At 36.5% G+C, this 72,089-nt stretch overlaps 1 protein-coding gene across 3 annotated transcripts; it reads left to right on the forward strand.

Moving 5' to 3' along the window:
- Positions 1 to 30,705: 30,705 nt before the first annotated feature.
- P2RY10 (P2Y receptor family member 10) lies at positions 30,706 to 48,881 on the forward strand. Of its 3 annotated transcripts, none has more exons than XM_058712995.1 (3): positions 30,706 to 30,836; positions 44,082 to 44,114; positions 46,081 to 48,881. In XM_058712995.1, the coding sequence occupies exons 1-3, from the start codon at positions 30,706 to 30,708 to the stop codon at positions 47,117 to 47,119; spliced, it is 1,203 nt and encodes a 400-aa protein (XP_058568978.1). In that variant the 3' UTR covers positions 47,120 to 48,881. The 3 variants fall into 3 exon arrangements, with proteins under 3 accessions (XP_058568978.1, XP_058568979.1, XP_058568980.1); XM_058712997.1 differs by having other exon boundaries at positions 30,743 to 30,836; positions 43,935 to 44,114; XM_058712996.1 differs by lacking the exon at positions 44,082 to 44,114 and having other exon boundaries at positions 30,730 to 30,836.
- The last annotated feature ends 23,208 nt before the right edge of the window (positions 48,882 to 72,089 follow it).

Genomic DNA, 72,089 nt, shown 5'->3' on the forward strand with positions numbered 1-72,089 from the left:
TGATGAAGCACAATTGTCCTGCCTTACCCATGGGGGATATGTTCCAAGATCCCCGGAGGATATCTGAAACTACACATGGTAACAAGCATGATATATTACTGTTTTTTTCCTATACATATATACCTATAATAAAGTTTAATTTATAAATTAGGAACACTTAAATTTTTATAACAATAACTAATAATAAAATAAAATAATTAAAACAATTACTATAATAAAAGCTATGTGAATATCGTCTCTCTCTCTCTCTCTCTCTCTCTCTCTCAAAACATATATTGTGCTGTACTTTACTCACTCTTCTTATGATGACAGGAGATGATAAAATGCCTACATGATAAGATGAGGTGAGATAAATGACATGGACATTGTGACATAGCTTTAGGCTATTTATTGACATTTTGACAATATGTCAGAAGGAGGATCATCTGCTCCCAGACCACAGTTAACAGCAGGTATCTGAAACCATGGGAAGCAAAAACACAGATAATAGGGGGCTACTGTAGAAAAAATATATACTAATTTTATTGGATTTTGACCCTTGAGTACACATGTTTTTAATATTGTGTGAAAAAATGGGAAGTATATGTAAAATACTTCTGCTACACACTGAAGTATAATGTTTCGCTCAAAGAAAAGCACTTGTAAAACTATTTAAGCTTTGTGTTGAACTAGACACTTTTTTCATGGAACACCATTTTTTATTTGAAAGAATGACTGGAAAAAAATTATGGCTATTCAAATTTGGGTATTTGGTAGACATTTCTTGGATATGACCAAAGTGAAGATGTCACTTCAAGAAAAAACAGCTGACAAGAATTTGTTTCCACTGTTAAAATTTGAGTTTTCAAGTAAAAATTATAACTTTGGACAATTTGCATCCATCACTGTGCTTGAAAGCTTATTAATGCTTATGGACTTTCTGATGAAACCAGTGATGATAGTAACAAATGTGATGTATTTTTGATTCTGCATAGTGAATCATATTAACAGTTGTATAACTCAGTAAACTAATATTTTCCAAAATACCAATGCATGTTGTTACAAATACCGTGTGGCTAAAAGATCCATTTAATTTTTTTTCAACGTTTTTTATTTATTTTTGGGACAGAGAGAGACAGAGCATGAACGGGGGAGGGGCAGAGAGAGAGGGAGACACAGAATCAGAAATAGGCTCCAGGCTCCGAGCCATCAGCCCAGAGCCTGACGCGGGGCTCGAACTCACGGACCGCGTGATCATGACCTGGCTGAAGTCGGACGCTTAACCGACTGCGCCACCCAGGCGCCCCTAAAAGATCCATTTAAAGTACATGATAAGTCATTGAATTTTACTGAAATAGATTAGGAAAAATTCCTTGATGTATTTTCAGAATCCAAATTGCAATTATCTTGTAAGAAGCTACTACTGGTCTAGTTTTAGTGTTGCATCAATGAAAATATGTACAATGTGAAATATGTGAAAATGTTACTAAAGTACTCTTCTCTTTTTAGTCTACATGCCCATATAAGGCTAAAATTTTTCTCCTATATTGCAACTAAATCAATATGTAACAACAGATTGAATGAAAAAAAAAAACAGGTATGAGAATCCAGCTATCTTCTATTAAACGAGACATTAAAGAAGTTTGGGGTGACAGCGAAGATGGCGGTGTAGGAGGACACTGGGCTCACCGCGCATCCTGCTGATCACTTAGATTCCACCTACGCCTGCCTAAATAACCGAGAAAACCACCAGAGGATTAGCAGAATGGAGTCTCTGGAGCCAAGTGCAGACGAGAGGCCCACGGAAGAGGGTAGGAAGGGCGGTGGGGCGGTGCATGCTCCATGGACCGGCGGAGGGGCGGCTCACCGGCCAAGCAGAGCCCCCGAGTCTGGCTGGCAAAAGCGGAGGGGCCTGACGGACTGCGTTCTGACAGCAAGCGCGACTTAGCGTCTGGGAGCTCATAAGTTAACAGCTCTGCACAGAAAGCGGGAAGGCTGGAGGACAAAGGGAGGGAGAGCTGCTGAGCCCCTGGACGACAGAGCTCAGTTTGGTGGGGAACAAAGGTGCTCGCCAGTGCCATCTCCCCAACCCATCCCCCAGCCAAAATCCCAAAGGGAACCAGTTCCTGCCAGGGAACTTGCTCGCTCTGCCCAAACACCCAACTCTGTGCTTCTGCGGAGCCAAACCTCTGGCAGCAGATCTGACTCCCTCCCGCTGCCACAGGGCCCCTCCTGAAGTGGATCACCTATGGAGAAGGGAGCTAAGCCTGCCCCTCCTGCCCCCATGCACCTTGCCTACCCACCCCAGCTAATACGCCAGATCCCCAGCACCACAAGCCTGGCAGTGTGCAAGTAGCCCAGACGGGCCACACCACCCCACAGTGAATCCCGCTCCTAGGAGAGGGGAAGAGAAGGCACACACCAGTCTGACTGTGGCCCCAGCAGTGGGCTGGGGCAGACATCAGGTCGGACTGTGGCCCCGCCCACCAACTCCAGTTATACACCACAGCACAGGGGAAGTGCCCTGCAGGTCCTCACCACTCCAGGGACTACACAAAATGACCAAACGGAAGAATTCCCCTCAGAAGAGTCTCCAGGAAATAACAACAGCTAATGAACTGATCAAAAAGGATTTAAATAATATAACAGAAAGTGAATTTAGAATAATAGTCATAAAATTAACCACTGGGCTTGAAAACAGTATAGAGGACAGCAGAGAATCTCTTGCTACAGAGATCAAGGGACTAAGGAACAGTCACGAGGAGCTGAAAAGTGCTTTAAACAAAATGCAAAACAAAATGGAAATGATGACAGCTCGGATTGAAGAGGCAGAGGAGAGAATAGGTGAACTAGAAGATAAAGTTATGGAAAAAGAGGAAGCTGAGAGAAAGAGAGGTAAAAAAATCCAGGAGTATGAGGGGAAAATTAGAGAACTAAGTGATACACTAAAAAGAAATAATATATGCATAATTGGTATCCCAGAGGAGGAAGAGAGAGGGAAAGGTGCTGAAGGGGTACTTGAAGAAATAATAGCTGAGAAATTCCCTGATCTAGGGAAGGAAAAAGGCATTGAAATCCAAGAGGCACAGAGAACTCCCTTCAGACGTAACTTGAATCGATCTTCTGCACGACGTATCATAGTGAAACTGGCAAAATACAAGGATACAGAGAAAATTCTGAAAGCAGCAGGGGATAAACGTGCCCTCACATATAAAGGGAGATGTATAAGGCTTGTGACTGATCTCTCTTTTGAAACTTGGCAGGCCTGAAAGGATTGGCACGAGATCTTCAGTGTGCTGAACAGAAAAAATATGCAGCCGAGAATCCTTTATCCAGCAAGTCTGTCATTTAGAATAGAAGGAGAGATAAAGGTCTTCCCAAACAAACAAAAACTGAAGGAATTTGTCACCACTAAACCAGCCCTACAAGAGATCCTAAGGGGGATCCTGTGAGACAAAGTACCAGAGACATCGCTACAAGCATAAAACATACAGACATCACATTTACTCTAAACCCATATTTTTCTATAATAACACTGAATGTAAATGGAATAAATGCGCCAACCAAAAGACATAGGGTATCAGAATGGATAAAAAAAACAAGACCCATCTATTTGCTGTCTCAAGAGACTCATTTTAGATCTGAGGACACCTTTAGATTGAGAGTGAGGGGATGGAGAACTATTTATCATGCTACTGGAAGCCAAACGAAAGCTGGAGTAGCCATATTTATATCAGACAAACTAAACTTTAAATTAAAGGCTGTAACAAGAGATGAAGAAGGGCATTATATAATAATTACAGGGTCTATCCATCAGGAAGAGCTAACAATTATAAATGTCTATGTGCCAAATACCAGAGCCCCCAAATATATAAAACAATTACTCATAAACATAAGCAACCTTATTGATAAGAATGTGGTAATTGCAGGGGACTTTAACACTCCACTTACAGAAATGGATAGATCATCTAGACACACGGTCAATAAAGAAACAAGGGCCCTGAATGATACATTGGATCAGATGGACTTGACAGATCTATTTAGAACTCTGCATCCCAAAGCAACAGAATATACTTTCTTCTCGAGTGCACATGGAACATTCTCCAAGATAGATCATATACTGGGTCACAAAACAGCCTTTCATAAGTTTACAAGAATTGAAATTATACCATGCATACTTTCAGACCACAATGCTATGAAGCTTGAAATCAACCACAGGAAAAGGTCTGGAAAACCTCCAAAAGCATGGAGGTTAAAGAACACCCTATTAACGAATGAGTGGGTCAACCAGGCAATTAGAGAAGAAATTAAAAAAATATATGGAAACAAACGAAAATGAAAATAAAACAATCCAAACGCTTTGGGGCGCAGTGAAGGCAGTCCTGAGAGGAAAATACATTGCAATCCAGGCCTATCTCAAGAAACAAGAAAAATCCCAAATACAAAATCTAACAGCACACCTAAAGGAAATAGAAGCATAACAACAAAGGCAACCTAAACCCAGAAGAAGAAGAGAAATAATAAAGATCAGAGCAGAAATAAACAATATAGAATTTAAAAAAACTGTAGAGCAGATTAACGAAACCAAGAGTTGGTTTTTTGAAAAAATAAACAAAATTGACAAACCTCTAGTCAGGCTTCTCAAAAAGAAAAGGGAGATGACCCAAGTAGATAAAATCATGAATGAAAATGGAATGATTACAACCAATCCCTCAGAGATACAAACAATTATCAGGGAATACTATGAAAAATTATATGCCAACAAATTGGACAACCTGGAAGAAATGGACAAATTTCTAAACACCCACACTCTTCCAAAACTCAATCAGGAGGAAATAGAAAGCTTGAACAGACCCATAACCAGCGAAGAAATTGAATCGGTTATCAAAAATCTCCCAACAAATAAGAGTCCAGGACCAGATGGCTTCCCAGGGGAGTTCTACCAGACGTTTAAAGCAGAGATAATACCTATCCTTCTCAAGCTATTCCAAGAAATAGAAAGGGAAGGAAAACTTCCAGACTCATTCTATGAAGCCAGTATTACTTTGATTCCTAAACCAGACAGAGACCCAGTAAAAAAAGAGAACTACAGGCCAACATCTCTGATGAATATGGATGCAAAAATTCTCAATAAGATACTAGCAAATCGAATTCAACGGCATATAAAAAGAATTATTCACCATGATCAAGTGGGATTCATTCCTGGGATGCAGGGCTTGTTCAACATTCGCAAATCAATCAACGTGATACATCACATTAACAAAAAAAAAGAGAAGAACCATATGATCCTGTCAATCGATGCAGAAAAGGCCTTTGACAAAATCCAGCACCCTTTCTTAATAAAAACTCTTGAGAAAGTCGGGATAGAAGGAACATACTTAAAGATCATAAAAGCCATTTATGAAAAGCCCACAGCTAACATCATCCTCAATGGGGAAAAACTGAGAGCTTTTTCCCTGAGATCAGGAACACGACAGGGATGCCCACTCTCACCACTGTTGTTTAACATAGTGCTGGAAGTTCTAGCATCAGCCATTAGACAACAAAAGGAAATCAAAGGCATCCAAATTGGCAAAGATGAAGTCAAGTTTTCGCTTTTTGCAGATGACATATTATACATGGAAAATCCGAGAGACTCCACCAAAAGTCTGCTAGAACTGATACATGAATTCAGCAAAGTTGCCGGATACAAAATCAATGTACAGAAATCAGTTGCATTCTTATACACTAACAATGAAGCAACAGAAAGACAAATAAAGAAACGGATCCCATTCACAATTGCACCAAGAAGCATAAAATACCTAGGAATAAATCCAACCAAAGATGTAAAAGATCTGTATGCTGAAAACTCTAGAAAGCTTATGAAAGTAATTGAAGAAGATATAAAGAAATGGAAAGACATTCCCTGCTCATGGATTGGAAGAATAAATATTGTCAAAATGTCAATACTACCCAAAGCTATCTACACATTGAATGCAATCCCAATCAAAATTGCACCAGCATTCTTCTCGAAACTAGAACAAGCCATCCTAAAATTCATATGGAACCACAAAAGGCCCTGAATAACCAAAGTTATTTTGAAGAAGAAGACCAAAGCAGGAGGCATCACAATCCCAGACTTCAGCCTCTAATACAAAGCTGTCATCATCAAGACAGTATGGTATTGGCACAAAAACAGACACATAGACCAATGGAATAGAATAGAAACCCCAGAACTAAACCCACAAACGTATGGCCAACTCATCTCTGACAAAGCAGGAAAGAACATCCGATGGAAAAAAAGACAGTCTCTTTAACAAATGGTGCTGGGAGAACTGGACAGCAACATGCAGAAGGTTGAAATTAGACCACTTTCTCACACCATTCACAAAAATAATCTCAGAATGGATAAAGGACCTGAATGTGAGACAGGAAACCATCAAAACGCTAGAGGAGAAAGCAGGAAAAGACCTCTCTGACCTCAGCCATAGCAATCTCTTACTCGACACATCCCCAAAGCAAGGGAATTAAAAGCAAAAGTGAATTACTTGGACCTTATGAAGATAAACAGCTTCTGCACAGCAAAGGAAACAATCAACAAAACTAAAAGGCAACCAACGGAATGGGAAAAGATATTTGCAAATGACATATTGGACAAAGGGCTAGTATCCAAAATCTATAAAGAGCTCACCAAACTCCACACCCGAAAAACAAATAACCCAGTGAAGAAATGGGCAGAAAACATGAATAGACACTTCTCTAAGAAGACATCCGGATGGCCAACAGGCACATGAAAAGATGTTCAATGTCGCTCCTTATCAGGGAAATACAAATCAAAACCACACTGAGATATCACCTGACGCCAGTCATAGTGGCCAAAACGAACAAATCAGGAGACTATAGATGCTGGCGAGGATCTGGAGAAACGGGAACCCTCTTGCACTGTTGGTGGGAATGCAAATTGGTGCAGCCGCTCTGGAAAGCAGTGTGGAGGTTCCTCAGAAAATTAAAAATAGACCTACCCTATGACCCAGCAATAACACTGCTAGGAATTTACCCAAGGGATACAGGAGTACTGATGCGTAGGGGCACTTGTACCCCAATGTTTATAGCAGCACTGTCAACAATAGCCAAATTATGGAAAGAGCCTAAATGTCCATCAACTGATGAATGGATAAAGAAATTGTGGTTTATATACACAATGGAATACTACGTGGCAATGAGAAAGAATGAAATATGGCCTTTTGTAGCAACGTGGATGGAACTGGAGAGTGTGATGCTAAGTGAAATAAGCCATACAGAGAAAGACAGATACCATATGGTTTCACTCTTATGTGGATCCTGAGAAACTTAACAGAAACCCATGGGGGAGGGGAAGGGAAAAAAAAAGAGGTTAGAGTGGGAGAGAGCCAAAGCATAAGAGACTGTTAAAAACTGAGAACAAACTGAGGGTTGATGGGGGGTGGGAGGGAGGGGAGGGTGGGTGATGGGTATTGAGGAGGGCACCTTTTGGGATGAGCACTGGATGTTGTATGGAAACCAATTTGACAAAATTTCATATATTAAAAAAAATAAAATAAAATTTGCTCACTTTAAAAAAATAAAGATGTTTGAAAAAATGTAAAACAATGTCACTCTTCTCACTGTTTTTGATAAATTAGCTATGTCTCATGGGTATATGCTATTAGATTAGCATATAATGATTTTATTATTTTAGACATATTAATACTTTTAAAACATCAGTTTTTATCAGTTTTAATATACGATATGGTGAATATATATACAAATATCTAATATGGTGATATATATATTCCACATAAATGAAAGTTCTTTGGAATCCTTATGAGGCATCTGAGACCAAAAAACTTTAGATTACTGCATTGAGTAATCCTTTGCTTCTTGTCAATTCCTGAAATTCTAGACACTTGAAATCCAATCTTTTGTGTTTGTGATGTCCATTTGAAACAAAATGCTTGTTTTAGTAGTAAGAATCTACCACTCAGATGACATTCCTTTGTGACAACAGGAACCCAGAAGGTCTGGAAAAGCATCATATCCTTGAAGAGAAAGCTGAACAAAAAGGTCAGCATAGGAAGGTGGTGTACAAATACAGTCTTCACCTCTTCCACCATTTTTCAAGTTATCAGTTCTAGTGATATGAAGTTATTAAGTTTCAAGGCAAGTAGCCTGAAATAAGAAACGGATTCAAGATATATCTTTGCTACATTCCTTGTCTTCTTGCCAATTGTTCATGGCTTTGACTCTGTAGAAACCAAACAGACCACCTTGAATTTGTGGAAACCTCATAATTCACATTAATTTAGAACATGTATACCCTACCAGCCAGATATTTAGTTGAAAAAAATCTCTTATTATGGAAATTATCTGAAATATGTTTCTTTAGAAATTCCCATCTTGTGAGACTAAGATTTTCATTTTCAGGACTGCAGGGTCCTCACAGAAAATCTCAAGAAGTTGCCCTGCACTGATACCTGTCTCCAAAACAAGCCTCTGGGGTTGAAGAAAATAAACCCAACTTCTAACTACCACGTATTTTTTCTAACTGAAGAAAGATACTTCAGTGCATTACTCAAAAAAGATGGTGGCATAGTAGGAGGGCCATAGATTTGCCTCATCCCTCGAATACAGTTAGGTAAGGATCAAATCATTCTGAGTATTCAAGAAATTGACCTGAGAATTGATAGAACAAACTGTACACCTATAGGAAGAGAAGATGCCACTTTGAGTAATGTAGGAAGGGTGGAGACATGGTTTGGGGGAGAAATGGGTTCTGGGTGCTGTGGAGGGGAGGGAGCCCTGGTCATGCAGAAAGGTGAAGGAGAGTGGAGCACACAGGGAAAAGCACAAGAAGAACACTTCCCCAAAGCTATTGGCTGAGAAAACAAAAGGGGATGATTTTTGTGACGTTTTGCTATCACTGGGGCTCAAAGACGGAAATTTCAGAGGTCCCCTGGCTGAGCCAGTATAGAAACCTAAGGACACTGCCCTACTCCTGGAGCAGAGACAGGCATACAACCCTAGGGTGGACTAGGTAATCTGAGGAACACCTAAGTGGCACAGGGAGATAATGTTCCTTCGTTTTGAAGCACATCTGTGAGAAGTGGCATTGCCTCTCTGGGGACAAAAGAACCAGCGGGAGCCATTTCCCTCCGCTGCAACTTACTATGAAAGCAGCTAACTGGGACACAGGCTGTATAGTCTGCTTGTTCCAAACTTGTACTCTGGTGTGACTACCCTTCTGGGTCAAACCTGCATCAGTCCCAGTGTGGCAAGACCCTTTCACAGAGAACCAGTACAGGTCTCTGCCACACCAGGTCCTTAAAGTATGGGGTTTTAAAAGTCAGGAGGGCCAAGTAGGATAGATCCCAGAGTGTACTGTACTGCTCCAGGCAGGCAAGCAACCCAGAGACAGACAATGTGAAGTCAGCAATCTGAAAAATACCTGTAATGCATGAGGGAAAATTACTGGCTCCTCTGAAAGTGCTATTTTTTGAATTTTAATTTTAATTTTTTAAAATTTACATCCAAATTAGTTAGCATATAGTGAAACAATGATTTCAGGAGTAGATTCAATAATGCCCTTTACCCATTAAGCCCATCTCCCTCCCATAACCCCTCCAGCAACCCTCAGTTTGTTCTCCATATTTATGAGTCTCTTCTGTATTGTCCCCCTCCATGTTTTTATATTTTTGTTTCCCTTCCCTTATGCTCATCTGTTTTGTCTCTCAAAGTCCTCATATGAGTGAAGTCATATGATTTTTGTCTTTCTCTGACTGACTAATTTCACTTAGGATAATACCCTCCAGTTCCATCCACATAGTTGCAAATGGCAAGATTTCATTCTTTTTGATTGCCAAGTAATACTTCATTGTATACATATACCACATTTTCCTTATCCATTCATCCATTAATTGACATTTGGGCTCTTTCCATACTTTGGCTATTGTTGATAGTGCTGCTATAAACATGGGGGTGTATGTGTCCCTTCGAAATAGCACACCTGTATCCCGTGGATAAATGCCTAGTAGTGCAATTGCTGGGTTGTAGGGTAGTTCTATTTTTAGTTTTTTGAGAAACCTCCATACTGTTTTCCAGAGTGCCTGCACCAGCTTGCATTCCCAGCAACAATGCAAGAGAGATCCTTTCTCCGCATCCTCGCCAACATCTGTTGTTGCCTGCGTTGTTAATGTTAGCTATTATGACAGGTATAAGGTGGTATCTCATTGTGGTTTTGATTTGTATTTCACTGATGATGAGTGATGTTGAGCATTTTGTCATCTGTTGGTCATCTGGATGTCTTCTTTGGGGAAGTGTCTATTCATGTCTTTTGCCCATTTCTTCACTGGATTACTTGTTTTTTGGGTGTTGAGTTTGATAAGTTCTATATAGATTTTGGGTACTAACCCTTTATCTGATATGTCGTTTGCAAATATCTTCTCCCATTCTGTTGGTTGCCTTTTAGTTTTGCTGATTGTTTCCTTTCCTGTACAGAAGGTTTTTATTTTGATGAGGTCCCAGTAATTCATTTTTGCTTTTGTTTCTCTTGCCTCTGGAGACGTGTTGAGGAAGAAGTTGGTGCAGCCAAGGTCAAAGAGGTTTTTGCCTGCTTTCTCCTCGAGGATTTTGATGGCTGCCTGTCTTACATTTAGGTGTTTTATCCATTTTGAGTTTATTTTTGTGTACGGTGTAAGAAAGTGGTCCAGGTTCATTCTTTGGCATGTCGCTGTCCAGTTTTCCCAGCACCACTTGCTGAAGAGACTGTCTTTATTCCATTGGCTATTCTTTCCTGCTTTGTCGAAGATTAGTTGGCCATACGTTTGTACGTCCATTTCTGGGTTCTCTGTTCTGTTCCATTGATCTGAGTGTCTGTTCTTGTGCCAGTACCATACTGTGTTGATGATTACAGCTTTGTAGTATAGCTTAATTTCTGGGATTGTGATGCCTCCTGCTTTGGTTTTCTTTTTCAATATTGCTTTGGCTATTCAAGGTCTTTTCTGGTTCCATATAAATTTTATGGTTATTTGTTCTAGCTCTGTGAAGCATGCTGGTGTTATTTTGATAGGGATTGCATTGAATACATAGATTGCTTTGGGTAGTATCGGCATTTTAACAAAATTTTCTTCCTATCCAGGAGCATGGAATCTTTTTCCATTTTTTTGTGTGTCTTCTTAAATTTCTTTCATAAGGTTTCTATACTTTTCAGTGTAATATTTTTCAACTCTTTGGTTAGATTTATTCCTAAGTATTTCATGTTTTTTTTTGTGCAACTGTAAATGGGATCGGTTCCTTGATTTCTCTTTCTGTCACTTCATTGTTGGTGTATAGGAATTCAACCGATTTCTGTGCATTGATTTTATATCCTGCAACTGTGCTGAATTCATGAATAAATTCTAGCAATTTTTGGTGGAATCTTTTGGGTGTTCCATATAGAGTATCATGTGATCTGCAAGGAGTGAAAGTTTGACTTCCTCCTGGCTGATTTGGATGCCTTTTATTTCTTTCTGTTGTCTGATTACAGAGGCTAAGACTTCCAATACTATGTTGAATAACAGTAGCAAGAGTGGGCATCCCTGTCTTGTTCCTGACCTTGGAGGAAAGCTCTCAGGTTTTCCCCATTGATGGCGATTTTAATGTTGGGTCATTCATATATGATTGTTATGATCTCGAGGTATGCTCCTTCTATCCCTATTTTCTTGAGGGTCTTTATCAAGAAAAGATGTTGTATTTTGTCAAATGCTTTCTCTGCATCTATTTGGAGGATCATATGGTTCTTGTCTTTTCTTTTATTGATGTGATGAATCACGTTAATTGTTTTTCAGATATTGACCCAGCCCTGAATACCAGGATAAATCCCACTTGGTCATGGTGAATAATTTTTTTAATGTATTGTTGGATCCGGTTGGCTAATATCTTGTTGAGGATTTTTGCATCCATGTTCATCAGGGAAATTGGTCTATAGTTCTCCTTTTTTAGTGTGGTCTCTGTCTGGTTTTGGAATCAAGGTAATGGTGCCTTCATAGAAAAAGTTTGGAAGTTTTCTTCCATTTTTATTTTTTGGAACAGCTTCAAGAGAATAGGTGTTAACTCTTCTTTAAATGTTTGGTATAATTTCCCTGGAAAGCCATATGGCCTTGGACTCTTGTTTTTTGGCAGATTTTTGATTACTGATTCGATTTCCTTACTGGTTGTGGGTCTGTTAAAATTTTCTATTTCTTCCTGTTTCACTTTTGGTAGTGTATATGTTTCTAGGAATTTGTCCATTTCTTCCAGATTACCCATGAAAATGCTTCTTTGACAACAACAAGGACAGACTCCTTTCTGCAGGGACAAGGGAGCAGGTTGGCACAATTTTCCTCCCCTACCCCTCAGCATAAACCAATTTCAGTAAACACCACAATGCCAACACTGACCGCCTAACCTTATTACACCAAGCCATGCACCTTGCACTCTGTTGATACTGCTTTTTCAGGCAAGTGTGCCTTAGGACCAGCACAGCAGGCTCCTACCCCAGAAGTCCAGCCCAAACCCCGGTACGCACCATGTCTTCTGACCATAGAGTTTTGCAAAGTTTTAATTCTAGTGGAGATAGCATCATATCCCTTTTAACAAGCATATAAGAACACACCTAAGTTAAAACTCATCACACTCTGGTCTAAGTCCAAACACTCCCCACTATAGTTAAGGAGAAACTCTTCAGATGACTTACCTGAGGGATAATGCACCCAAAATACAGGAGCAGAGTGCATGAAGCACACATCAGAGACACTTCCTGGAATGCCAGTCCCTAGACATTATATGACCTCTTCTCCATAACGTCATTGTTCCCAGGAGCAAGAAACATAACAGGCTTTTATAAGATAGAGAAGGAGACAGAGACCTAGGCAAAATGTCATTGTGGAGGAATTTATCCCAAAAGAAACAATAAGAAAAGGTTACATCCAGTGTTCTAATTGAAACGGATATAAGTAATATGCCTGATTTGTAATTTAAAAAAACAAGCATAAGGATACTAGCTGAGCTTGAGAAAATCATAGAAGACATCAGGGAGACCCTTACCACAGAGATAAAAGAGTTAAAAACCAGTCATACCAAAATGAAAAAGACAACCAATGAGATTCAAAACCAACTGGATGTAATGACCACAAGGAATAAAGAAGTAGAGGAATTAATAAGTGATATAGATACAGAATCATTTAAAAAATATTGAAGCTAAATAAAAGAAGGAAAGAAAAATCTTGAACCTCGAAATTAAACTTAGGGAAGCCACTGACTTCTTCAAAGTCATTCATATCATTCTTATCATAGGAGTAGCAGAATAAGAAGAGAGAAAAGGGGGTAAAAGGTTTATTGGGCTAAATTATAGCTCATAACTTCCCTGATCTGGGGAGAGAAACAGACATCCAAATTCAGGGGGAATAGAAAACCCCCATCAAAATCAACAAAAGCAAGCCAACAAGAAAACATACTGCAGTTAAATTTGAAAAATATAGAGACAAAGAAAAAAATCCTAAAAGCAGCAAGAAAAAAGTAGTCCCTAACTTACAAGGGAAGATCCATAGGTTAGCAACAGATCTCTCCAAGGAAACTTGGCACAAGGGTGTGACATGATATATTCAACGTGCTGAGTGGGAAAAATCTGAAGCCAAGAATATTTTATCCAACAAGGTTATCTATCATTCAGAATCGAAAGAGAGATAGAGTTTCACAGACAAACAAAAACTAAAGGATTTTGTGACCACTAAACCAGTCCTGCAAGAAACATTAAAGGGGACACTTTCAATAAGAAAGAATGACAAAAGAAACAAAGACTATAAAGGAACAGAGAAAATCTCCAGAAGCAAAGACAAAACACGTAATGAAAAGGCAGTAAATACATATCTATCAATAATTACCCTGAATATAAATGGACTATACACTCCAATTAGACACATACAGTTTGAAAGTCAGGGGATGGAGAAAGAATTATCTCACAAGTAGATATCAAAAGAAAGCCAAAGTAGCCATTCTGATATCAGACAAACTAGATGTTAAACCAAAGAGTACAACAAGATATGACGAAGGGCACTATATTATAATAAAAGGGGCTATCCAACAAGATTAAATAATTATAAATATTATTTAGGCAGAAAATGAGCTAGGAAGCAATGTCTTTGAAAGACACACTAGACCAGATAGATTTGGCAGATATATTCAAGCCATTTCATCATAAAGCAGTAGAATACACATTCTTCTTGAGTATACATGGGAAATTCTCCAGAATAGGTCGCATGCTAGGTCACAAATAAGGTCTCAAGAAGTACAAATGATTGAAATCATACCATGCAAATTTTCTAACCAAAAGGCTGAGAACCATGAAGTCAACGACAAGAAAAAAATTGGAAAGAACACAAATATGTGAAGGTTAAAGGACATTCTATTAAAGAATGAATGGGTCACCTAGGAAATTAAAGATCAAATTAAAAATAATGCATGGGAACAAATGAAAATGAAAACACGATTGGACAAAACCTTTGGGATGCAGCAAAATCAGTCCTTAGACAGAAGTATATAGCACTACAGGACTATCTCAAGAAGCAAGAGAAATCTCAAATAAACAAGCTAACATTAAGTCTAAAGGAACTTAAAATGAGAAACAAATAAAGGCTACAGCCAGCAGGAGAAGAGAAATAGTAAATATTAGAATAGAAATAAATGATATAGAAACAAACACCCCCCCCCAAAAAAAAAGAAAACAATAGAACAGAAAAATGAAGCCAGGAGCTTGTTCTTTGAAATAATTAATAAAATTGATAAACCCCTAGATAGACTTATCAAAAACTAAAGACAAAGGACCAATTAAATAAAATCACAAATGAAATAGGGAAAATCACAATAAATACCACAGAAATACAAGCAATAATGAGTTTGATGAAAAATTATACGCCAACAAATTGGGCAATCTGAAAGATATGAATAAATTCCTAGAAACATATACACTACCAAAACTGAAACAGTAAGAAACAGAAAACTTCAACAGACTGATAAACAACAAGTAAATTGTATCAGTAATCAAAAATCTCCCAACAAACAAAAGTCCAGTGCCAGATGGTTTCCCAGGATAATTCTACCAAACATTTAAGGAAAAGTTAATACGTATACTTCTCAAACTATATAAAAAAGGAAATGGAAAGACAATTTCGATACATATTCTATGAAGCCAGCATTGCTCTGATTCCAAAACCAGGTAAAGACTACATTGAAAAACAGAAGTACAGGCCAATATATCTAATGAAGATGTATAAAAAATTCTCAAAAATTTCTAGCAAATCAAATCGAAGAGTACATTAAAAGAATAATTCACCACAATTAAGTTGTATGTATTCCTGGGCTGTAAGTGTGGATATTCACAAATCAATAAACGCAATGCACCACATTAGTAAAAGAAAGTATAAGAACCATATGATCATTTCAATAGATGCAAAAAAAAAAAAAAACCCAAACATTTGACAAAGTACAACATCCATTCATGTTACAAGCCATCAACAAAATAGGTTTAGCAGGAACATACCTCAATATCATAAAGGCCATATGTGAAAATCCACAGCTAATATAATCCTCAATGGGGAAAAAAAACCCTGAGAACTTTGTTTTTACTACAGGGATGTTCATTTTCACCACTGTTATTTAAGATAGTACTGGAAGTCCCAGCCTCAGCAATCAGACAACAGAAAGAAATAAAAGGCATCCAAATCAGGAAGGAAGAAATCAAAATTTCAATATTTGCAGACTACATGATACTATATATAGAAAACCCAAAAGACTCCACCAAAATACTACTAGTAACTGGTACACTAATTCACCAATGCTTCAGGTTACAAAATCGACCAACAGAAATTTGTTGCATTTTTATATATCAATAATTAAGCAGCAGAAAGAGAAATCAAGAAATCAATCCCGTTTATAATTGTACACAAAACCATGAGATACCTAGGAATAAACCTAACCAAAGAGTTAAAATACCTTTACTCTGAAAAGTATAAAATACTGATGAAAGCAATTGAAGATAACACACAAAAAATGAAAAGACATGACATGAACATGGATTGGAAGAACAGATATAGTTAAAATATCTATACTACACAAAGCAATCTACACATTTAATGCAATCCATATCAAAATACCACCAGCATTTTTCACAGAACTAGAACAATCTTAAAATATGTATGGAATTACAAAAGACCCCACATAGACAAAGCAACCTTGAAAAAGAAAAGAAAAGCCGTAGGCATCACAAAATTCTAGGCTTCAAATCATATTACACAGCTGTACAAAGAGTATAGTACTGGCACAAAAACAGACACACACACATCAATGGAACAGAATAGGAATCCCAGAAGTGGACCCACAACTATATTGTCAACTAATCTTATACAAAGCAGGAAAGAATATCCAATGGAAAGAGAAAGACCGTCTCTTCAACAAGTGGTGTTGAGAAAACTGGACTGCAACCTGCAAAATAATTAAAGTGGGCCATTTTCTAACACCATATACAAAATAAATTCAAAATTGATGAAAGACCTAATGTGAGACTTGAAACCATAAATATCCTAGAGGAGAACACAGGCAACAACCTCTTTGACCTCAGCTGCAGCAACTTATTACTAGACACGTATCCTGAGGCAAGGGAAACATATGCAAAAAGGAAGTATTAGGACTTCATTAGGATAAAAAGCTTCTGCACAGCGAAGGACACAATTACTAAATGAAAACACAACCTACAGAATAGAAGATATTTGCACATGACATATCTGATAAAGGGTTAGTATCCAAAATATATAAAGAACTAATACAACTGAACACCCACCTCCCAAATTAATCCAGTTAAGAATTGGGCAGAAGACATGAATAGACATTTTCAAAAAAAAAAAAAAAGAAAAGAAAAGAAAGATGGTAATAGACACATGAAAAGATGTTTAACATCACTCATCATTAGGGAAATACAAGTCAAACCTACAATGGGATATCACCTCGTAACTGTCAGAATGGCTAAAATTAGCAAAACTGGAAACAACAGGTGTTGGCAAGGATATAGAGAAAGGGGATCCACACTGTTTTTCAGAAGTCGAACTGGTGCAGTCACTCTGGAAAACAGTATGGAGGTTCCTCAAAAAGTTAAAAATAGAACTACTATATGACCCAGCAATTGCCCTACTAGGTATTTACCCAAAGGATACAAAAATAGTGAATTGAAGTGATACATTCACACCAATGTTTATACCAGCATTATCAACAACAACCAAATTATGGAAAGTGTCCAAATGTCCATTGACTGATGAATGAATAAAGAAGATGTGGTGTGTGTATATATATATATATATATATATATATATATATATACATATACCAAGTAATATATATATAGTGTATATATATATATGTATATACATATATATCATATATGTATATATATATAGTATATATATAGTATATTCATATATATGTGTATATACATATATATATAGTGTATATATATATATATATATATATATATATATATATATTACTTGGTGATCAAAAAGAATGAAATCTTGCCATTGGCAACAACGTGGATGGAACTAGAGTGTATTATGCTAAGTGTAGTATATAAATGATAGATAGATAGATAGATAGATGATAGATATTCACACACACAATGGAATATTACTCAGCCATCAAAAAGAATGAAATATTGCATTTGCAATGGCGTGGATGGAGCTAGAGAGCATCAGGCTAAGCAAAGCCAGTCAGTCAGGAAAGACAAATACCATTTGATTTTACTCATATGCATAATTTAATAAACAAAACATATGAAAAGGGGAAAAGACAGAGAAGCCAACTATAAAACAGACTCTTAATTATAGAGAACAAACTGAGGGTTGCCAGAGGTGAAGTGGGTAGGGGGAATTGGTTAAATGGGTGATGGCTATTAAGGAGGGAACTTGTGATGAACACTGGGTGATGTATATAAGTGATAAGTCCCTCAATTCTATACCTGAGGCTAATATTACACTATATATTAACTAACTGGAATTTAAATTAAAACTTGAAAAAAAAATAAACCCTTTCACAGACTGATTTATTCCTTCTCATGAAGATTTGCCTCCTCTTTCATTTTACTGATTATATTTTTAAGTGCTCTTTTCAGAAATTCTTTTGAAACTACCCTCTATCTTCATTCTTATGGTCACTGCCCTAATCCACATTCTTGTTACCTAAAATTTAAATTACTGGTATATCCTTCAATAGGGCTCTCCACCATCTGTTTTTCCACCTTCGCCAATCCATTCTGCACTCTTTTGTCCCAGAAACCTTTGAGGGAGTGGCAGAAAAAACATGGTTCTGGAGTCAGACAGTCTTGGATCTGAATCTTGCCTTTCCCATTCATATAACTTTTGGGAAGTTGATTAACCTCTCCATGCTGCAATTTACTCATAGGTAAGATAAGAGATAACGTTATTCCCTACTCCATAGAATTAATTGTTCTGAAGATTAAATGAAACGTGTATACATTTTCTAGAACAGTGAATAGTTCATAAAAAGTACCCAATAAATAAGTTTTTATTTCCTTCCCTCAGCTTTATTTAAAATGTTTCAATTGCTTCCCATATCCTAGGGTTTCTATATTTTAATAGTTTTTGTATGATTTTAGTCTCCAAACTTCTTTCCTACTATTTGCTAACATGTTGTATTCCTTAGTCAAAATTTTGTCTGCACTGTTAAACAAATAGCATATATTTACTTGTCATTCATGTCCTTGGTAATATTCCATCTCTGTCCTGGAATCTCTTGCCTACTATCTTCTCTTTAAGCTGGAGTTTGATAAATCTGAGATGCTCAAATATTCGTCCATAGTTTCTAATATGTTCGCTTACCCTCTGTACTTTTATTTGTGTGTATGTTTGTTTAATTATAGTTTTAAAAGCTCAGCTACCTAATTCAGCCTCTTCTTAATAATATTCATAACATGATAGATATGAAGTGCCAATTTCATTACATTTTAAAGCCTTAAAACAAATGTGTAACCTGTAAATGTATAAAAACATATTCCTAGCACCACCAAAAATAACTTTTCATTCCTCCAGTGAAATTTGTTCCACCCACTGGAAACACCAGTCTTGTCTATTGTGCAAGGACCAAGAACTCTTCCTAAACAGGTTCAGCCCATAGTGAACTCATCTTTTCACCTTCTACATAATTTAATGTTATTTACTATGCAATGTTTTGTAATTATATTATTAGTGATCAAGTTGTCCCCCAAACTGTTGAGTTTAGAAAATAGATGGCATATTTTACGCTTCTGAATCTCAACCTTTCCTCTCAGCATTTAAAAAAAATTGTTCATTAATGTAGCTCTTTGGGTACTTCTTGTATGATTAATTCCAAAAAGTGCATGTATAATCTGCTGAAGAATACTCTGGCATATAGAATCAGAAACGGGAAAGTATGTTTTTTTCATTTCCTTCATTTTGCCCTTCAATCAAACTATGCTCTCTCTGTTGGACATTGAGGGTCATGGTCTCAGAGTTACTCCCACTGTTGTTGTCGTTTTTTTTAATTAAGTTTTTATTTTTATTCCAGTATAGTTAACATAATTTGTCACATTAGTTTACAAGATAATGACTCAACAATTCTCTACATTACTCAGTGCTCATCATTTTAAGTGTACTCTTTAATCCCCATCCCCTATTTTAACCATCCACCCACCCATGCCCCTCTTGTAACCACCAGTTTGTTCTCTATAGTTAAGACTGTTTCTTGTTTTCTCTCTCTCTCTCTTTCCCTTTGATTGTTTTGTTTCTTACATTTCACAAATGAGTTAAATGATATGTATTTCGCTGATAGACTAATTTCACTTAGCATTATACTCTCTCTCTCTCCTCATGTTGTTGCGAATGGCAATATTTTATTCTTTATTTTCGCTGAATAACATATCATTGCATATATATGCTACATCTTTATCCTTTCATTTATTGATGGACACTTGGGTTTGTTTCACAATTTAGATATTGTAAATAGTGTTGCTATAAACATGTATCCCTTTGAATTAATGGTTTTGTAGTTTGGGGTTAAATACCCTAATGTGATTGCTGAGTTACAGGGTAGTTCTATTATTAACTTTTTGAGGAATCTTCATACTGTTTTCCAGTGGCTGCACCAGTTTGCATTCCCACCAACAGTCCACAGGGGTTTATTTTTCTCCACATTCTTGTGTGGAAATAAGCAGATTTCTGTACATTGATATTGTATCTTGTGACTGTACTGAATTTATCAGTTCTAGACGTATTTTGGTCAAATATTTTGGGTTTTCTATATATAATATGTCATGTACAAAGAGTGAAAGTTTTACGTCTTCCTTACTTTTTTGGATGGCTCCCATTTCTTTTTTCTTGTTTGATTTCTGTGGCTAGGATTTCCTCTACTATGTTGAACATAACTGGTGATCATGGACATCCTTGTCTTATTCTTGACCTAAGGGGAAAAGCTCTCAGTTTTCCCCCATTAAGGACAATGTTAGATGTGGGTTTTTCACAGATGGCCTTCAAAATGTTGAGGTATGTTCCCTCTAAACCTACTTTGTTGAGGGTTTTTATTATAAATGGATATTGGCACTTTTCAATTTTTTTCTGCATTTATTGAAATGATCATGTGATTTTTATCCGTTTTGTTATTGATGCATTGTATCATATTAATTGATTTACTAATATTGAAAAATCTTTGCAACCCTAAATATGTCCCACTTGATCCAGATGAATGATATTTTAATGTATTTTTCGATTCTGTTTGATAGCACTTTTTTTGAGGGTCTTTGCATGTGTGTTCATCATGGATATTGGCCTGTAGTTCCCTTTTCTAGTGGTGTCTTTTTTATTTTATTTTATTTTATTTTATTTTGTTTATTTTTTTAAATTTTATTTTTTATTTTTTTAAATCTACATCTAAATTAGTTAGTTGTGGTTTATATACACAATGGAATACTAAGTGGCAATGAGAAAGAATGAAATATGGCCTTTTGTAGCAATGTGGATGGAACTGGAGCATGTTATGCTAAGTGAAATAAGTCATACAGAGAAAGACAGATACCATATGTTTTCACTCTTATGTGGATCCTGAGAAACTTAACAGAAGACCAAGGGGGAGGGGAAGGAAAAAATAAGAGAGGGAGAGAGACAAACCATAAGAGACTCTTAAAAACTGAGAATAAACAGAGGGTTGATGCGGGGTGGGAGGGAGGGAAGGATGGGTGATGGGTATTGAGGAAGGCACCTGTTGGAATGAGCACTGAGTGTTGTATGGAAATCAATTTGTCAATAAATTTCATATTAAAAAAAGAAAAAAGAAATTTTACATCCAAATTAGCATATAGTGCAACAATGATTTCAGGAGTAGATTCCTTAGTGCCCCTTACCGATTTAGTCCATCCCCCCTCCCACAACCCCTCCCGTAACCCTCAGTTTGTTCTCCATATTTATGAGCCTCTTCTGTTTTGTACCCCTCCCTGTTTTTACATTATTTTTGCTTCCCTTCCCTTATGTTCACCTGTTTTGTCTCTTAAAGTCCTCATATGAGTGAAATCAATCTAGTGGTGTCTTTATCTGGTTTTGGTATCAGGGTAATAATGGCCTCATAGAATGAATTTGGAAGTTCCTTTCCTTTTATATTTTTTGGAATAGTTTGAAAAGAATAGGCATTAATTCTTTCTTAAATGTTTGGTAGAACTCACTTGTGAAGCTATCTCATCCTGGATTTTTACTTGTTGGGAGTTTTTTGATTATGTGTTCAATTTCTTTGTTGGTTATCATTCTGTTCAAATACTCTATTTCTTCCTGTTTCCGTTTTGATAGTTTATATGTTTCTAAGAATTTATCTATTTCTTCTGGATTGTCCAATTTATTGGCATATAATTTTACATAATATTGTCTTATAATTGTATTTCTGTAGTGTTGGTAATTATTTCGCCTCTCTCATTTGTGATTTTATTTATTAGAGTTCTTTCTCTTTTTGTATTGATAGGCCTGGCTAGAATTTTAACAATTTTATTGTTTTTCAAATGCCAGATCCTGGTTTCATTGATCTGTTCATTGTTTTCTTAGTTGATATATCATTTATTTCTGCTCTAATCTTTATTGTATCCTTCATCTGCTGATTTTAAGTTTTGTTTGCTATTATTTTTCTAGCTCTTTTAGGTGTAAGGTTAGGTTGTTTATTTGATATTCATCTTTCTTATTGGGGTAGGACTATATTATAAAATTATTTATTAGAACTGCTTTTGCTGGATCACAGAGATTTGAACTATTGTCTTTTCATTTTTATTTGTTTCAATGTAATTTTTTATTTCTCCTTTTATTTCCTCATTGACCCATTTATTGTTTAGTAACATGTTATTGAATGTTTATATATATGTGGTCTTTCCATACTTTTTTCTTGAGGTTGACTTATTTTCATAGCATTGTGTTCAGAAAAGATGCGTAGTGTGACTTTAATCTTCCTTAATCTGTTGAGGTTTGTTTTGTGGGCTAAATATAATCTATTCCGGAGACTGTTCCATGTGATCTTGAAAAGAATGTGTATTCTGCTGTTTTGGGATGGAGTGTTCTGAATATATATGTTAAATCCACCTGGTCCAAAATATCATTGAAGGTAATTGTTTCCTTATTTTGTTTAGATAACATGTCTATTAATTAAGTGGGGTATTCAGGTCTTTTACTATTGTTGTATTATTATTGATTAGTTCCTTTATATTTGTTATTAACTGCTTTATCTATTTGGGTGTTCCTATGTTGGGCCCATAAATATTTACAATTGTTATATCCTCTTTTTGGATTGTCTCCATTATTATTATATAGTGCCCTTCTTTGTCTCCTGTTACAGTCTTTGTTTTAACATCTATTTTCTCTGTGTAAGCATTGCTACCCTGGCTTTCTTTTAGTAATGATTTGCTTGATAAATAATTCTTCATCTCCTCGCTTTCAATTTGCAGGTGTCTTTAGGTCTAAAGTGTATCTCTTACAGACATCATATAGACGGGTCTTGTTTTCTTATCCATTCTGTCATCCTATCTTTTGATTTGAGCATTTATTCAACTTACATTCGAAGTAATTATTAATACATAAGTATTTACTTTCATTTTATTACATGTTTTGTGATTGTTTCTGAGAATTTTTTCCGATCATTTCTTCTCTTTCTCTATCATGTTTTTCTGATTTTATTTAGTGATTTTTAAAAATCTCTTTGTCTTTATTTTTTGCCTGTTTATTAGTGGTTTTTGATATATGGTTACCACTAGTTTTGTATAAAACATCATCTGCAGATAGCATTCTATCTGAAGTTGATATTCATTGAAATTTGAAGACTTTTTTTTACTTGTCTCCTCCCCATGTTAAGTATATATTGTCATATTTTACATCTTATTATTTTGTGAGTTTCTTCACTTATTTCTGACAGAAACATCCATTTTTACTATTTTTTATTTCTTTCTTTTATACTACTACTTTTGGCCTTTCCTTTCCATTGAAAGTATGCCTTTTAATATTTCTTGAAGGGCTAGTTTGTGGTCAGGAACTTCTTTAGTTTTTATTTTCTTGGGAAACTCTTTATCTCTCCTACTCTGAGTGACAGATTCTTCCCATTCAGCTCATTGAATATATCATACGTCTCCCTTCTGGCTTGGAAAATTTGTTCTATAAAATCCCCTGTAAGATGTTTGGGTTTTCCCTTCTAAGTTACTGTTTTTTTTTCCTTGCGGCTTTATTTTTTTTTTTTTTGTTATTACTGTATTTTGCCAATTGAATTACAATATATTTTGTGATGTGGTTTCCTTGATTTTGATGGGGGTACTCTGTGCCTCCAGGACCTGGATATTTGTGTCCTTCTCAAGATTAGGGGATTTTTCAGCTATTATTTCTTCAAATAAATCTTCTCCTCCATTTTTTTCTCTCTTCTTCTTCTGAGATCCCTTTACTACAAATGGTATACGTATATAGTGTTGATAAGTTCCCTAAGTCTATTCTCATGCTGCATAATTCTTCTTTCTCTCTTTTTTCTTCTTGATTACTTTCCATTACACTGTCCTCTAGGTCATTAATTCATTCCTCTGCTTCTTCCAGCCTGCTGTTCATTCTGTAAAGAGTATTTCTCATTTCATTTATTGAGCCCTTTATCTCTGCTGTTATTCATTATCTGTATTAAGTGTCTCAGCGATGTCTTCCACTTTTTTCTCAAGTCCACTAAATATCCTTTTGATCATCACTTTAAATTCTTTATCAAGTATGTTATTTATATCTGTTTCACTTAGATCTCTGACATTGCCTTGTCTTGTTCATCATTTGGGATTAATTTCTCTGTATTCTCATTTTTTTTTCTAAGTCTCTGTGCCTGTTTCTGTGTATTAGGAAAGTCAGCTACATATTCTATTCTTGAGAGTAATACCTTATGACTAAGAGGTCCTATAGTACTCTGCCATGTAGTGTTTTCTGTTCTCCAGGGGCTGGTGTTTCTGGAAGTGTCCCCAGTATGTGCTGCTTGTGCCTTGCTGTTTTGTCTTGGCTGCTTTATCCTTCAAGCCAGTCATCTGCAAAGGCTGTCTTTGCCTGCTGTGGCCAGTTTTTTGCCCCTGTCTTGAATATGGTGTGTTTCTCTTTACAGAGAAGTGTTCTCTTCTCTGTGAAATAAGACTTGTCCCCAATGCCACTGTAACTGATGCTCCACAAATCTGTGTCAAGAAATGCAATGTGTGCAGGAGTTTGTGCTGGTCTTCTGAGGGAGTGGGCTTACTGTGCTGGGACTGAGGCAAGCATGGCTGGGAATGGCAATTCTGCTGGAGTTGGGGGCGAGGCTTGGTGTAAGCAAGTTAGCAGCCAGTTTGGGCACTGTGGTGGTTCTCACAGTTGCCCTGTGCTTATGCTAAGGAACGGTGGAGGGAATGGCACTGGCCAGTCTCTTTTTTCCCCAAAGGTGTCTGTCCATGGACACTGTCTCTCTGGGATGTTCTCCAAGATGAGTGAATATGTTTCCCACTGTGTGCCCCAGGTTTTTTCAGGTCACTGATTCCAGGCTGTATATTCTCAGGTTGTTTGCCTGCCTTCTCACATAAAGCACCGCAATGCCCTCTGGGCTCTATTAAGTCAAGCCTGTTGACCTTTAAACATCCAGGGTTTAAGCTCCCCTGATTGCCAGAATTCATGAAATTCTGGCCCTCTCACTTTCCAAACCAGTTGCTATGGAGGTTCATTTGTCCTGTGCGGTTCCCTTATGCACTAGTCTGTCTCTTCCCCTTCTCCATTACTGTGGCTGTCTTCCAACTGCAGGATACATTTTTCTCCAAAACTGTGCTCCATATTTTCTAATACTTTTGATGTGGCCTCTTCTCCACCTTCAGTTGTGAAGTTTGTTCTGCCAGTATTGAGGTCAATTTATGGAGTATGTAGGATGATTTGATAGTTATCTAGTTGTATTCATGAGGTAAGGTGAACCTAGGGGCCTCCTATTCTGCCACCACCTTCCCATTCCACATTCAAAATAATTATTGATGTATATGTTTTTATTTCCATTTTGTTACTTGTTTTGTGGTTGTTTTGTCATTTTTCTATGACCCTTTCTTCCTTTAGGTTTTTCATGATTTTTTGGATTTCTCTAGTGGTATACTTGGATTCCTTTCTTTCTATTCTTTGAATATCTAGTACTGGTTTTTGATTTGTGGTTACCATTAGGTTTGTATATAATATTTTATTCTTATAGCACTCTATGAAGTTGATGGCTGCTTAAGTTTGAATCCATTCTTTACTCCTCTCCCCACCTCCATGTTTTAGGTATATGGTGTCTTATTTTACATTATTTTATGAATATTTTAATTTTTACAGAAATATTTATTTTTACTGTTTCGGTATTTTTACTTTTTATGCTTTCACTTATGGTCTTTCCTTTCCACTGGAAAAGTCCCCTTTATAGTTTCTTGTAAGGGCGGTTTATTGGTCATGAACTCCTTCAGTTTTTTGTTTGTTTGTTTTTTGTTTTTGTTTTGTTTTAGAAATTCTTTATCCCTCTTTCTATTCTGAATGATAGCCTTTCTGGATACAGTATTCTTGCATGCAGATTTTTCCCTGTCAGCACTTTGAATGTATCATGCCACTCTCTTCTGGCCTGAAAAATTTCTGCTAAAAAATATGCTCATAGTCTTATGGAGCTCCCCATATATGTAACTGTCTGCTTTTCTTTTGCTGTTTTTAATTTATTATCACTAGATTTTTCTCATTTTAACTACTATGTGTCTTGTTCGGCACCTCCTTGGTTTGATTTTGTTGGCAGATATTTGTGCCTCCTGGATTTCCCATATTAGGAAAATTTTCAGCTATTATTTCTTCAAATCTCTCTCTTCTTCTGGGATCCCTATAATGCCAATGTTACTATGTTTGGTGGAGTCACTAGGTTCCCTTAGTCTATTCTAATTTTGTGTAATTTTTTTCTCTCATTTTTTCAGCTAACTCTGTCTTCCAGGTAATTAATTCATCCCTTGCTTCATCTTACGTGCTATTTATTCCATCAAGTGTAATTTTAATTTAATTTATTTTGTCTTCAATCTGTGATTGATTGTATTTATCTCCTTATTATGGGTCTCATTGATGTCTTACAGTCTTTTCTCAAGTCCAATGGGTATCTTTATGATCATAACTTCAATTTTTCTATCATGCTTATTATTTATATCTGTTTCACTTAAGGCTCTTGCTGCGGTTGTGTCCTGTTGTTTCATTTGGGAAATATTCCTCTGTTGTTTCATTTTGTCTAAATCTCTTTTTCTGTTTCTGTGTGCTAATAAAGTCAGCTACATCGCTTGGTATTGAAGATGATGGTTTCATTAAAAAAAAAAAAAAAGAGTTCTTGTTAGTGCCCTGCAGTGCATTGTCCTCTGTTCTCCAGGATGTGGTACTTCTGGAAGTGTCTCCTATGTATGCTGCATGTGCCCTATTGTTGAGTCCTAGCCATTTTTTCCTTCAGTCCAGTTGTCTTTAGAACCTTTCTTTGCCTATTGTGGGCAGTGTTTTGTCCTCGCCTAGGTGGAGCACATTTTAACAAATTGTGCACCAGTCTGCTAGATAAATGAGACCTGCTACTGCCTGTTGACAGAACTGTGTTTTCACAAACTTGTGGGTTAGGAGACGAGTTGTTGATGGGGTTTGCACATGTTTCCTGTGGAAGGGAACCTAGAGCACTGGGACTGAGGCAGAAGTGATGGGAAGAGCAGATCTACTGAAGGGCGGGGTAACAGAGCTTGGTGAAAGCAAGTTAGGTAAAAAGAGTTGGCATTGAGCTTGTGCTTTTAGGGTTTATGGTGTGTTTATGCTAAGGTGTAGAGGAAGGAAATGTCATTTGCCAGCTCCTTTGTTCCAGAGGGGTCTTCCCATTACCCCTGACTTTCTAGGCCACACTCTGAGATGAGTAAATAACCCTCCTTCCCGTATGCCCCGACATTTTTCAAATTCTGCTTCCAGGCTCTATCTCCTCTGTTTGTCGTCCTCTTTAAGAGTGACTCAGCTTCCCAATGCCTGCCAGGCTCTCCCAGAACTAACTGTGATGAGTTTTAAAGTTCTAGACTTTAAGTCCTACTGGTTATAAGAACTCATGAAATTTGGCCCCTTTCACCGTCTTGCTTTGAAAGCCAAATGTTTTGGGGATTTGTCTTCCCCATTCAGGATAGCCTGTGTGATAGTGTGTTTCTCACCCTTCTCTGTGCCACCAGCTCCCTCCTCACCATGGATTGCCATAGTCCATTTTACTCCCAAACCACAGCTTCACTCTTCCTACCTTCTTTAATGTATCTGCTTCTCTAGCTTTTGTGGAATTTTTTTCTGCCTATCTTCGGGTCATTTTCTGGGTTATTTACACTGATGTGAGTGTTATCTAATTGTATCCGTGGGATGAGGTGAGCTTGTGGCCCACCTACCCTGCTATCTTCTCTGTTATTCCCTCTCCAGATTAGAAAGTCTTGAAGACTGCTTATCTAAGGCAATTAATATTCACTAGTTGTAATCCAAAAGGAATTGAAATCACAGTTCACTCTTTTTTTAAAAAAATTTTTTTTGTTTCACTATTGTTCCAGAAAGGATTGAAAATAACTCAAAATGCTGCATACTATATAAAGACCACATAAATAAGTATGAAGTGGTGTAAATTAATAAAGAAAAAAATGAGTAAGTACATAAAAAAAGAGGCATGAAAGAGTATAATTAAAAGAAAAAACATACCATAAAAAGATCTCCAAACTTGCTACCAGTAGACTATAAATTAGTTCCAGGGTTTTCAGCAGACTATATAAAAAGAGACATATGAGGCACAATTATCAATATCCATAAGAATCAAATCAAAACAATTACTTAGGAAATATTTAGTTTTTCCCAATATTAAACACTAACAATATACTGTGTTTCTAAGGAGAACACAATAACAATAACAATAGTTATCACACTTAACCTGCTCATATTATTAAAGAATACCCAAAGGCCTTTAAACTACCAACTAATAAATTTACCCTAGTCTAGGGAAGATATGATGAAGTCAGTTAAAAATAAACTTTGAGGAGATACATACAGAGACAAGAGGAGTTCAGAACTATGGGAAAAATAGGACATCTGTACTTTTTTTTAGACTCTTATGACTGAATATTACTTTGTTAGAAGTGATATTGATTCCTACACAGTTAGTAACATTAAATAACTAAAATACTCTGTTCTTAAAGTTAATTTATCAGTTTTTTCAGTTGATACGCAGATTTAATTTTTTTTAATTTTTGTTTTTTAAAAATTTATATCCAAATTAGTTAGCATATAGTGCAACAATGATTCCAGGAGTAGATTCCTTAATGCCTCTTACCCATTTAGCCCATCACCCCTCCCACAACCCCTACAGTAACCCTCTGTTTTTTTCTCCATATTAAGAGTCTCTTATGTTAGATTTAATCTTTTCAATTAAAACTTTAAAATCAAAACTTTACCTGAATTGAAATTGTCTTTACCTAAACTGAGTCACTGACTTCTGAGCAACTTTTTCTTCCCTTTTTAGGACCAATGAAAAGAGAAGACACTTGCATGCAAAAGGAAATGAGGTAAGCTGCAGGCTTTCTTAGCATCTTAAGGTTTTTTTTTTTTTTTCTGTGAAATGAAGGTAGGAGGTAGTGAAAATAGCTAATTATCAGGAAAGGATTATTTTTCTCCCTCTGGCTCAGGGTTTGGCTTTAAAGCTCAACAGTTCTGGAAAGTTTCTTGTCCAGAAAATATTAATACCCTAAGAAAACTGGCTCACACTGCCCAAATTCACAAAGGATAGATTTTTACTAGAAATCCAATTTAACAATTTATATTGAGGAACAGAACTTCCAAATGGACTGAAACGTGTATTGGACTGTCAGTGTATTCTCCTTTTAGTAGGATGTCAAGCCAGAAAACTAAATTAACAAAGATTCAAATGGAATAAATATATTGAGTCAGAATTCAGAAGGGGATTAGAAGGTCAAATATTTGATATACCTCAGCCAGGATGGGTATCTTTTCCTTTTGTCAGTCCTCACAAGTCATCGTCTTTTTATAAATCAGTTCAACTTCATAGTTTCTAGTGCTAAAAGTTTGTCTTTCCCAACTCTTGATGCCCTTGAAATTTGTATTAAACATCTCTGAGTATTATACATGGCTTCATCTAGATCTTGAATGGTTCTGGTTTTATAGGGCGAGCTTGTTGCAGATCTAGATTGCCCTCCCACAAAAATGTTGTCATTTACTTTCTCCTTATTAGTTTTATCCATAAATTAAAATGCTACTGTTCGACCTAACCTACTATACTTACCTTTTTCCCCTTTGCTATGGTTATTACCCAGAAGGCTTTTGCAGCTCTTGGTCCTGGTTTCTGAATGCGGTTCCCTTACATGCCCACAGAAGTTTGTACATTTTGTAAGCCTTGTTTTTTCAGAACTACTTTCAGACTTGGCTGACACTATAATACCCAAGTATATATTTTTCTTTATTTTCATAATTATAAGGCCCCATAAACTTTTTACATAAAGACCAAAATCTTAGTACACTGGAAGGAGACTCTAATCAGCACTTTTCATTTATTTAGTCATGAGTTATTTGAACATTTGTTTTTTTTTCATTCATTCCCTCACTTATTCATTCAACAAACATAAAAGTGCTTTGTTGTAGACTAGTTGGGAATACAGAGATGAGTCAGACATAAAATATTTGCCCTCAATCAGTTTGCAGTATACATAAAGGATAAACCATGAACAAAAATAACTAACTATACATTAGGTTTTAAGCCTTGAGATGAGAGGTTGAGGGAAAAGCACTCCATGTGGAGGGAACCTTTGAAGCAAAGATACTTCTGCTGTTCTTGAGGTTTTTTCACCTTATGTCCTCAGGCTTGAAGGAGTTGCAGCTTTCTTTTTCTAAAGTAAACTCTCTTCAAATTTTGCACCAAAATCCTATCTTTCCATGGAAATTCTAATGAGACAGATAGACATGTGAGTTGTGTTGGAAAGAGATAGGGTGAGGGACAGTAAGGAAGGCTGTATGCAGCTATGGTTTGATTTTGTACAGGCTTTGACTCCATACTCTTTGAATTTATCTGTTAAATGAAATAAAAATGAAATAAAACTTAAGTACTGTCATCTGCTCAAGGGACTTACCTTTGGTCTGTACAAATAAGGTTTCTGTGGTGAGACACCAAATGAACTCAACTTCCTCTTTCAACAACAAATTTTTCAGTTATCAGCAGAATCTGTGCCGCCCAGAGTTAGGCTTTTTCACTCCCAACGCCCTGCAAAGAAACAGGAGTGCTAATCCCGACAAGGCTCCAGGGTAAGTTACAACCTAGTATCTTGGAATTGGTGGTTCCATGTGGGAATATTGGTGAGGGCATGAAGATCCAGGATAGAGACAGATGTGGGACCAGTGTCCAACGTGAAAATGGCCACTGGTTTCTCATTTCAAATTTCTTACAGCAAGATCAATCGTGCCTGCCCTTGAGCCTGACTGGAGTACAAAGTCAGGGGTAATGCTATCAAGTACCCCACCATTCTTGAGGAGCATGGAGTATGTGATGCAGCTCACTTTTTGCTAAGGGCTCTGTGGTTCTCCATCAACCAGGGAAGAAAGCACAAAGTGTTGAGAAAACTGTGTTAAGTGAGACTCATTGAGACAACTTGACATTTTAAACTCGAAAAAGAGTATTTGAATATTTGTTTTGTGTAATTTATACAATTTCATAATGAAAAAAAGTTTTATGTATTATGTCCTTATTTTGTTAAATTTAGTTTTTCATATACAGAAATAGCAAGTTTTTTCATGATAGAAGGAAAGAAAGATCATGGACTTTGGAATTGAAAGAGCTCTTAATAATTCAAATATTTCATAATACAGATGGGAAAACTGAGAGTCAGTGAAATAAAGACACTTGATTTCAGATAAATGTGAAAGTAAATACACATGATTTCAGAGTGTGCTCAGGGATGTTTCTTAATCCTTTAAAAGTTGCTTTGTTAACTCTAGCCCTTCTGTATAGAAGAACCCAAAGGAGAGGCACCTATCTTTTAAGTGATTATTGTTCTTATTACTCTGAGTAGTAGAAACCTCTTTGGTTCTGAGCCAAGATGACTGAGTCAAAAGGAAACTTCTACTGGGGAGTCTTAAAGGTGGATTGTGCCATGCATTTTGGTACCAGGATCATTGTGGATAGAATAATAAACTTTGTTGTGCTTTTGGTGGAGAGTAGTCTCAGTCCCTAAGTCCTGTCAGTGGGAACATTTTTATTTTGATTGCTTAAATGGATGGAGGGTGTCACTGCCATTTCTATTAATTGAGTAGCTTATCATTTAGCAATTGTTACACAGTAAAATTATTCAGTGCTGAAATAGGTGATATGCTGGTATACTGAGGTGGAAAAAGGCCTGAACTAAGAATCAGGTAATGCATTCAAGGTAATGATCTTTGTCATGATTCTTGTTGAACACAGGTCTTCCTTTGGTTAAAAGCAGTTCTTATTGGGGTTCAACTAGGAAAGTTGTTAATTCATGTTGTACAGACTGCTCAAACCCTGGAAGTGGTGGAGCATAAGACTGAAAAATGGGTGATCATACTTCTGGGTGATTTGTGTTGGCTTTTCATGGCTAGTTATGTTTGGGATAACTCAACTGATACCCTAATAGGCAGGGAAGTCTATACCCTTCAGTCACAGCTCAAGCAAAGAGGACAGAGCTGCCTGTTGCAAAACCACTCTAAGAGGCCCAACAATCAGGACAATGACTGGCAGAGAGTCTGCTTTACTTAAAAACTTTTGGTCAAGAAGTCTACTTACATTGAGGTCAAATTATTTTGCAAGGAAGTTTTTACTTAGTATTGGTTTGCATGCATCACAGGAAGAGTGATGGAATAGGTGGATCAATAAACACAGAATCAAAAAGACTTGGTCCTAACTCAAGCCCTGCCAATGACTCGCTGCGTGGCCTTGAGCAAGTTTCTTCATTTGTGTAGGTCTCAATATTCTCACTTGTAATAAAGGGAAGAGCTTAGAACAGATGGTCATTACTTTCCTTCATAACAATGCAATGATTTGACTCTAGGCTCCTAAGTACCTGAGAAAAGTGATATATCATTAAGTGGTAAATAATAGGCCATAACATGAAAATTTCATTAGAGGGGACTTTCTGGAAATATAATCTAGATCATAAATGGAACCCAGTAAACTTTGTCAAGGACCATTATATTTCATTCAGAATAATGTTATCGTGAGAATTTCAACTTTTAGACCACAGGCAAAATTTTTTGTAATTAATTTACTTTTTAAATGAAAAACACAAACAACAAAGAAGGGAACTAGGTTTGAAATCTGTCTTCCACAATGATATTGTCACCCAATCAGTATTAATCTTTTAAGACCAAAGTATCCTTTGAGAAACATAAAAATGTCACTACAAGGTTATTATGGACTTCCGTCCCTAAGAACTAGACCCTGGACTCTTAGAGATTTTTTTTAAATTTTTTTTAACGTTTTATTTATTTTTGAGACAGGGAGAGACAGAGCATGAACAGGGGAGGGTCAGAGAGAGGGAGACACAGAATCTGAAACAGGCTCCAGGCTCTGAGCTGTCAGCACAGAGCCCCATGTAGGGCTCGAACTCACGGGCCGTGAGAACATGACCTGAGCCGAAGTTGGCCGCTTAACCGACTGAGCCACGCAGGCGCCCCAATGAACTCCTAGAAAAACCTGCCCCCTTACACTGACATTTTCCAAATACTGCATGCTCAACAGCCACGAATATTGTGTAGATCTGTATTTTCAACAGTTTGTATTATAAGAACAATGATTTTGATTTACAAATATATTTAGCATAATAAGGAATATTCTTTTTTAGAATAACACATGCTTTCCAGCCTTGTACTTTAAGAAATTTTATTTTAGCTCTGTTAGCCGTCTCTCACAACTATACATTTTTGGGGATTTTCTAAACCCATAAAAGTACAGTATCTAACCAAAAACCCATGGAGATTACTTTCTATACAAGTAAAGGGGAAATGAACTACCATTTATTTAATGTCTACTGTGTACCAGACATCAAAATAGGTCATTTCATGTACACTTTCCATTTAATCTTCACAACAATCTATGTTGCAAGGGCTATGATCTTACTTTAATAAATGAAGAAACTGAAGCCCACGAATATGAATTAAGACATTTCAGGCTAGTCAGCTGATAACTGAGTTAAGATATGACCCCAGTTCTGCCCAAAGAACCTGATTCCTGCTACTTCCAAAATACTGCAACTGCAAAAATGATATATAGTTAAGCATCTTTCCCAAATTATTTTCCCAAATGATTATGACATCATGCATGTCATACTACAGATGCATGAATGACAGTTAAATTCAAACATTTAAGATTTTGCTTGTCAATAGTGTAGTTACTTTAATTCATTTTAGGGATGAAAATAATTTTCACTTCTTCTAATTTATAGAAAAAAATGTCTAGACTTACAGGATACATACAAAGCTTAGTGTTTCTGATGTCAAGTGGGTAATTTAGAGTTGATTCTAATCAATTCAGGAGATAACAGGGTTCCAAATTCAAGTTATTCTTCTTCAGCTGTGATTGTGATTGAACAAAGGACACCATGGTCGTGTGGGTCAGACTGGCATAGGTAATAAATGTGAGACTTTTAAGGTTTAAAGAAGGAAAAGGTACAGTAAGACAAAGCAAGTTAGGTTTCCAAGTGGCTTGTAAAGTTTGCCCCCTAGAGAATGGGAGGGAACCCCCTTCAGAAACCATTCCTTATTTAATTTTCCCTTGTTCTCCAAAGATGGCAACCTCACATACTGGCCCTATTGTCAAAGAAAATAGAAGAAACAAATTTTATAAACATGCTCACTTAACAGTATTAGTGACTTAATGATAAAGGGTGGAAAGAGGGGGAGGACTGACACAGTGAATATTTGTAGTGTTGTACAGGAAGAGCAGTCACCTTAGTACTGGAAACCTTGGTTTCACTCTCCTCACTCTGCCACATGCTAACTTTATGTATTCAGGCAAATAAGGTCATTTCTCTGAGCCTCATTTTTCTGATCCTTAAGATAGAGATAATATTCACTGACCAGGTTATTCACAACCTATACCTTTACTAATGATTAACAACAATTATTGGTGCAATAATGGTTTGCAAAGTATAAATCAGTAGGTGGGTTGAGATGGTGGTTGCTGCATTAATGATGACAGTGGCAGTGCCGGTAGTATTATTTAGATACGGGGTTGAGAGGAGCCATGCTCATAAAATCATGGCAAGTTAGGGCTGGAAGGGAGTTAAAATCATCCAGTTCAAATTGTCATATTTTAATAATGAAGGAAATTAAAACCACAGAAAGGAAAAGGCTTAGCAGGGCAACACAAAGAACATTTGAATAGTTACTAAGACCCACATGTCTTAGCTCCAAATCCAGTGCTCTTTTTCAATATATACTATTGCTTTTAAGTCTTTCCCAACCTAGGGCAAATATTGTCACATTCATATCACTACTGTTATAAAGAAACTGTTCTAGTACTCTATTCACAGATCTATTATGGTTTGGGTTCATAGGCAAATCTTCATAAAGATCCCTGGTTTTGGTGCAATACTATGATGACACCTGGTGGGCAGTCATTTGCCATTTATGCATAGATATAAAGAAGAAGCACTGGAACTAGAATTGAGAATAACAGCCTTATATTTTTGATGGGCACTCTTATTCATAGAAATGCCACTTAAAATATCTTTTTGTTTGTGAAAAAAGTTGTTTGTATTATAATTTTAGCTTTCTTTGCTCATAAATTACCTTTACAACTGAAATCATAATAGCTGTGACTTTAATAAACTTAATCCTGTTGAGCCTACATTTTTTGATCTCCAAAAGGTATAATAGTAATTAACTCAGAGCTCTTACAAGGATGAGGTAACATGAATAACACTTGGATAGTGACTGACAGGATGCATGCGAAAACTTCTTGGATTTAGCATTTCACTGAAACTTAGAAGTCTGGTATGAATTCTGATGACATAATAATATAAGTTACATTGGCTCTACCATTGTGAAACCACAGCATTGAGAAGGTTGGGATGAAAAACTACCTTTGGTTGCATGTTATTGGCAGCTCCTAAGTTTTTGGACTCAGCTCCATTGAGTTATATTTAAAGACCCAACATACCTTTATGTTCTGAGACAACAGGCCATTTCCCTTTATTTCCATAAAAAGAATGTTTAATGACCATATTCTTACTTAAGCTTAAAATCCTGTTGGATTTTAAATAAAAATCCAGAATTGCACGCTTTGGAACTCTCAGATGTCCATCTTTATTAGACTCTAACCTTATTTTCCTTGCTTTGACCATATATTCAGTAGTAGAGGAGACCATAACTGTGCCTATTCTCCATACTGTTGTCTTTACAAACCAATGTGTATAAACTTATTGCATGCTTAACCGTCTGCTAAGAAAAGTGAATAACATAAAAGTCTAAGATACAGAGTCCTCCCTCAGAAAGACTACATTCTTATAGTGCAGGCTATAAGTCCTTATAATGGTATTATAAATGTACAAAGGAGGAAGTCAGAATAGGATTTCCCAGTGCATGGGAAAAATGAGAGTTGAGAGAGAGTAAAATATTGACCTTTGAGATAAGATCCAGGAAGAAAGTTCCCGTTAGGGTTTAGCTTCTATCATCGTATTCCTCTTTCAAGAGAAGAGGCAACTGTCATCATGGTCCTGGATTTTGGTTTAAGCAGCATGTACCTTGGACATAGCACTGCACACTGGAGTGACCAAGGGCATTTACTTCTATAATGCTGGTATTGGAGGCACTAAAAATTCTGTTCTTATTTCTAAGTGGTTCACAACTACAGAGCTAAGGGCTGAAGTAATGCTGAGGATGTGGCATTTTCACAGGTTATAATTTACCTGGAATTTATTGTCACTGTGGTTTTGGTTAGATGACTTGAGTATGCAACAACAATGAGATTAAGCCCTTGGGATTAATCCCTACATGGGCCAGTTAACAGCAATTGATTTACTAGTGTTATATGTTTAGCCTTGTTATAGAGTTAGAGAGAAAGATAAATTTGTTTAAATTTATTTAAAAAATAAATTTAGTTTATTAGATTCCAACCTTATTTTCCTTGCTTTGACCAATATTCAGTAGTAGAGGAGACCATAACTGTGCCTATTCTCCATAATCTTGTCTTTACAAACCAACGTGTATAAACTTATTGCATGGCTAACCATCTGTGTGGAGAGATTCATAAATAGTTACACAATATAAGAGTTGTTACAAAGCAGTATATTTTTTTCAGTTAAAATATTGACTTAATGACTATGTGCCAATCATTCTGCTAGATTCTGGAGATTTAAAAAGGATTAATATGTGGTTTTCATCTTCAAAATTCTCATGGTTCAGTAAGAAATACAGAAAAAAATGGAAACATTTGATATAATGCAATGAGTGTATTATTAAAGCAATTACTATGGTGACATGGCAGCCTCAATTTGCATTTTGATACATCATTTTGATACCAGAGTAGATAATAGTAGATAATAATTTTTAACAGGGCAATCCTTGAGGGAGGTAGATCATTTAATGAATGTTTCAATAATCCACAGAAAGAAGAGAGAGTGTGCAGGGAGGGAGAGAAAACTTGGTTGATTGAAAGAGAGAGAAGAAAGACTCTAAGATTATTCTAAGAATTCTGATAGATAGTGGTGTATAAGTAAAAGTTCATGGAATATGATGACTTTTGTTTTGGACATATTCATTTTGAGATGCCTGGGAGACATTCATATGTGAATTTTCAGCTGGACGCTGGACAAAATGGGTTTATATCTTAGGATAAGCAAGTCCTGGACATAGAGATATGAAAGTCATCAGAATATGGGTGGTAACTTAAGCCATTAAAGTAGGTGGTGTTACTCAGCATTAAGGTAATGAATAAGAAGAGAAAGGTAATGAATAAGAAGAGAAGAAGCAGATGTAGGGAAAGCAAACAGTTGAAGGATGTGAAAAAATTAAAGAAACCATGATGGAAACTCAGTATAAATGAACAAGAAGTTGAGAATTAAGAAATCATTGTTTGAAAGCCAAAGGAAGAGAACTTTGCAAAAAGATGGAAGTGGTCAGACTATATCAAGGGCAGCAAAGAAGCCCTGCATGATTTAGCAATGTGGTGGTCACTTGTCACTTTTGCTAAAGCAGTTTCAGTGAGGTTCTGAGGGCATATACACCACCTTCGAGTGCATAAAGAATGGATACAAAGTGAAGAAAAGGAAACAACAAGTGTAAACAACTATTATGAGTTTATTTTAAAAGATTAAAAAAGTAACAAATAGCTAGAATAAGATGCATATAGAAGAGAAGAATTATTTGGGGGGTTGGTGAGACTTGATGACACAGATCTAACTGAGAGCGGAGGAAAGGATGATCTAGAATAAATGGGAGCAATTAATGAAAGAGGATCCTGAGAGATATAAAATGAATTAAATTTTTAACGTTTATTTACTTTTGAGGGGGGATCAAGGGACAGAGAGAGAGGGAGACACAGAGTCCGAAACAGGCTTCAGACTCTGAAGTGTCAGCATAGAGCCCGAGGTGGGGCTCAAACTCATGAACCATGAGATCATGACCTGAGCCCAAGTCAGATGCTTAACTGACTGAGCCACCTAGGCACCCCTAAAATGAATTGAGAGCATGGTAATTCATCTTGAGCAACGAGAAAAGTAGCTGTGTTGGGAAGTAAGAAAGATGCAGTTGTATATAAGATTATGTGTTGGGAGGAGACAGTAGATGAAATTGAGTTTCTTCTCATCCAACAACCTCAACGTTGTCTGTGATTTAAGAAGTTAAGACTCTGCTGAACAGTTTGTGGGAATGCAAACTGGTGTAGCCACTCTGGAAAACAACATGGAGGTTTCTCAAAAAGTTTTATGACCCAGCAATTGCATTAGTAGATATTTACCCAAAGAATACAAAAATAATTCAAAGGGATATATGTTTACAGATGTTTACAGCAAAATTATCTACCATAGCCTAATTATGGAAACAGCCCAAATGTTCATCGACTCATGAATGGATAAAGGAGTGGCATATAGAATATATAATAATATATTATATATATAATGGAATATTACTCAGCTATAAAAAAGAATGAAATCTTTCCATTTGCAATGACATGAATGGAGTTAGAGAGTATAATGCCAATCAAAATAAGTCAGTCAGAGAAAGACAAATACCATATGATTTCACTCATATGTATAATTTAAGAAACAAATGAGCAAAGGGAACAAAAGAGAGAGGCAAAACATTGTATGGACGTGTTGAATCACTATACTGTGCACCTGAAACTAATACTACACTTTGTTAACAAACTTGAATTTAAATAAAAACCTTAACAACGTCTTTGCTGGGAAAGGTGGTAGATGGGAGAGTAGGAGAGAAGAAACTTTAGTAAAGTTGTGAAGCTGTTGAATGGCCACCATGGAAATGAAAGAAGATAGTAATCACTGGTGTGCAAAGAAAGGCTGAAGCAAAAAAATCTTAGGCTAGAGTCATAAATTTCTAGTTTTTGCACTCCAAATAGATCCTAGTATTTTTAATGGGAGCATTCAGCAGATTGTATAGTAAAAAAAGAACACGGATTGTGGACTTGATCTGCAATTAAGACATTGCCAGTCTCATACAGCAAGAGAATGTTGAATAAGGAAGTTGAGGTTTTTTGTGTAAGAGTAGTTGGTTTAACCATTTAATCTAGGCTCAGTAAGGAAGGAAGTAAGATAAGGGAGGGTGCTAGGTTGGCCATCAGAAATGGAGGGATTTAAATATTTAAGGTCTCTGGGAGTGTATGATGCATGCTAGTATGGTACAATTTGCAGTGAAACTTAATAATTATACTGTTGATGAGTCAAGAATTGAAAAGGCTAGCCAGAGAGTACAAATTTGAAAAGTCCCAGGATAAAGAAGAGGTGAATTGGCTCAGATTGTCAGGAGAGGTGAATGCTATGTGCTACTAATCTGAAAGGGCTTTGGAAAAACGCAAAACTGTGATATCTCTTTTAAAATTTCACACATTCTATAACTGAATTTATCTTTGAATCCTCAAACAATGTCCCAAACTGGTCAATTCCATAACTGAATTTTACTTGAAATTCTAATATTCATGCCATAACAAGTTCAGAGTTGTTGTTGTTTTCACCTCAACTGTTGTACTAATAAGGTAACCAACTATCCTGTTCGCCTTGTACTTTCACAGTTTTAGCACTGAAAATCCTGTCTCAGGAAACCCTCAGTCTTAGGTAAACCAAACTGTTGGTCACTCTACAAATTCCCAACTGATACGGATTTCCTGTCTGACATGGCCCATCTTTTCAATCCATTTGTACACTTTTGCCAGAGTGATTATTTTAAAACATCAGTATGGTAATATGACTATCTTCCCAGAATCCTTTAGAGATTTTTGCTAAAACTCTCTATGATTGGGTTGCATCTACCTTTTTAGTCTCTTTTCCCTTCTACTCCCTTCTCCCATTCTCACCTCTCATTCCACCTTCCCTACAATCTCACTGTTTTTCAGCTGGACTAGGACACCTATTATTGCTATCTATGTCATTTATTTTTATAGTTTGGGATGTTTGAATTCTATTTATTCATTGCTGGAATTCGTCCCCCATCCTTTCTTCTCCTGTACCCTGCCCACCCAAACTGCTTGTTGAAAATGGAATTTAATCTTTAAGTTGAACATCCAATCCTCTTCTGTGCAGGATTTGTTTCTACTCCCACAAAAACTTCTTTGTTTTCTCTTTCATGGCATGTTTCAAAAATCTATTATGGCTAGTTATTCTTATATCTATCTCTCTTAAATGACTGTAAACATTTTGAGGACAACAGTCATACATTATATTTCTCTGAAATTTCCCACCTCAATCTACCATTCTTAGCAATTAGCATATTGGATACACTCATAGCAGAATTTTAATTTGCTGTATGAAGTCATAAATTTCTGAATCCCAGATGAATAGTATTGGTAATACTCAGTGCAGGCTTTCTTGAAGAGATGAAACTTCACCAAAACCTTAAAAGGGTATTAGGATTAAAAAAAAATAGTGTATAAATCAGGCAAAGTACTTTATCTCTTCCTCAGTCACCATCTCTATTTTTTCTTTCCAACCCTATTCCTACAGAGATCATTAAGAAAATGCAGATGGCATGCCACAAGTGTTATTTCTTCTGGATTGAGGTGTTCTATCTCTCAGAATTCAAAAAAAATCAGCCTGATATGGTAGAAAGAGCATTGAGTAAGAGGCCTACAAGTTTTGCCTCTGGTCTCACTTTCACCATATTCTTACCCTGTGAGCTTGAAGTGGGTATTTAATTGTTCTTAAATTCATCTCACTGTCAGTTAAACACTATGGTAAGGGTATTACTGGTATGTGTCTCACTTATTTCACAGGGATGATGCTATGATAATATGAGGATTTGTTATCAACTATGTAATTTACTGCAGTTCTTGTGATGCACTGATTATGATGTTGGAGATTTTAAAAATATTTCCCCCACCAGTCCAGAAGTTTCTCAGGGACACAGAGAAGAAGGTTCTCAGGGATGGAGATTATGGCAGATAATTCTGTATTCTCCACAGAACCTAGCACAAAATTTATAAGATTTTGCTAATTAAATATATATTGATTAAGCAGCCAGAGTTCTCAAAAATCTATGGAAAAAAATAGAGTTATTTTCCCTTTATGATTAGTTTTAATGAGTGGAGAGCTTTGGGGATTGCAGATGCATCCTCACTCTCCTTTTAGTTCCTATGCATAGGTGTGTAGGAAGTTATTTGCTGATTAGATGAAGCAGTTTTACCCTCTGCAGAATGACAGCCTAGAAACATAAAGGGTTACAATATTTTTAGAAGTAGACCACAAGTACTAGCTTCTTTCTGAGGTCCAGAAAATGCTCTTAATGATACTCTGAGAACTTGGGTGGTACTGGTTCATACCCATAGGATATGCCTGACCACTTGTGATTTCTAAATTAATTAGTTTGCTTCTCTCTCAACCTTCTATAGGTATGAATTTTCTGAATTGAAAAGGATAGGTGCAAGGTATGTTGATGATAATAACCCAAATCAAAAAAAAAAAAAACATCCTAGGGAAATCAGGCAGCAGAAATGTATTAGTTGACATATCTGAGTTTGCATTTTTGCTTGAGGTTTCCAAATAAGGACTTTAAGCTGCTCTGTAGTAAGCTGCTCTGGCTATATGGTGATTAACATAGCAGATCTTATTGTGGCACTAGTGAAGCTAATGGCACAGTGGATGAAAAAGCCAATAGACAAGTAAACAAACATTTAAATTACAAATGTTGATGCTATGAAGAGAAGGAACAGAGAGTTTGAGTATATAATGATGTGCAGGACTGCCCAGATAGTATTGGCAGTGACAGCCTCTGATCTGAAAACCGAGATTAAAAGGAACCAGGCATGAAAATCTTGAGGGATATAATCGCAGACAGAAGAAATATATGTAGAGGGTGTTGTCAGAAAAAAAAAGTTTGGATTGTTCTAGAAACTGAAAACATCTCAGTGTAGTTAAAATATAGAGAATGAGTAAGAGAATGGAACAAAGTGATGTTGAAGGGCACAGGAGACATATTAGCTATGGCCTTTAGGCCATGGTGAGAAGTTTGGCTTTCATACAATGGAAAGCCAGCAAAGAATTTTATGGAGGAGAATGGCATATATCAAAGAAAGTTTATTTGGGCCACCATATAGAAAGTGTTAAAAGAGGTTAGTAAGTTCCAGGACAAAGGTAAGAGAGTATGGAAACAAGCATAGGCTCTAATTCTAATACCCTACCTCTATACTATGTAAGTTTTGTGACTGGTGAAACTTATTTAACCTCTTTCATCTCAGTTTCCTCATCAGTAATATGGAAATAATCATAGGGCTGCAATGAGGACTAATGAGATAATATGTGAAGAGTGCTTAGCCTGCAAATAAATGGTAGCTTTCAGTAAATCATGGCCAAAATTAATATTAGTGTTATACACAGTGTGGAGAATGGACTTCAGGGGGCTAAGACTGAAGTGCAGGGAGTCTGGTAAATCAATCTGTTTTGGTAGTCAAGAGGAATGATGACAGTAGTGTAGATTAGGATGGCAATAGTGGAAGTGTAGATGGATTGTACAGATTTTTACATGGGAGAATCACCCCATTTTCTGGTTGGATATGGAGGAAATATAGTGATATGGGTTGGATAAATCCCTATTCTCCAGGTTGAGTGTCTGGGAGGAGAGTCATGGCACTTACTGAGAAGGGGAATTCAGACACAGGAGTGAATCACCAATCTTATACATTTTTCTGAGACAGGAAACAAAGATATGTGTAGGTGGAAGGGGAGAAAAATTGACAACAGAGGTAGCACAAGCCACCTGGAAATAGTCAACAACAGGGCTAGAACCAAAGAGAAACAGAGACAGTGGCAAGAGCAGAGACAGAGAGAAGGAACACACTCCAACTTTAGCCCTTCCATTCAGCATTTTTCTGTAAGCGGCTTCTTAGGTTGTTCTCCTTTCTTAAATTTCAGAAGTGTCACAGATTGTCCACAGCAAGCTAAATGTCCCCTGAGAGAGCTTATATTTCTGTCCTGCCCAAAACAAATTCCCCCAGCTTCACCTTACCTTGGGAATTTTACATATAATTGTCACCAGATTTGGGGCAAAACCATCCTATCTTCCCTTCGGTCTAGACAAGAGATTTTGGAAAGCAGACCATGCAAATCTCTAAGCTCACATTAAACTAAATTGCAAAGGCATAAAAACCCACAGAAAAAAGAAGGTGTGAATTTGATCTCTAGTTTGCTGTTCTGCCTTAAGAGGTTTCTGTTATTTAACACAGAGGTGTGAATAAAACATCCCTCTTTAGTAAGTGAAACTTTCTACACCAGTGAATCAGGAACAAATACCCAGGTCTATAAAGTACAAAAGTGGAAGTGTGACTTGGGTGGGTGTGAGATGTTCTCAGTTCTTGGAACTGTAGTGCACGTTATGCATCTTCCCTTGCTTTCTCACAGTTTTTGTGTGGATAATAGATAATAGTAGAAACATTGCCAATAATGAAATCAAAGTGGTTGTTGAGGATGGATGGGTGTTATATGTGGGGACAAGTGTTTTGTTATATCTTATTAGCCTAATTAAAGTAATCCTAGTGTTATTATATTATGAAGTCTTACTATGGAATTAGAAAGGTTCTTCTATAATGTACCCTCCAGATGTCATAAGCCCCATTCTATTAAGTAGTCCCTCCTAAGCAAGGCAAGCAAGTGGTGTAGTAGAAATAGCATAGACTTTGGAGAAAGTAAGGCAAAATAGTATAATCCCATTTTTACTATTTTCTAGGTTTGTTACCTCAGAAAATTTACTGCATCTTTCTGAACCTCAATTACCTCATCTCTCATCTGCACATGAGAGTAATAATAGTACTTACCTCTTATGATGGCTGTGAGAATGACATTGGATAAATTCATGTGAAAAATTTCATTGCAGATTCTGGAGTGCATTGCTGATAGTCACATCATGGTAATTATTTTCTCTTTTCACCTGTGAACATCCTTCTACCTTCTGTTCAAAGTCATACATACATAACCAAGATGACTGCATGACATTTCAGGAGATATCACAGGCCAAGTAGGGGGAGCATAAAATATTAAGGGAGGGAAAGTGAAAGTAATGGTAGAGTAATGGTAGTGCAGAATGTTGACTCTCTTTTATATGTGAATTAATTATTTGGGGTTCTGTTTTTATTTGTGTATTTATTTTTTTTAATTTTTTAATGTTTATTTATTTTTGAGAAAGAGACAGAGTGAGAACAGGGGAAGGGCAGAGAGAGAGGGAACCACTGAATCTGAAGCAGGCTCCAGGCTCTGAGCTGTCAGCACAGGGCCCAATGCGGGGCTCAAACTAACGAACCCTGAGATCATACCCTGAGCCAAAATTGGTTACTTAATGGACTGAGCCACCCAGGTGCTCTTGGGGTTTTGTTTTTATTCAAATTTCTATTCCCTGCAATAAGACGTAAAATGATATAGGAAGTGATTTCTGCTACTTATGAGGAGAATCTAAAAGGAAACCACTCCTTTGGTTTGTAAACTTACTTAAAACAGAAACAATTAAAAACAAAAGTGCTATTCCACCTAAGGAACAACTTCACTCCTTTATTTCTTCCACGTTTAGCTCTAATTGCAGTAAACATTCCTGCAATATGAACAGAAGCTATGTTTGTAAAATTTGTTTTGGAGAGGAAAACAAATGAAGAGAAGGATGTAAGGATATAAGTATTAGGCACCTTGTACTCCCATTTGAAGTCCCAGATCTTCTGTTTAGTAGCTTTGTGTCTCTAATAAACCTCTCTCTTGGCCTTACTTCTTCTACATGTATTATGTGAAGGCAGAATTAAATAATTTTAAAGGTTCTTTACAGTGTAAAATTCTATAAGAGTGTTAAAGTAAAATAATGAAGTTGTTGCTTTCTTATTATTTGCAGGCAGCTTGAATAAATCCATGACCAGACCTTGGGAAGTCCTAAAGATTACTTTATATTCTCCATGTTTTACATATAATACACAATAAAAACCTCACTGAAGCATAAAATAAGATTAAGGGAATTAAATTTTTTTAAAATTTTATGGTGACTATTTGAATGAAATAAGTATTAAGTTTCAAATTGTTTCCAAAAAATGATTTTGTGGTCTATGTTGCTGGTTCCCTAATCAGTGTTTACTGTGACTTTTGGATCATTTGCCATGTCCATGATGTTACTCCAGTACAGAATTCCTGGCAGAAAATTCCAGATCACATAAGGAGAATTCCTAGTTCAGCCTATAAATTCATGCATTAATGATATTTTTCATGTAAATTGGAATATACCTTAAGGCAAAAGAGAGAGAGAAAGAGATTATAACAAGTACTTATGCTATTGTGATAGAATAATAAGGAGGTAGTGTTCTCAAAGTTTTGAAACTTAGCCAGCATTAGCAATGCAGGCTTAAGTGGCAGGGCCATTTTCAAAGTGCTAGAGTACCAAGGTAGGAAGTCAGAACCCAATGGACCAGGTGGTAGACAAAAGAGAAGAAAGGGGACATAAACGGTGAGGTTGGATTTCTATCATTGCAATTGTAAATGAGTAAGCAGTATTCACATTAACCAGGCCTTGGGGCAAGAAAAATTTGGATACAAAAGGAATAGACTGAAATACCATACTTTTTTTTGTGGTGAGACCACTAGAGTAAATATTTCAGGATGTCCTTGCCTGCAAGACACAATTTAGACAATCTTAAAGGTCAGTTAGGGGACAATTGCATGGTTTTCAAACTGATTCATTAGGTGACCTTGGATCACTTACATATCTTCCTTGAGCATCTGCTCTTTCATCTGTAAACAAGTCTTTTCTAATTTTAATATTCTATTCTCTTTAAGTATAAAAAAGAATCTGGGTGTTGGCTATAGAACTTATTAGTCATTATATTCTTTTTTTTTCTTTTATTAAGGAGGGATTATAATTCCACGGCTTACCTTGATGAGTATACTGAAATATTCAAGATGGGTAGCAACAGTACCAGCAATGCTGAGACTGACTGCAATGCTACTAATGTGACATTTCAGAACTCCCTTTATGCAACTACCTACATCCTCATATTCATCCCCGGTCTTTTGGCCAATAGTGCAGCCTTGTGGGTTCTGTGCCGCTTCATCAGCAAGAAAAATAAAGCCATCATTTTCATGATCAACCTCTCTGTGGCTGATCTTGCTCATGTGCTGTCTTTACCTCTCCGGATTTACTATTACATCAGCCACCACTGGCCCTTCCCGAAGGCCCTTTGCCTGCTGTGCTTCTACCTGAAGTATCTCAACATGTATGCCAGCATTTGTTTCCTGACGTGCATCAGCCTTCAGAGATGTTTTTTTCTCCTCCAGCCCTTTAGGGCCAGAGACTGGAAGCGTAGGTATGATGTAGGCATCAGTGCTGCCATCTGGATCATCGTGGGAACAGCCTGCTTGCCATTTCCCCTTCTGAGAAGCACCTACTCATCCAACAACAATCAGTCCTGTTTTGCTGATCTTGGTTACAAGAAAATGAATACAGTGGCTTTGGTTGGAATGATTACAGTTGCTGAGCTGGCAGGATTTGTGTTCCCAGTAGTTATCATCGCATGGTGTACCTGGAAAACGACTATATCCTTGAGGCAGCCACCAATGGCTTTCCAAGGAATCAGTGAGAGGCAGAAAGCACTGCGGATGGTTTTTATGTGTGCTGCAGTCTTTTTCATCTGCTTCACTCCTTATCATATTAACTTTATTTTTTACACTATGGTGAAGGAAACCATCATTAGCAGTTGTCCTATTGTCCAAAGCACACTGTATTTCCACCCCTTTTGTCTATGCCTTGCAAGTCTCTGTTGTCTTTTGGATCCCATTCTGTATTATTTCATGGCCTCAGAGTTTCGTGACCAACTATCTCGCCATGGCAACTCTGTGACCCGTTCCCGCCTTATGAGCAGGGAGAGTGGTTCATCAATGATTAGCTAAAAATAAAATACCTTTTCAATTGTGACTTTAGCTATGTTTTCTAGCTTTTTCCAAAGGCCAGAATGACCAGCCAGACAATTTGTTTAAGAAATTTGTGAACAATGGAAATTTTCTTTTGTGATAACTTGTGGTCACAAGGATGTAATGGTGGAGGCAGAGTGTAAGAAATGTGGGAGAGGAAGAAAGGATAAAGTTTGCTTGTTTTCTCTTTGAAATTCAAGATACTTTCTTAGACCTAGATCAAGTTTTTACAGATGTTTTCAACCAAATGGAGATTGTATATTTTATCTTAAACATTACTTCAATAAATATATTGTTAATAAGATACAATAAATACATGAATCTTTTCCAAGATATAAAAGTAAATTTCTATTATATTAAAACTTTTATTTGTGAATGAGAGTAAAATTCGTCAATCTTTTTAAGAGATAAATAAATGCACAGGCAAAGGGGGAGTGACAATTGAGGCAATGTGTGCATAAATTTTTAGGGCCACAAACCTATTACTGAATAAAGGGCATAGAAATTTGTTCACTCACTAAAAATGTATTGAATACCTATTGTATTCTGGGTTACCAGAATTTCATGGGTACTTTCACAATTTAGCATCTCATCTGGTCCTTTTTTAAAAAAGTTTTAATGTTTATTCATTTTTGAGAGAGAGACAGAGTGTGAGCAGAGGAGAGGTGGGGGCGGGGGGGTGGGATACAGAATCTGAAGCAGGCTCCAGGCTCTGAGCTGTCAGCACAGAGCTCAACATGGACTCAAATCCACAAACCATGAGATCATGTCCTGAACCAAAGTCGGAGGCTTAACCAACTGAGCCACCAGCCTCCCCTCATCTGGACCTTCTAATAAATTTGTGGAAGTTTCCAATACAAGTGAATAAATAGAATCTCAGAGAGGTGAAATAACTTGCTTGAATATAAACACTGGTGAGCCAAAAATTTTTCTTGTATACACAATATATACTTAATTTATTCCTTCTATTTTTGTTGCTACTTTTACTAGCTCAATATTAAACTTTACGTTAAAGGTGAAGACACAGACCAAAGCTAAACTGCATGAGACCAAGACCATTTGTACACATTTTGCTTGATATTATCTGAAAAGTCTGGGTTATTGGTATGGCATATCATGCTTCAAGCTACAAAGTATCAAATGATAGATAGGTTGTTCTAATACTGTCCCAATCTACAGTCTTAATGACCAGGGATATGACACAAATAGCTCATTCTTTCCTACTAAATATATTTTAGGTCTTAATGTATGTCATACAAAACCCATAAAGAGATGAAATAAGGTTATAAAGCTGATAGATATAGAAATTCCTTATATATATGGGTTTTATTGGATATATCATTTGCAAATAACTTCTGCTATTCAGTACATTGCTTTTTTTGTTTTGTTTATGGTTTATTTCACTGTTCAAAATCTCTTTTATTTTCATGTAGTCCCAAGAGTTTATTTTGGTTTTTGTTTCCCTTGCCTTAGTTGACATATCTATAAAAATGTTGCTATGAGGGGAGTAGCCAAAAAAAAAAAGAAAAAAGCTGAGAGATGAACATCTTGTGAAATTTAGATATTTTGGGAAATTTTTGGAATGTTTGTCTTATTAAACATTACTGTACAACACTCTGAACAAATTTATGTTTATTGAGAAAATTCTCTGTGAGTAGAGCTCACAGAATTTTATTAGCAACCGAAAATATTATCACATAATAAATGAATGGGAGAGAAATATGTGTCCTCTTTCTGTCAATCTCCTTATCCTTATTTTTCTAGCAGTTATGTCTATTATTTCAGCGTCATTATGAGGGATTTGAATATAAGCAATCCTCAGCTTCTCAGGTTGTCATATATGAAGCTCAATACATCCCTCTCATCATTTATGCCCCAAATTTAAATAACACAGTCACTTTGCATGGAAGGAGGAGAAGGGAAGTGGTTGTCTTCTTCAGAATATCCACATGAACAGGCGGCTAAAGAAGAAGGAGGGAAAACTAAAAAAGGAGAAATTAAAAGAAAAAAGAACAAGGTTTCTAGGGAGGAAGAGAGTTCTGTAATGATAAATTAATGAAACCAGTTTTCTTTTTTTAGTGTTTATTTTTGATGGAGAGAGAGATACAGAGATAGAGCAGGGGAGGGACATAGAGAGAGGGAGACACAGAATCCGAAACACAGAGCCTGAAGCTGGGCTTGAACTCATGAACCGTGAGATCATGATCTGTGTGAAGTTGGGTGCTCAACCAACTGAGCCACCCAGGTGCCCCACTGAAACTGGTTTTCTTTTGCTTTATTAACCTACATCTGAAAGCACTGCTTAAAGAATGTTTCCAGATACGTTTGGAGTTAACGGACACATTATCAGAATGACTGTCTAGGCAGTCCCACTCTAAGGACATTATTTGGAAAGGAAATTATGTGGAACTATACATCCTGCTGTTTGTGGAGAAAATGTATTTCAGTTCTAAATACTCACACCTACTTTGAAGTTGTTGACTAGAGATAGTACTTCAAACACAAGATTTGTGGATTTGTGGTCTAATTAATAAATGTATCTTACCTTTGGCTACCATAAAAGTAGAATCTCTGGGTTTTGACATATGAATCCCTATTGTAGTGAGAGAGAAAAATATAACATTATAACAAAATATAACAAAATAAGGAATAACATTATAACAAAATATAACATTATAATAAAATATAACAAGATAAGGAATAACAATATAACAAAATAAGGAATGCTTGTTCTTGAATTTTGAAGGCCAGGATGCCTTTATTCAATGTTGGTGGAAAGGTAAATGCTTGATCTTATGAGATAACAGCTCAATAAATCAGTGAGATTGCTTTAAGGTATTACAATGAACAACAGTCTTAACACTTATCTGTATACCTATTACAGAGACATCATGCAAGACAAATAGGACAGGAAAATATATCTCCTTGAATCAGCTTTTCAAAAAGTCACTATAAAAAGCTTTACATATTTGCCTCAACATCTCTGAAAGATACTTGTCAAAATCTGCTCAGATATCATTCCGAATCTTATAATTCTGATAAAAGGCTCTTTAACCTAACAGTTTCATAAAAAGAAGATAGATATTTTTAGAGATATTTTGGTGCAACAATCTATATGACCTTAAATGCAATTTATTCATAATTGGTTATGCTGTTTACTTTTAGAAAGCTTTAAATACTAGCACAGAGTACATATATAACACTTAACCATAAATTAAATAGATTATCCTTATATAGTATGTGGTCATTTCTATAAAAATGTTAAGCATAATGCTCTTACTTGAAAATTTAACTTTCTTACTATAAAATTACAGCTATGGGGAAAATCGATTTCTCTTTACATCCTTTTGCACATTTTCTAGGGATACAACCCATCATAAAAGTAAACTTAGTGCTTAAAATATAAATTTAAAGCCTCATTTCTCTTTTAAGTAGTAAGTAGTTTAGGTATCATATTAATTATGGTTATTATTATTATTACATTATTATATATTAATTTATGTGTCATATTAATCATATGGTTAAAAAATATTTAACCATAATTTTCTTTTTGGAATAGAAAGTTGGTTTCTATTTTTCATGTAGATGGTTTCCATTTTCATTGCTTTGTACAAGTAAATTACATGTGCAGAATATTTGATGTACAGAATTGATAAAATAGAAAGGGAACAACTGGTTTGCAGAAGTTGAATTTCAAGTTGGCTACTAAAGGGAAAGAAAGACAGTACCAAAATTCCAGGAGATATTATTATACACTAACAGATTTCCTGATCTTCTGGGGTTGGGAGTAGATTTCCATGACCTGAAATGTTGGGTCTTACATGATGGAATTTTTTTTCAAGTTGTTGCCAAATACAGAGAAAAAAGTAAGGATTATTACTGGAAAACTTCCTGAGCCAAAGGTAGGGAAAAAAGCTGGGAGGTGACTAATAACAATTACTGTAATTTGGCTAGAAATATACAAGACATAATGAGGTTGTAAAATTTAGAGATCTGGTTCTAGTTCAAGATGAGAACATTGGGAGAACCTGTACTCACTTTCTCCCAATGACACACAAAGTCTAAAGCTGTATATATAACTATATATACAGTATATATAGATAACATGTGTATGATGCCTTGGTTTTTGCAGCTGTCATCCTGGAAATAACCGTTGAACACTTGCTTCTGGTGGCCAGAGAGTCTTGTGTTTCTGGGTGCCACAGGTCTGTAATGATTAGAAAGCTAGCTCTTGGCAGGTTACTATTCCCAAGGCACTGCACATGAAGCAAAATGAAACATACACCGAACTATTCTGTGTAGCTTCTCCTGGAACTTAAGGCTTAAGAGTAGGTTTAAGGTTTGGCACACATCTAGGAACTATAAAGTTGCACTCAGAAAACATAGGCTGGGAAACACCATCAGAATGCTGTATCTCTACTTCAATGAAGCTCATTGGCATCTACAAAAATAGAGATGCAGAGGCCCAGTTTTTCTGACTGTGCCGAGGGAACAAATCCAGCCTGGCTCTGGTGTCCTGTGGGGCTCACACTGGCAGTCTCATAGGACTGTATAGATTTGCGTTCTTTAAAAGACGTTGTCTGAGGGTCTGGCTTTTAATCAGACTAAAGCAACATCAAAGATGTTTTTCACATTCACATTATAAGAGTCCCAGAAGGAGAATAGAGACAGAGACAGAAAATTTAAAGAAATAATGGCTGTTGGGTTCCCTGGGTGACTCAGTTCGGTTAAGCACCTGACTTTAGGTCAGGTCATGATCTCGCAGTTCAAGAATTCAAGCCCAGCATTGGGCTGTGTGCTAAAGGTCATGGCCTGAAACCTGCTGCAGATTCTATGTTGCCCTCTCTCTCTGCCCCTGCCCCACTCATTCTCTCTCTCTGTCTCTGTCTCTCTCTCTCTAAAATAAATAAATAAATAAATAAATAAATAAATAAACATTAAAGAAATAATGGCTGAAAACATCCTCAACTTGAGGAAGGAGACAGACATACAGATATAGAATGTCCAGAGATTTCCAAATAACATGAACCCAAAAAGACCCCCACCAAGACAGATTATAATTAAAATGTCAAAAGTTAAATATAAAGAAAAAAATCTTAAAAGTAACAAGAGAAAAATAAATCTAATGTTAGATACAAAACAAACCCCAAAAGACTATGAGCAGATTTTCCTAGCAAAATTTTTCAGGTCAAAAAGAGTAACATGATATATTCAAAGTGCTGAAAGAAAAAAATCCCAACCAATAATAGTCTGTCTGGAAAAGTGATCATTCAGAATTGGAAGCGAGATGGATAGTTCTTCCATAAAAGGAAAAGCTAAAGGAATTAATCACCAGTATACCAGCCTTGTAAAAAATATTAAAGAGACTTCCTTAAGCTGAAGAGATGATACACAAAAAAAGTAACAAGAAAACACATGAAAATATAAATCACACTGATAAAGGTAAATACAGTAAATATAATACATTAGTCACTTATAAAGTTAGTATGAAGGTTAAAAGTCAAAAGTACAAATAACTGTAACTGCAATAACTAGTTAAAGAATATATAAGATAGATGAAATGATGTAAAATGTAACATCAAAAACAAAACATGGGAGGAGAGTAAAAGTGTAGGGCTTTAGAATGTATTCAAACTTAAGTTGTTATCAACTTAAAATAGACTATTATAAATATAAGGTGCTACATGAAGTCACCATAGTAGCCACAAAGCAAAAACTTAGAGTTAGAATAATATCACCAATATGGTGATATAAGTTGTTCCTGATTTCACCCACCCTCACCAGAAGAACGACTAACAATTTTTCAAGAAAAGTAAAAGAATCTTATGTCACTGGGGTGAGACTGAAGTACTCTCCTACACCACAGAGACCAAGACAGACTACATTAAAAGAGTAAGAGAAATGGCTACACATTGACTACATTGTTCCTTCCCCAGGCCAGTATAGCACCACACTGAGAGGTTTCTTCTGTCTCTGGCTTCTCCAATGCAAAAGAATCTAGGGGGAAAACCAGCCCTCCTCAGCATTATGGGTTGCTTTGTGGAAGTCCCTGCTCTGATTTTGCACCATGGGAATTTCAGGAGAATCTGTAGGGTTCAACCACTGAGAATCTGACTGTGATGGAAGGGAGGGGAGGGGTTTGCAACAATCAATACATAGATACTGGCAGACCAAGCTCATACGTGCAGCGGTCAAAGAAGTAATCCTAACAAGTAGATTTGCTGGTCTGCAGAACCAAGTCAGGGGCACATTCTAACTAGGGAAATTTACAAGGTTTGGATATGCCTGATTTGGATCATCAGATGAGGAGTTTCGCTTGCCCTAGAACTTGGTTTGCCTATGCCCAAGCAAGACGTTAAATCACAACCCCATCTGCAGTGGAGAATGCCTTTAAGCCCCCAAAAGTCTGGAAACAACTTCTGGAAGTAATGCAGCCCACAAGCACCAAAGCTGAGAAGCAGGAGGACAGAACTGTTGCCCCCAGAGCAAAGCCAGTGCCAGGTGTGGAGCATTCCTGTGCTATGTACAGGCAAGGAGATTAATTTATACCCAAGGCTGAGAATAGCTCCCAGCATGTAAAAAAAAAAAAAAACTGGGATAGTGAAAGTAGCCTGGAGAAGCTCCTTCTCCATTCCACCTCCAGACAAGGAATCTGTGACATAGTCCCATGCACGGGTGTCTTTCAACCCCCAACTGACAAGAAGGGGTGGTGCATTTTCTGGAAACTGTGCAGCCCAATGTCACATGAAACCAGAGGTGGGCAGGAAAAGCTGATAGTTTTCAGAGAAAAGCCAAGGGCTATCTTCACAAGAAAACACAAGGTATGGGTCAATTTGAGTTAAGACATCAAAGAGCTTTTCAAGATTTAGAGCCGATTCCCCTGCTGTGCCCAGGCAAAGAATTTAATTTGTAGTTCTGTTCATTGCTGAATAAATCTCTAGCTTGTCCAATCAGGGAGCATAAAAAGAGCATACAGGAATCTGGATTGCCCATTCAGAAGCTATACATACAATAGTACTTAGACAGAGAACACAACCTGTGGCTTCCCAACTCTGCAGAGCACAACCAGCGTCCTCACTTGACCAGTGAATTAAGTGTACGCTCTGGCCTGCTTCGGATCCCCAAACAAGTTGTACAGGCTCTAGCTCCCATATTGCTGCCTAGTCATGGCAGGTAAGCTGATTCATAGCACTACCTACTATTTTCTTATTTTCTTTTTTATTTTTAAAAAAATTACATCCAAAGTAGCATATAGAGCAACCATGACTTCAGGAGTATATTCCTTAGTTCCCCTTACCCATTTATCCTATCCCCCCTCCCATGACCCCTCCAGCAACCCTCATTTTGTTCTCCATATTTATGAGTCTATTCTGTTTTGTCATCCTCCCTGTTTTTATATATTTTTTCCCTTATGTTCATCTCTTTTGTCTCTCAAAGTCCTCATATGAGTGAAGTCATATGATTTTTGTCTTTCTCTGACTGACTAATTTTGCTTAGCATAATACCCTCCAGTTCCATCCACGTAATTGCAAATGGCAGGATTTCATTCTTTTTGATTGCCGAGTAATACTCCATTTTATATATACACGACATTTACTTTATCCATTCATCCATCAATGGACATTTGGGCTCTTTCCATACTTTTACTATTGTTGATAGTGCTGCTATAAACATGGAGGTTCATGTGTCCCTTCAAAACAGCACACCTGTATCCTGTGGATAAATGCCTAAGAGTTCAATTGCTGGGTCATAAGTAGTTCTATTTTTAGTTTTTTGAGGAACCTCCATACTGTTTTCCAGAGTGGCTGCACCAGCTTGCATTCCCACCAACAATGCAAGAGAGATCCTTTTTGTTTTCATCCTCGTCAACATCTGTTGTTGCCTGAGTTGTTAATGCTAGCCATCCTGACAGGTGTAAGGTGGTATCTCATGGTGGTTTTGATTTGTATTTCCCTGATGATGAGTGATGTTGAGCATTTTTTCATGTGTCAGTTGGACATCTGGATGTCTTCTTTGGAGAAGTGTCTATTCATGTCTTTTGCTTTATTCTTCAATGGATTATTTGATTTTTGGGTGTTGAGTTTGGTAAGTTATTTATAGATTTTGGATACTAGTCTTTAATCTGATAAGTCATTTGCAAATATATTCTTCCATTCCATCGGTTGGCTTTTAGTTTTGCTGATTGTTTCCTTCTCTGTGCAGAAGCTTTTTATTTTGATGAGGTCCCAATAGTTCATTTTTGCTTTTGTTTCCCTTGCGTCCGGAGACGTGTTGAGTAAGAAGTTGCTGCAGCCAAGGTCAAAGAGATTTTTGCCTGCTTTCTCCTCTAGGACTTGGATGTCTTCCTGTCTTACATGGATGTCTTTCATTCATTTTGAGTTCATTTTTGTGTATGGTGTAAGAAAGTGGTCCAGGTTCATTCTTCTGCATGTCACTGTCCAGTTTTCCCAGTACCACTTGCTGAAGAGGCTGTCTTTATTCCATTGGATATTCTTTCCTACTTTGTCAAAGATTAGTTGGACATATGTTTGTGGGTCCATTTCTGTATTCTCTATTCTGTTCCATTGACCTGAGTGTCTGTTCTTGTGCCAGTACTATACTGTCTTGATGATTACAGCTTTATGGTATACCTTGAAGTCTGGGATTGTGATGCTTCCTGCTTTGGTTCTTTTTCAAGATTGCTTTGGCTATTCAGGGTCCTTTCTGGTTCCATGCAAATTTTAGGATTATTTGTTCTAGCTCTGTGAAGAATGTTGGTCTTACTTTGATAGGGATTGCATTGAATACGTAGATTGGTTTGGGTAGTATCGACATTTTAGCAATATTTATTCTTCCTACCCAGGAGCATGGAATCTTTTTTCCATTTTTTTGTGTCCTCTTCAATTCCTTTCATAAGGTTTCTATAGTTTTCAGTGTATAGATTTTTCACCTCTTTGGTTACATTTATTCCTTGATATTTTATGCTTTTTTGTGCAACTGTAAATGGAATAGATTCCTTGATTTCTCTTTCTGTTGCTTCATTGTTGGTGTATAGGAATGCAACTGATTTCTGTGCATTGATTTTATATCCTAAAACTTTGCTGAAGTCATGAATCAATTTTAGCAGTTTTTGGTGGAATCTTTTGGGTTTTCCATATAGATTATCAGGTCATGTGCAAAGAGCGAAAGTTTGACCTCCTCCTGGCCAATTTAGATGCCTTTATTTCTTTGTTGTCTGATTGCAGAGGCTAGGACTTCCAATACTATGTTAAATAACAGTGGCAAGAGTGGACATCCCTGTCTTGTTCCTGATCTTAGGGGGGAAGCTCTCAGTTTTTCCCCATTGAGGATGATATTAGCATTGGGTCATTCATATATGGCTTTTCTGATCTCGAGGTATGCTCCTTCTATCCCTACATTCTTGAGGGTTTTTTTCAAGAAAGGATGCTGTATTTTGTCAAATCATTTCTCTGCATCTTTTGAGAGGATCATATGGTTCTTGTCCTTTCTTTTATTGATGTGATGAATCACGTTAATTGTTTTGCAGATATTGAACAAGCCCTGCATCCCAGTTATAAATCCCACTTGGTCATGGTGAATAATTTTTTTTAATGTATTACTGGATCCGGTTGGCTAATATTATGTTGAGGATTTTTGCGTCCATGTGCATCAGGGAAATCAGTCTATGGTTCTCTTTTTTAATGGGGTCTCTGTCTCATTTTGGAATCGAGATAATGCTGGCTTCATTGAAAGTGTTTGGAAGTGTTCCTTCCATTTCTATTTTTTGGAACAGCTTCAAGAGAATAGGTGTTAACTCTTCCTTAAATTTTTGGTAGAATTCCCCTGGAAAGCCACCTGGCCCTGGACTCTTGGTTTATGGCAGAGTTTTTACTAATTTGATTTCCTTACTGGTTATGGGTCTGTTCAAATTTTCTATTTCTTCCTGTTTCACTTTTGGTAGTGTGTATGTTTCTAGGAATTTGTCCATTTCTTCCAGATTATGCATTTTATTGGCAAATAATTATTCATAATATTCTCTTAATATAGTTTTTTTTTTTTTTCTGCTGTGTTGGTTGTGATCTCTCCTCTTTCATTCTTTATTTATTTAGGTCCTTTCCTTTTTCTCTTTGATCAAGCTGGCTAGTGGTTTATTACTTATATTCATTCTTTCAATGAACCAGATTGTAGTTTCATTGATCTGTTCTACTGTTTTTTTGGTTTTAATAGCATTAATTTCTGCTCTAATCTTTATTTTTTCCTGTCTTCTGCTGGTTTTGGGTTTTATTTGGTGTTCTTTTTCTAGCTCCTTAAGGCGTAAGGTTAGGTTGTGTATCTGAGATCTTTCTTCCTCCTTTAGGAAGGCCTGGATTGCTATATAGGTTCCTCTTATGACCGCCTCTGCTGCGTCCCAGAGGTCTTGGGTTGTGGTGTTATCATTTTCATTGACTTCCATATACTTTTTAATTTCTTCTTGAATTGCTTGGTTAGCCCATTCATTCTTTAGTAGGATGTTCTTCAGTCTCCAAGCATTTGTTACTTTCCAAATTTTTTCTTGTGGTTGATTTCGAGTTTCATAGTGTTGTGTTCTGGAAATATGCATGGTATGATCTCAACATTTTTGTACTTAGGGCTGATTTGTGTCCCAGCTTGTTGTCTATTCTGGAGAACATTCCATGTGCACTGGAGAAGAATGTATATTCTGCTGTTTTACGATGAAATGTTCTGAATATATCTGTTAAGTCCATCTGGTCCAGTGTGTCATTCAAAGCCATTGTATCCTTGGTGATTTTTTGATTAGATGATCTTTCCATTGCTGTGAGTGGGGAGTTGAAGTCTCCTGCTATTATCCTATTACTTTTGAAGGGTTTCCTTATGTTTGTGATTAATTGATTGATATATTTGGGTGCTATCACATTTGGCACATAAATGTTTACAATTGTTAGGTCTTCTTCGTGGATAGACCCCTTGATTATTATATATTGCCCTGCTGCAACTCTTGATACAGTCTTTATTTTAAAGTCTAGATTGATATAAGTTTGGCTACTCCGGTTTTCTTTTGTTGACCATTAGCATGATAGATGGTTCTCCATCCCCTTATTTTCAATCTGAAGGTGTCTTTAGGTCTAAAGTAGGTCTCTTGTAAACAGCATATTGATGGATCTTGTTTTCTTATCCATTCTGTTACCCTATGTCTTTTGATTGGAGCATTGATTCCATTGACGTTTACAGTGAGTACTGAAAGATATGAATTTTTTGCCATTATCATGCTTGTAGAAGTGGAGTTTCTGGTGGTGTTCTCTGGTCCTTTCTAATCTTTGTTGCTTTGGGAATGTATTTATTTATTTATTTCTCTCTCTATATATATTTTTTCATCTTTTCTCCCCTCAGAGAGTCCCCCTTAAAATTTCTTGCAGGGCTGGTTTAGTGGTCACAAACTCCTTTCATTTTTGTTTGTCTAAGAAACTTTATCACTCCTTCTATTTTGAATGACAGCCTGCTGGATAATGAATTCCTGGCTGCGTGTTTTTCTGATTCAGCACACTGAATATGTCTTGCCACTCCTTTCTGGCTTGCCGAGTTTCTGTGGATAGGTCTGCTGCAAACCTGATCTGTCTTCCCTTATATGTTAGGGAGTTTTTCTCCCTTGTGGCTTTCATGATTGTTTCCTTGCCTGAGTATTTTGTGAATTTGACTATGACATGCCTTGTTGATGGTCGGTTTTTGTTGAATCTAATTGGGGTCTTCTGTGCTTCCTAGAGTTTGATGTCTGTGTCTTTCCACAGGTTATGAAAGTTTTCCACCATGATTTGTTCACATAACCCTTCTACCCCTATTTCTCTTTCTTCCTCTTTTGGGACCCTTATAATTCTGATGTTCCTTTTTAATGAATCACTGGTTTCTCCAGTTCTTAAATCACGTGCTTTTGCATTAATCTCCCTCTTTTTCTCTGCCTCATTATTCTCTATAAATTTGCCCTTCATATCGTTGATTATCTTTTCTGTCTCATCCATCCTTGCTGCCGTTGCATCCATCCATGATTGCTACTTAGTTATAGAATTTTCAATTTCATTCTGGCTAATTTTTACTTCTTTTATCTCTGCAGAAAGGGATTCTAAACTATTTTCGACTCCAGCTAGTATTCTTATTATTGTGATTCTAAATTCTGATTCAGACATCTTGCTTGTATATGTTTTGTTTAAATCCCTGGCTGTCATTTCTTCATGCTCTGTCTTTTGGGGTGAATTCCTTCATTTTGTCATTTTGAATGGATAAAAGGAATTGATGAGATAGAAAAATTGAAATAAAAAAGTTAAAATATATTAAAATTAAATATAAAACACTCACACACAAAATAATCAAATAGATGATGCTAAATCCATAGGTGTGCTTTGGTCTGTGTGTTGAATGTGGTTTGACAGATTAGAGGAAAAAAAGGAGGGGTGGAGGAAAAAAAACAAAGAAGGAAAAAGAAAAAAAGAAATAATTTGAGAATTTGAAAAAATTAATATGCAGAATTAGAGTAAAATGAGGTGCTTGGAGTAAAATAGAATTTTATGAATATGCACAAAAGTAAAGAATATAGTAGAAAAATAATTAAAGAGAAATATTTTTAGTAAAAATTAAAAATAAATACGATTTTTTCTTTTTCTGTATTCAAGAACAAATAAACAAAAAAGAGAAAAAAGATAATGAAAAAAAGGAAATCATTTGAAAATTTGGAAAAGTGAATACACTGTAGTAGACTAAAATAAAATGATGGAAGTAAAACAGAATTTGAAAAAGTTTACATAAAAGCAAAAAATATATTAAAAATTAAATGAAAATATTTTCATAGAAATTGAAAGTAAAAATGAAGTTTTTCTCTTTCTGCATTCAAGAAAAAGAAAAGAAACGAAAAAGAGAAAAAAGAAAAATAAAGAAAAAAAAGGAAATTGTTTGAAAAACTAAAAAGTTGAATACACTGAAGTAGACTAAAATAAAGTGATGGAAGTAAAATAGAATTTGAAAAAATTCACACAAAACTAAAAAATATAGCAATAAAAATTAAAGAAAATATTTTTTAATAAAAATTGAAAATAAAAATGATTTTTTTCTCTTTCTGTAATCAAGAAAAGGAAAAGAAGCGTAAAAGAGAAAAAGAAAGACAAAAAAAAGAAAGAAAATTGAATAGATGAATCTGCTAACAGATTGAAGTAGGACTGAAATTACTTCGTTTTCCCTCGAAGTCAGTCTATGTAGTGCTTTATAGTCCATAAACTAAGCAGGCGGTGAGACTTGTGTTCTTGAAGAGCAAAGTTGGCCCAGTTGGGCGGGGTTCAGTTTAACTGCTCTGCTCTCCAGTAGATTGCGCTCCTAGCCTACTGGGGTGGATTGTTTTGACACTTTTGCTTGCATATGTGCATGCATAGGAGAGGTGAAAATGGCGCTACCCAGCTATGCAGTCTGTTGTCCCCCATCAGGCATTGCACACCCATCCTGTCTTCAGCTTTCTTCCACTTCCTGCTTTTTCACTGTCCATGACCATCCCCCAGGCAGTACCTCTCTCCTGAGTTTTGTCTCAGATGTGCCTATTTTCCCTGACCCCTTACTACTGAAGAGCTGTGGTTTTGACCTGTTCTGCCCCTCTGCAGGAGGGTCTCACTGAACAATGGCTGAATGAGCAATGGCTCAATGTTGGCTGCACCCAGGAACGCTTGCTGTACCCTGTTGCTGTCAACACCTCAAGACTGTAGCCAGGTGCCAGCCCGTCCCAGAAAAAGTTCACGAAATAGTGTAGCAGCAGTGTTTCAGGGATTATGGAAAATCACAACATACATCTGGCACCAGGCTTTATCCTTAATGACCTTGTTCCAGCACCAGTGAATGTGGCCATTTTCTGGGGTCTGCTGGGACCAGGTGGCTTCAACAGTCTCTGCCAAATGTCCTTCCAGCAGTGGAACCACTTTTCCCCGTGTGGCCTGAGAACCTCCAGACCCCACTCTGTTTCTAGGGATTCACCCTTCCCACCAGAGCACCACCAGGTATAGAGCTGTGTAGTTGCAGCCTTTGTGCTCCCCTTGTTTACAGTCTTAATGAAATTTAAACCCTCTCTTTTCTCCTTTATCCCTTTTTAGTTTATTCCCTGTAGCTGTTTCCAATTTTCCACTTTCTCTCCAGCTGCTTTTGGGGAAAGGTGCTTTTCCCATATCCTCCCTCCCCATCTCTGTCCTCTGCCCAAAGAAACACCTCCCTTCCTGCTACTCTTGCTCCCCAAGTTCAGCTCTCCGTGCTGTGTACCTGCTGAATTCTGTGGTTCAGGTCATGCAGATTGTTGTGTTAATCCTCTAATTAGTTTTCTAGGTGTGCAGGTTGGTTTACCTGTATTTCATGGATGTGAGACATACAAAAAACTTCCACGCTGTTCAGTCATCTTGGCTCATCCCCTACCTACTACTAAATATAGTACCCAGTCCTTACCATCTAGTAAGTCTTATCAGAGGAAGCAGACAATCGTGTCACCTACCCTACAACCTCATATGGGTAGGAAACAAAGCCAGCAGCCTTATCCAACCATTCTTAGCCAAGGGTACACCCTAGATTCCCACTCTCAAAGCTCAGCTACTTAATACAAAAATATACCATAATAGTAGATCTCATATACCCAAAGATATTATCAATACTCCTAAAAACCCTACTGAGCTGACTGGTGAAGGACTATCTCTGCCAAACAAACATGTAGCCTAGAAAAAGTGTGAATTAATCAAATGCTCATATATCAAGGGTAACAAAAAATCAGGCAATTAATGACACTACAAAATGACACAAATAGAACTCTAATAACTTACCCTGATTAAATGTAGAATCTATGAACTATGGATGAATTTAGAACAATCCTATTAAGAAAGGTTAGTGAACTACAATAAAATGCAGACAATTAAGTGAAATTAAGAAAACAATGTATAAATTAAACAAGTTCAAGAAGGAGATAGCAACCATCAAAAAGAAACACACACACACACACACACATGAAACTTACAGAAATTCTAGTTGAAAAATATAACTGAACTGAGGAAGTCAGAAGAGTTTCAAAAGTAGACTTGATCATGAAGAAGAAAGAATCAACGACCTGTAAGATAGTATATAGAATTTCACCTAGTAGAAGAAAAAAAAAAGAGTAAAGCATATCTAGGAGTATTGTGGAACACAGTCAAGAGAAACAATTTTCACATTTTGGGGATACCTGAAAGAGAAGAAAAAGAGAAAGGGGCAAAAAGTATATTGAAAGCAATGTCTAAATAATTCCCAAATATGGGGGGAAATGGATATTAAGATCCATGAAGCCCAAGGAAAACCATATTAGTTGGAACCAAATAGGGCTACACCTACAGACATTATAATTAATTGTCAAAAATAAAAGACAAAGAAATAATTTTAAAGCAGAAGGAGAAAAGAAATAATATACATGCTAGTGAATCCCCATAAGACTATCAATATACTTAAAAACAGAAACAATTCAGGGCAGTAGAGAATAGGATGACATATTCAAAATATGGAAAAAAGTTGTCAAACAAGATGTCTACATCTGGCAAAGTAGTCCTTTAGGAAAAAAGAGAGAGAGAGAGAGAGAGAGAGAGAGAGAGAAATAAAGACTTTCCCTAACAAACAGAAAATGATGGTGTTCACTACCACCAGACCTGTTCTACAAGAAATGATATATAGAGATTATTTTGATTGCAAGTAAAACAACACTAATTAACATTATAAAAATATATAAAAATTCAGTGTAAATATCACTGGTAATAGTGAATGTATAATCCCAGTTACATTCTGCAATATTTTAAGGGGAGTGCATAATTTATTCACAACTGTAATTTAAAAGTTAAAAAAAAAACAAATAAAAATAACCATAATTACAGTAATCTATTGTTCATTACACAATATAAAACAAAACTTGGAAATTATAACAACAGTAACCTAAAATGTGAGGGTGAGAGAAATTAAAATGTAAAATTTACAAATTCTATTGAATGTAAGTTGTTGTAAGTTTAAAATAGGGTATTATAAGTTTGATATTTACATAAATCTCATGGTAACCACAAGGGAAAATCTTGTAAAAGTTGCACAAAAGAACACAATAAAGAGGTCAAAGTATACTCAACTTAAAACACACACACACACACACACACACACACACAGAATAAGAAAGGAGAAACAAATCTGTAAAATACCCAGAAAACAAATAACAAAATGGCGCCAGTAAGTCCTTATTATCAATAATGACTTTAAACATAAACTGATTAATTATTCAATTCTAAGATGTAGAATGGCTGAATCTGAATGTATAAAAAAAATCAAACAATATGCTGCCTTTAAAAGACTTGTTTTCACATTCAAGGTACACACAGACTTAGAGTGAAAAAATGAAACAAGATATATTGAGCAAATGGTAACCACTCAAAAGCATGAGTAGATATACTTTTGTCAGGAAAAAACAAACTTTAACATAACAAATGTTAAAAAGAGACAAAGAAGTTCATTATAAAATAATAAAGTCAACACATCAATAAGATATGAAAATTATAAATAATTAAGCACCCAACATTAGACCATTTCTTTATATAAAAGCAAAAACTCAAAAAAAATAAAAATAAATAAAATAAAAATTAAAAAAAAGCAAAAACTCTCCAAAGAAGATATTCAGATGGTCAAGAAACCCATGAAAAAATGCTTAACATCACTAATCATCAGGGTAATGCAAATGAAAAACATGGGATATTACCTCACACCTGTCAGAATGGCTAAAATAAAACACACACACACACACACACACACACACACACACACACAAAAGAAATGTCATTGATGAGAATGTGGGGGAAAAGGAACTGTTGTACATGATTGTTTGGGGTGCAAACTGATCCAGCCACTGTAGAAGAGAGTATGGAGGTTCTCAAAATATGCAAAATAGAAGGCAAGAACATGGCAGTGGAGTAGAAAGACCCTAAGCTCACCTAGTCTTACGAATACACCTAGATAACTATCAAATCGTCATAAATGTACCAGAAATTTACCTGAAGACTGAAAGAAAAAACTCCACAGCTAAAGGAAGAAAAGAAGCCACATCAAATAAGGTAGTAGGTACAGAGACCTGTTTTAGGGGCAAAACAGGATCCTGGCTGCTATAGAGGGGAGGAAGCCATGGACACAGAGAAGGGAGACAGAGAGGAGCACACAGAGGAATGCTGAAGAAGAAAGCTTCCCCATAAACATTGCCTTGGAAAATGAGAGGGGCAAAATTGTTTGAGTCCTTGCAACCAGTAAGGCTTAAAGCCTGGATTTCAAAGATAAGTGGGCTTGGCTGGGATACAGCCTGGAGGGCACTGCATTGCTCTTAGAAAAAAGGTCAACAACCAGGGGACATACAGTATGGAAACAATGATCTGAATAGCATCTGGGGCACACCGTAAGGAGATTATATGCTCTTCTTGGAGTGTGCCCTGAGAGGCAGCATTCACAGAGAAATGTCTTTAGGAAAAAAGGAACTGATGGGCACCATTTCCCTCCCTGCTCAGCATAAATACAGAGCCATTCGTGGAAAGGATCACAGTGGTACACTGGATGCCTACCTTTTCTTACACTAAACCCCACCCCACTGTGCTCCAGTGGAACTGTTTTTCTCAATCTCAGTCCCACTGCAGAGGGCCATGCACCCAGAAAACCAGCACAAACCCCTGCCCACACCATGTCCCCTACCAGAGAATTTTTCAGGGCCTCAGTTCTGGTGGAAGTGGTGTCAAGTCTCATTTCACAAGCAGAACAGAACACAACTAGTTACAGCTCATGACATTTAGGCCAGGCACCAAACAGCCCACAGCAGGCAAGGAGAGTCTCTGCATATAACTGATCTGAAGCATAGAGAAATGAGAATATAACAGTAGAAGCCACTCAGAACACACACTAGAGACACTGTCTGAAGTGTCAAGCCTTGGGTACTACATGACATCTTCTTCATACAGCCTTTACATTGAGAAGTAGGAGACATAACTGGCTTTTCTAATGCAGAGAAAAAAGCAGAGACTTAGACAAAATGAGAAGTCAGAGGAATTTACCCAAATGAAAGAACAATATAACATCACAGCCAGATATCTAAGTGAAACAGATAAACATGGCTGATGGAGAATTTAAAGCAACAATCATAGAACTCTCACTGGGCTTGAGAAAGAATGGAAGACATCAGTGAGACTTTTACTACAGAGATAAAAGAGTTAAAAAAGAATCAATCAGGGGCACCTGGTTCAGCTGGTTAAGTGTCTGACTCTTGACTTCAGTTTAGGTCTAACTCACTGTTCATGAGCTCAAGCCCTGCGTTGGGCTCTGCACTGACAGAGGGGAGACTGCTTGGGATTCTCTCCCTCCCTCTCTATCTCTATCTCTTCCCCACTCACGTGTGCTCGCTCTGCTTCTCAAAATAAATGAGTAAACTTAAAAAAATCAATCAGAGATGAAAAATGCAATAAATAACTTTGGAAATAGGCTTGATACAATGAATAGCAGGCTGAGAGAAGTAGCGGAATGAATTAATGACCTAGAAGAAAATTATTAGAAAGCAAGGAATGTAAACAAAACATGGAAAGAAGAAACACAAGAATTGACTTAGAAAATGCAATGATTCCATCAAATGTACTAACATTCATATTTTAGGGGACCCAGAAGAAAAAGAGGTAGAAAAGGGAGGAAAAATTTATTTGAAAAAATAATAGCTGAAATCATCCCTAATATGGGAAAAGAAACATACACCAGATATGGGAAGCAGGGAGAACTCCCAAAAAAATCAATAAAATCAGGCCCACTACAAGATATATTGTAATAAAATTTACAACATATAATGATAAAGAAGAAACCCATCTTAATAGCAAAAAAAAAAAAGATATCTTTAACTTACAAGGGAAACTCTATAGGACTAGCAGGAAATTTTTCAACACAAATTTGGCAAAACAGAAGGGAGTGGCATGATATATTCAAAGTCCTGAGTGGGAGAAAACTGAAGCCATGGATACTCTATCCAGCAATGCTGTAATTTAGAAAAGGAGAGATAAAGAATTTCCCAGAAAAATAAAAACCAGTGGAGTCTGTGAACACTACACCAGCCCTGCAAAAATATTAAAAGGAGCACTTTGAGTATAAAGGAGACAGAAGTTACAGTCCAAAGACAAGAAACACAAAAGCAGTATAAATGAATATTTCTGTAAAAAATCAGTCAAGGAACTCACACACACACACACACAAACACATAAAAGATATAAATTAAAATAACATATACCTAAAACATTAGGAAGAGTGGAGAAAATAATGGGCTCAGAATTAAACAAGGATCAACTTAATATATACTGCTATATGCAGAAAAGTTTACATACACCCTAATGGTAACCATATATCAAAAACCACTAACAAACATGCAAAGAATAAAGAGAAAGAAATTCGAATATATCACGAAAAAAAATTTGCAGAACATGAAACAGTAAAAAACAAGAAAAAATCAGAAAAAAACATCTCAAAAAACAACCACAAAATGAGTAATAAAATCACAATAAAAACATATCTATCAGTAATTACTTTGAACATAAATGGACTAAAAACTCTAATCAAGAGTCATAGGGTGTTAGAATGTATAAAAAAGAAGATCCATCTATATGTTATCTACAATAGACTCATTTTATACCTAAAGAAACCTAAATATTGAAACTGAAGGTATGGAGAAATATTTATCATATAAATGGATTTCAAAAGAAAGCCAGAGTAGCAATACTTATATCAGACTCACTAGACTTTATTTTTTTTAATGTTTATTGATTTTTGAGAGACAGAGAGAGAGAAAGTGTGAGTGGGGTAGGGGCAGAGAGAGAGAAGGATACACAGCATCTGAAGAAGGCTCCAGGTTCTGATCTGTCAGCACATTGCCTGACGCGGGCCTTGAACCCACAAGCCATGAGATCATGATCTAATCTGAAGTCTGACATTTAACTGGCTCAGACACTGAGGCACCCCATACAAACTAGATTTTATTTTTTATTTTTTTTATTTTTTTTTTTTTTAAATTTTTTTTTTTCAACGTTTTTTTTTATTTATTTTTGGGACAGAGAGAGACAGAGCATGAACGGGGGAGGGGCAGAGAGAGAGGGAGACACAGAATCGGAAACAGGCTCCAGGCTCCGAGCCATCAGCCCAGAGCCTGACGCGGGGCTCGAACTCACGGACCGCGAGATCGTGACCTGGCTGAAGTCGGACGCTTAACCGACTGCGCCACCCAGGCGCCCCTATTTTTTATTTTTTATATGAAATTTATTGTCAAATTGGTTTCCAATACCAGTGCGCATCCCAGCTGGGGCCATCCTTAATGTCCATCACCAACTTTCCCCTCACTCCCACCCCCCATCAACCCTCAGTTTGTTCTCAGTATTTAAGAATCTCTTATGGTTTGCCTCCTTCCCTCTCTGTAACGTTTTTCCTGCCTTCCTCTCTGCACCCCCGGTCTTCTATTGAGTTTCTTAGGATCCACATATGTGTGAAAACATATGGTATCTGTCTTTGTCTGGATTATTTCACTTAGCATAATACCCCCCAGTTCCATCCACATTGCTGCAAATGGCCAGATTGCATTCTTTCTCATTGCCAAGCAGTATTCCATTGTGTATATAAACCACAATTTCTCTTTCCATTCATCAGTTGATGGACATTTATGCTGTTTCCATAGTTTGGCTATTGTTGAGAGTGCTGCTATAAACATTGGGGTACAAGTGCCCCTATGCATCAGTACTCCTGTATCCCTTGGGTAAATTCCTAGCAGTGCTATTGCTGGGTCATAGGGTAGATCTATTTTCAATTTTTTCAGGAACCTCCACACTGTTTTCGAGAGTGGCTGCAGCAGTTTGCATTCCCACCAACAGTGCAAGAGGGTTCCATTTCTCCACATCTTCTCCAGCATCTATAGTCTATTGATTTATTCATTTTAGCCACTCTGACTGGCATGAGGTGGTATCTCAGTGTGGTTTTCATCTGTATTCCCTGATGAGGATTGATGTTGAGCATCTTTTCACGTGCCGGTTGGCCATCTGGATGTCTTCTTTAGAGAAGTGTCTATTCATGTCTTCTGCCCATTTCTTCACTGGATTATTTGTTTTTTTAGGTGTGGAGTTTGGTGAGCTCTTTATACATTTTGTATACTAGCCCTTTGTTCGATATGCCATTTGCAAATATCTTTTCCCATCCCACAAGTTGCCTTTTAGTTTTGTTGATTGTTTCCTATGTAGTGCAGATGCTCTTTACCTTCATGAGGTCCCAATAGTCCATTTTTTGCTTTTAATTCCCTTGCCTTTGGGGATGTGTCAAGTAAGAAATTCCTGCTGCTGAGGTCAGAGAGGTTTTTTCCTTCTTTCTTCTCTAAGATTTTGATGGTTTCCTGTCTCACATTCAGGTCCTTCTTCCATTCTGAGTTTATTTTTGTGAATGGTGTGAGAAAGTGGTCTAGATTCATTCTTCTGCCTGTTACTGTCCAGTTCTCCCAGCACCATTTGTTAAAGAGACTGTCTTTTTTCCATTGAATATTCTTTCCCACTTTGTCAAAGATTAGTTGGCCACTTTTGTGGGTCGAGTTCTGTAATCTCTATTCTATTCCATTGGTCTATGTGTCTGTTTTTGTGCCAATACCATGCTGTCTGGATGATTACAGCTTTGTAGTAGAGGCTAATGTCTGGGATAGTGATGCCTCCCACTTTGGTCTTCTTCTTCAATATTACTTTGGTTATTCGGGGTCTTTTGTGGTTCCATACAAATTTTAGGATTGCTTGTTTTAGCTTTGAGAAGAATGCTGGTGTAATTTTGATTGGGATTGCATTGAATGTGTAGATTTCTTTGGGAAGTATTGACATTTTAACAATATTTATTCTTCTCATCCATGAGCATGGAATGTTTTTCCATTTCTTTGTACCTTCTTCAATTTCCTTCATAAGCTTTCTATAGTTTTCATCATACAGATCTTTTACATCTTTGGTTAGGTTTATTCTTAGGTATTTTACGATTCCTGGTGCAATTGTGAATGGGATCAGTTTCTTTATTTGTCTTTCTGTTGCTTCATTATTAGTGTAGAAGAATGCAACTGATTTCTGTACATTAATTTTGTATCCTGCAACTTTGTTAAATTCATGTATCAGTTCTAGCAGATGGTTGGTGGAGTCTATCTGGTTTTGCATATATAATATCGTGTCACCTGCAAAAAGCGAAAACTTGACTTCATCTTTGCCAATTTTGATGCCTTTGATTTCCTTTTGTTGTCTGATGCTGATGCTAGCACTTTCAACACTATGTTAAACAACAGCAGTGAGAGTGGACATCCCTGCCATGTTCCTGATCTCAGGGGTAAAGCTCTCAGTTTTTCCCCATTGAAGATGATATTAGCTGTGGGCTTTTCATAAATGGTTTTTATGATGTTTAGGTATGTTCCTTCTGTCCTGTATTTTTACAGTTTTATTAATAAAACATGCTGAATTTTGCCAAATCCTTTTTTGCATCGATTGCCAGGATCATATGGTTCTTATCTTTTCTTTTATTAATGTGATGTATCACATTGATTGGTTTGTGAATATTGAACCAGCTCTGCAGCCCAGGAATGAATTCCACCTGATCATGGTGAATAATTCTTTTTATATGCTGTTTTATTCGATTTGCTAGTATCTTGTTGAGAATTTTTGCATCTATATTCATCAGAGATATTGGCCTTTGGTTCTCTTTTTTTTACTGGGTCTCTGTCTGGTTTAGGAATCAAAGTAATGCTCACTTCATAGAATGAGTCTGGAAGTTTTCCTTCCCTTTTTATTTTTTGGAACAGCTTGAGAAAAATAGGTATTATCTCTGCTTTAAATGTCCAAACCCAGCAGAAGAAGAGAAATAACAAAGATCAGAGCAGAAATAGATAATATAGAATCAAAAAAAAAAAATAACAGTAGAGCAGATCGATGAAAGCAAGAGTTGGTTTTTTGAAAAAATAAACAAAATTGTTAAACCTCTAGCCAGGGTTCTCAAAAATAAAAGGGAGAGGACCCAAACATATAAAATCATGATTGAAAATGGAATTATTAAAACCAATCCCTCAGAAATAGAAGCAATTATCAGGGAATACTGTGAAAAATTATATGCCAACAAACTGGACAACCTGGAAGAAATGGACAAATTCTTAAGCACCACACACTTCCAAAACTCAAACAGGAAGAATCGAAAATTTGTACAGACCCATAACCAGTGAAGACATTGAATCAGTTATCAAAAATCTCCCAACAAATAAAAGTGCAGGACCAGATGGCTTCCCTGGAGAATTCTAACAAACTAGATTTTAAAACAAACATTGTAACAAGTGACAAATAATTGCCCTGTATAATAATGAAGTGGACAACCCAAGAAGAAGATATAACAGTTCTAAATATTTATGGAACCAACATGGAAGCATCCAAATATATGAAACAAGCAAGAACAAACCTTAAAAAATTAATGGATAATAATACAATAATAGTAGCAGCATTAACACCCCACTGACATCAATTGACAGATTATCTAAACAGAAAATCTACCAGGAAAAAAAAAATCTTTGAATGACACAGTGGAACAATGAACTTAACAGTTATATTCAGAACATTCCATCTTAAAACAGCAGAATGCACATTCTTTTCACATCCACATAAAACATTCTCCAGAAAAGATCACACATTAAGCCTCAAAATAGGCCTCAACAAATACAAGAAGACTGAAGTCATACCATGCACCTTTTCTGACCGCAATGCTATGAAAGTAGAAATCAACCACAACAAAAAATGTGGAAAAACCACTGATAAATGAAAGCTAAAGTTCAAGCTATTAAACAACAAATGGGTCAACCAGATAACAAAAGATTGCATGGAAACAATGAAAATGAAAACAGAATGATCCATTACCTTTGGAACGCAACAGAAGAGGTCATGAGAAGGAACCATTTAGCAGTATAGGTCTACCTCAAGAAGCAAGAAAAACCTAAAATAAGCAACTGAACCTTACACCCAAAGGAGCTAAAAAAAAGAACACCAAATCAGGACTAAAGTCAGAATAAGGGAGGAAATTATAAAGATTAGAGCAGAACTAAATAATTTAGGAACTAAAAAATAAACAAAAACAAAAACAAAACAAAAGCAAAACAACAATAACAAAACCAATAGAACAAATCAATGAAACCCGGAGATGTTTCTTTGAAAAAATTAATAAAATTGATCAACATCTAAACAGGCTTATCAAAAAGAAAAGCAAAGACCTAAAAATCACAAATGTAACAGGAGAAATAAGAAGGAAACAAAAAAATACAAACAATTATAAAAGAATATTATGGAAAACTGTATGCCAACTCTTTGGACAACCTAGAAAAAAAGATAATTACATATTTCTTAGAAACATAAATTACCAAAACTGAAGCAGGAAAAAAATACAAAACTTGAACAGAGTAATAACCTGCAAAGAAATTGAATCAGTAGTCAAAACATCCCAACAAACAAAAGTCCAGGGCCAGATGGCTTCCCAGGATAATTCTACCAAACTTTTAAAGAAGAGTAAACACCTATACTTATCAAACTATTTCAAAAAATAGAAAGGTAAGGAAAACTTAACAATTCATTCTATGAGACCAGCGTTACCCTGATACCAAAACCAAATAAAGAAACCACCTAAAAGGAGAACTACAGGCAATAAATCTAATGAGAATAGATACAAAAATCCTCAATAAAATACTAGCAAATGTAATACAACAATACATTTAAAAAATCATTAAGTATGATCAAGTGGGATTTATTCTTGGATTGCAAGGGTGGTTCAGTGTTTGCAATTCGATCAACGTGATATGCCATATGAGAAAAAGAAATGATAAGAACCACATGATCTTTTCAATAGATGCAGAAGAAGCATTTGACAAATACAACATCCA

The sequence above is a fragment of the Neofelis nebulosa genome, chromosome X (assembly GCF_028018385.1).
Source record: "Neofelis nebulosa isolate mNeoNeb1 chromosome X, mNeoNeb1.pri, whole genome shotgun sequence".
NCBI classification, from domain to species: Eukaryota; Metazoa; Chordata; class Mammalia; order Carnivora; family Felidae; genus Neofelis; species Neofelis nebulosa.

Excerpts from the sequence above, each read along its gene's own strand:
- P2RY10 (XM_058712995.1), top strand. The coding sequence starts at position 30,706 with ATGAACTCAACTTCCTCTTTCAACAACAAATTTTTCAGTTATCAGCAG. Across the intron at positions 30,837-44,081 it reads AATCCCGACAAGGCTCCAGG|ATTCTGGAGTGCATTGCTGA; the intron begins GTAAGTTACAAC and ends ATTTCATTGCAG. Across the intron at positions 44,115-46,080 it reads TTGCTGATAGTCACATCATG|GAGGGATTATAATTCCACGG; the intron begins GTAATTATTTTC and ends TCTTTTATTAAG.